General features: G+C 44.5%; 1 protein-coding gene, 1 long non-coding RNA gene and 2 pseudogenes across 4 annotated transcripts; 1 reads left to right on the forward strand and 3 right to left on the reverse strand.

Annotated features, from left to right (window-relative positions):
• Positions 1-11,436: 11,436 nt before the first annotated feature.
• Positions 11,437-29,982, reverse strand: LOC311429094 (ubiquitin carboxyl-terminal hydrolase 42-like; the record flags this gene model as incomplete). Its single annotated transcript, XM_084540226.1, has 19 exons — positions 29,874-29,982; positions 28,776-28,822; positions 27,624-27,777; positions 21,820-21,911; positions 19,980-20,217; positions 19,041-19,241; positions 18,338-18,448; positions 18,079-18,181; positions 17,807-17,874; positions 17,580-17,650; positions 16,966-17,048; positions 15,936-16,047; positions 15,418-15,558; positions 15,123-15,223; positions 14,518-14,659; positions 13,556-13,837; positions 12,669-12,757; positions 12,077-12,134; positions 11,437-11,493 (listed from the first exon to the last, which is right to left on the reverse strand). The coding sequence occupies exons 5-19, from the start codon at positions 20,206-20,208 to the stop codon at positions 11,437-11,439; spliced, it is 1,848 nt and encodes a 615-aa protein (XP_084396352.1). The 5' UTR covers positions 20,209-20,217; positions 21,820-21,911; positions 27,624-27,777; positions 28,776-28,822; positions 29,874-29,982.
• Positions 29,983-31,677: 1,695 nt separating this feature from the next.
• Positions 31,678-34,757, reverse strand: LOC311429093. Its single transcript, XR_014688098.1, has 3 exons — positions 34,673-34,757; positions 32,963-33,167; positions 31,678-31,816 (listed from the first exon to the last, which is right to left on the reverse strand). It is a non-coding gene; the product is annotated as an uncharacterized lncRNA (long non-coding RNA).
• A 424-nt stretch (positions 34,758-35,181) lies between these two features.
• On the reverse strand, positions 35,182-40,531 carry LOC311429091 (ATPase family AAA domain-containing protein 2-like; annotated as a pseudogene). The gene is made up of 5 exons: positions 40,429-40,531; positions 39,827-39,986; positions 38,872-38,962; positions 38,130-38,444; positions 35,182-35,195 (listed from the first exon to the last, which is right to left on the reverse strand). The product of its transcript is annotated as an ATPase family AAA domain-containing protein 2-like (transcript).
• Positions 40,532-42,495: 1,964 nt separating this feature from the next.
• Positions 42,496-59,306, forward strand: LOC311429092 (zinc finger CCCH domain-containing protein 11A-like; annotated as a pseudogene). The gene is made up of 18 exons: positions 42,496-43,686; positions 44,592-44,679; positions 49,767-49,941; positions 50,144-50,263; positions 51,041-51,164; positions 51,595-51,797; positions 52,439-52,558; positions 53,064-53,144; positions 53,439-53,549; positions 54,282-54,344; positions 54,611-54,712; positions 54,916-54,981; positions 55,501-55,992; positions 56,218-56,294; positions 57,008-57,200; positions 57,841-58,010; positions 58,425-58,486; positions 59,031-59,306. The product of its transcript is annotated as a zinc finger CCCH domain-containing protein 11A-like (transcript).
• Positions 59,307-66,414: the final 7,108 nt, after the last annotated feature.

Genomic DNA, 66,414 nt, shown 5'->3' on the forward strand with positions numbered 1-66,414 from the left:
AAAATTGTTAGGGGCTATAAAACAACCAGAAAAGGTAGCTATCATGCATTGTCGTGGACACCAAAAGGGGAATGCCGATTTTGAAATTGGAAATCGATTGGCAGATCAGGAGGCTAAGCGGGCAGCTGAAATAACTGAAGTGAAGGTATGGTCTTTGATACCAGATGGTAAAATCCAAACTATATACATGAACCAAAAGCCAAATTATACAAAAGAAGACTTAAAATTAATTGAAGATTTGAAAGGTAAAATGAAACCAGATGGATGGGTATATTTAAAAGATAACTGCGTAATAATACCCTCTAATTTGACATGGCCCATAGTTCTTACAGAACACAATAAAACACACCGGGGGCTGACATATTGCATAAGAGCCTGAGTCAGACATTAGTGGGACGATATGATAAAACAAGTAACTCAACAATGGAGCATTTGCTTACACAATAACCCCAATACCAAGAATAGAATAAAATTTGGAATAATCGATAAAGGAAATTATCTGGGGCAACAGTGGCAAATTGATTTTTCAGAACTCCCTAGAAAAGGGGGGGTATCGTGATTTACTGGTTCTGACTGACACGTTTTCAGGATGGCCTGAAGCCTTTCCCTGTCGAACAAACAAAGCAAGAGAAGTGGTTAAAGTCTTGTTAAATGAAGTAATACCACGCTCTGGGATTCCAGTAGCAATGTCTTCTGATAGAGGTTCACATTTTTGTGCACAAGTGGTACAACAGATAAGTAAGATTCTAAAGATAGATTGGCAGCTGCATACTCCTTATAGACCGCAGGCAAGTGGACAGGTAGAAAAAAATGAACCGTTTAATTAAACAACAAATAGCTAAAATCGGCTAATTTGTCATGGCCTCAATCCCTCCCTTTAGCATTACTTAGAATCAGAGTGAAACCTAAAATAAAAGGGAATATGAGTCCCTTTGAAATCTTATATGGAAGGCCGTATCAATTTCTATTTAGTGGAGAGGACCTAATGCAGTTACGATCAGAATATTTATATGCTTATATATCTGAACTTCAGAAACAATTAAAGAAAGTACATAAATTTGTTTTAGGGACCAGGGCTAGAGGGTTGGATCAACCAATCCACCCCTTTAAGCTCGGGGATTATATAAAGACTTTTTCAGGACAACCCCTAGAGGAAAAATGGAAGGGAAGTGGAGGGGACCATACCAGGTATTACTGACAACACACGCTGCCATTAAGATTAAGGAGCAAGCAGCTTGGATCCACTATTCAAGGGTGAAGAAGGCCCCGGCGAGGATATGGACCACCACCCCAATTGGACCAGCAAAACTGCGGTTTTCCAGATCCTAATGATTGCGGGGGTGATGTTCTCGGATTTGGGGTGGGCAACTTGGGATGAGAACTTACACCTGTCCCTGATACAAACAATATCTCAAGTAATTAATAAGACGAGATGTTGGGTATGCACCAATCTGCCAGAGCATGGGAATAAGAGTGTATCGTTAATCGGGATTCCCTTGCCTGCAGATTTATCTTGGACTAATTTGTGGGAAAACACATCTTGGGGTCGAAAATATGAAGAAGTTTTGGAACTAGAAGTGAGTAGCTTCCTGCCGTTGGAATCTTACTATGCATGTGTACAAAGGTGTAACCTGCCTAAGGGCATGGGAAAACAGGATTGTATAAATACGAATACTACTTATGTGGGAAATCAGACATCTTGTGATCGAACAATTGATATTAGTATGACTAGCGGTTGGGCAAATTCAACCAGCTGGCTGGTTCCAGAAGGAAAAGGGTGGTATTGGCTATGCAATGATACAGCCCATAAGGTCTTGCCCGAGAATTGGAAGGGAACTTGCACTCTTGGAGCAGCAGTCCCCAATATGATGGTTACTTGAGTGATCATATCAGGAGAATCAGACGACAAATTAACAATCCGTTGATAGAGAGACCCACCGCTTTTCATAGTTTTGTTCGATGGTTTATCCCATGGTTAGGAGTGAGTGAATTGGAAAAGGCAATAGTTAATATTTCTGCAATTATAGAGAAGTTAGAAAACAAAACTCCGGATGCTATAAAGGCTCAACAAGAAGAGATATCTAGCTTATCACAGGTAGCATTACAAAATCGGATGGCCCTAGACTTGTTATTGGCCGTTCAAGGGGGAGTCTGTACAGTAATAAACACAAGTTGTTGTCTGTATGTAGATCAGAGCGGAAGAATCTCTGCTGACCTGGAAGAAATAGGGAAGCAAACAAAGATCATACATGAAATCAGTAAAGATGATCTTTCATGGAATTTTAGTGAAATATGGAATAAGTTAACCTCCTGGTTGCCCAATTTCCAATGGTTGAAACAAGTTTTCATTGCTCTAATTGCACTAGTGGTGTTAGGAATATTTGTGTACATGTTGTTTAGATGCCTGCTTTGTTGTGTTACTGTGAATAATAAATCTGATGCAAAAGAATTTGCATGGGAAAAGAAAAGGGGGGATTGATTAAGGAGACATTGGGGAGGCAAGGGCAATAGACATTGGGGAGGCAAGGACAATCCCCCGATAAGGAAGCGGCAGACAGACAGAGAAACAGATGTAAGGACTATAAATCTCAAAACAGAACATTGGAATTCGTGATTAAGATACAACAAACAGAAGAATCAGCAAAAGCCAGCTCTTGCAATTCAGAAACATGCCAACTCAGCAGAATCCTGACCAATGGTGAAAAGTACACTGTGAGGAGGACTCGGGCTCTTCCTCCCAAAGACCACTGCCCACATCCCAAAGACCCCTGCCTGCAATTCTTGGGAGGCTATACACAGGTGCAAGGTGCCAAAAAGCTAATTAGCATGAGAAACGAGGGAAGGTGGGGATAGGTGATGAATATGTATAGGCGCTTGTAGAACATTAATAGATTGATTGTATAAATTCAAGACTGCTTTCAGCTTTGGGTATGCATGATAGGTGGAGAGATCCCCCATGCATCCAGCGCTGCAATAAAGAATATACCACTTCAAGGAATTTCGGCTTCAATCTTTGAATCACCTTTGAGGAAGGTACCCCTTGGGGGGCACCAGGGGGAAATAGGGTTTGTAGTGGTTCCTTTGAACACGTCAGATGTAAGAAATTTTAAGAAGGAAATGGGAAACCTTTTAGATGACCCTTTAGGAGTTGCCGAAAGATTGGACCAGTTCCTAGGTCCAAACACGTATACCTGGGAAGAAATGCAGTCCATATTAGGAATCCTCTTCACTATAGAAGAAAGAGGAATGATCAGGCAAGCAGGAATGAGACTGTGGGAAAGACAAAATCAGGGAGGTCCTCCAGGGGATGTGAAATGGCCAAATACCAGCCCTAAGTGGGATCATCAGGCTGCTCAGGGGAGGCAAAATATGAGGGATCTTAGGACCATAATGATACAAGAGATAAAGGAATTGGTTCCAAGGGGACAAAATATAAATAAAGCTTTTAACGAGTGTCAGTGCAGAGACGAATCTCCAACTGAAGGGTTAGACAGGCTGAGAAAAAGCCTTCAGATGTACTTGGGGATAGATCCTGATTCCCCTGCAGGAGGGGCACTGTTGAGAACCCAGTTGGTAGCAAAATCCTGGGAAGACATCCGAAAGAAATTGGAGAAACTTGACGATTGGCATGAAAAAGGATTAGAAGAATTATTGAGGGAAGCACAAAAGGTCTATGTGAGGAGAGATGGGGAAAAACAGAAGGCAAAAGCAAGTTTTTGTGGCAGCAATAAGGGAAAGTCAAAAACCAAGTGGACAGGAAAGCAGGAAAGGATCAGGAGAAAAACAGGGTGAAAGAGAACCCATGGATAAATGGAATGGACAAGATAGAATCCTTATCTGTTACTATTGTGGCAAAAAGGGGCATCTTCATAGGAACTGTAGAAAAAAGAAACAGGATGAAGAAATGTTGAAGGAAGACTAGGGGTGTCAGGGGCTATATCTTTTGGGGACCCGAACATCGAATGAGCCCTTGATAAAATTATTAATAGGTCCCCAGAGGGAAGAGGTGTTATTTTTTGGTAGATACTGGAGCAGAGAAATCACCTATGAGAAAATTACCAAAAGGGGTTAAGGAAGGAAAGGGGAATACCATGGTAGTAGGAGCAAAAGGTGAGCCCTTTAAGGTTCCTATATTGGAAAATATAGAAATAGAATCAGAAAAGAAACTATGTCTCAATGACCTATTGCTGGTGCCTGAGGCTGAGCACAATCTATTAGGAAGGGACTTAATAATAAGATTAGGGTTGGAAATCAAGAGCCAGGGGGGAGAATTTAAAATTCAGCTATATACCCTAACCCAAGAAGATGAGGGAGAAATAGACCCACAGGTATGGTACCAAGAGGGAGATTCAGAAAAATTAGATATGGAACCCTTGGTAGTAGAAATAGTGGATCCACAACAGCCAATAAGGATTAGGTAATATCCTATCCCATTGGAGGGGAAAAGAGGACTCAAACCAGTGTGAGGAATGTTTGAACAATTCTTGTCAATAGAGAGCTTGAAGGAAAATGTATTCGTAAGTTTTTTCCTTGAAGTCTCTGATATCTGGGGGTTTCAGAACAACTGCTAACTATTATGACTTTTGCATGGGACACTATGCGAGCCCCTGATATCTGACCAGGAGATGAAGGAGAAGGGAAAAGCTGAAGGACGGCTAAAAGACAAAGCTTGCAGGGAACGCTGTGCAAGCTTTTGACATGCACCCAAGAAGTACAAAGAAGAAGGACAAGAAAAAAAGCCTGAGAGGAAGACTATGAGCCTTCAGTATGGCAGACCCCCAGAGACCCCCAGAAGGACCACCAGAGACTGATACGCATGCTCCATTGGGGGGTTCAGATTCTGGAACTAATTATAATAACCCTGCTTTTTTTAGAAGTAGTAATGAATATGTATTAGTCTAGGAGCAAAAAAAAATCATCATCTTGATGTAACGGGTGTGCATCTAGGTGGAGCGGAGACTCCTGGCACACCCAGCACTGTTTGCTTACTTCTATTCCTTTAATAAATTGTAAAAATTGATTATAATCCTATTTGGGGATTTAGCCATTTATAACACCAGTTATAGACAGGTTGCTCCAAAAGGGGATGCTGGAACCATGTATGTCCCCACATAATACCCCCATTTTGCCAGTAAAAAAGGCTGATGGATCATACAGGTTGGTTCAGGATCTTAGGGCTGTGAATCAGCGAACCATAACCAAATTTCCAGTGGCGGCTAACCCATATACTTTATTAAACCACCTAACACCTCTGCATAAATGGTATAGTGTAATAGATTTGAAGGATGCTTTCTGGGCCTGCCCATTAAGTGAAGGGTCTTGGAATTACTTCGCCTTTGAATGGGAAGACCCCGAAACAGGAAGGCGACAACAGCTTAGATGGACTGTACTTCCTCAGGGATTTACTGAATCCCCAAAGTTATTTGGCCAAACCTCAGAAAAATTATTACAACTTTTTGAGGTAAAGGGGGAAGTGAAATTGTTGCAATATGTGGATGACCTATTAATAGCTGGGGAGACTGAAAAAGAGACACGGAGAACCACTATCGAATTACTTAATTTCTTAGGGAAAAAGGGTTGAAGGTCTCAAAATCTAAATTACAATTCGTGGAAAAAGAAGTAAGGTACTTAGGACATGGGCTTAGCCAAGGAAAGAAAAAATCGGATGCTGACAGGGTATCTGGGATTTTAGCCCTATCATCACCCAAAACGAAGAAGGAAGTGAGGCAACTGCTCGGGCTCTTGGGATATTGTAGACCCTGGATTGAAGGGTTTAGTGAAAAGGCAAAGTTTTTATATGAAAAATTGACTGGAGAAAAAATTAAGTGGAACGAGGAAGATGAGGAAAAGTTGAGGTTGATCAAGAAAACGTTAATAGAAGCTCCAGTGCTGAGCTTCCCAGATTTACAAAGACCCTTTTATTTATTTGTAAATGTTTCTAACCAAACTGCATATGTTAGTTGCAATCACAGCTAAGTCAAGAATAGGCAGGAATCAAGAAACCTGTGGGATATTCACAGAATCACAGAATCACAGAATTTTCTAGGTTGGAAGAGACCTCAAGGTCATCGAGTCCAACCTCCAACCTAACGCTAACAGCCCTCCACTAAACCATATCCCTAAGCTCTACATCTAAACGTCTTTTGAAGACTTCCAGGGATGGTGACTCCACCACTTCCCTGGGCAGCCTGTTCCAGTGCCTCACAACCCTTTCAGTGAAGAAGTTCTTCCTAACATCTAGCCTAAAACTCCCCTGGTTCAACTTAAACCCATTCCCCCTCGTCCTGTCACCAGGCACGTGGGAGAACAGGCCAACCCCCACCTCGCTACAGCCTCCCTTGAGGTACCTAAAAAGAGCGATAAGGTCGCCCCTGAGCCTCCTCTTCTCCAGGCTGAACAAGCCCAGCTCCCTCAGCCGCTCCTCGTAGGACTTGTTCTCCAGGCCCCTCACCAGCTTCGTCGCCCTTCTCTGCACCCGCTCAAGCACCTCGATGTCCTTCTTGTAGCGAGGGGCCCAAAACTGAACACAGTACTCGAGGTGCGGCCTCACCAGAGCTGAGTACAGGGGGACGATCACCTCCCTAGCCCTGCTGGTCACGCTGTTCCTAATACAAGCCAGGATGCCGTTGGCCTTCTTGGCCACCTGAGCACACTGCTGGCTCATATTCAGCCGACTGTCCACCATCACTCCCAGGTCCTTCTCTGCCTGGCAGCTCTCCAACCATTCCTCTCCCAGCCTGTAGCTCTGCTTGGGGTTATTGCGCCCCAGGTGGAGGACCCGGCACTTGGCCTTGTTAAACTTCATGCAGTTGACCTCAGCCCATCGGTGCAGCCTATCCAGATCCTCCTGCAGAGCTTTCCTACCCTCAAGCAGATCGACACACGCACCTAACTTGGTGTCATCTGCGAACTTACTGAGGGTGCACTCGATGCCCTCGTCCAGATCATCGATGAAGATATTAAAGAGGACCGGCCCCAGCACCGAGCCCTGGGGGACGCCACTAGTGACTGGCCTCCAACTGGACTTGGCTCCATTCACCACGACTCTTTGGGCCCGGCTATCCAGCCAGTTTCTAACCCAACGAAGCGTGCGCCAGTCCAAGCCAAGAGCAGCCAGTTTCTTGAGGAGAATGCTGTGGGAGACGGTGTCAAAAGCCTTGCTGAAGTCAAGGTAGACCACATCCACAGCCTTTCCCTCATCCACCCAGCGCGTCACTCTGTCATAGAAGGAGATCAGGTTCGTCAGGCATGACCTGCCTTTCATAAAGCCATGCTGACTGGGCCTGATCGCCTGCTTCCCCTTCAAGTGCTGCATGATGACTCTCAGGAGGATCTGCTCCATGAGCTTTCCTGGCACTGAGGTCAAACTGACAGGCCTGTAGTTTCCTGGGTCTGCCCTCCGGCCCTTCTTGTAGATGGGCGTCACGTTTGCTGTCGTCACGTTTGCTGGCGTCACGAGCCGCCAGTCGATTGGGACCTCCCCCGATAGCCAGGACTGTTGATAAATGATGGACAGTGGCTTGGCCAGCTCCTCTGCCAGTTCCCTCAGTACCCTTGGGTGGATCCCATCCGGCCCCATCGACTTGTGCACATCTAAGTGCCGTAGCAGGTCACCAACCAGTTCTTCATGGATAATGAGGGCCATATCCTGCTCCCCATCCCCTTCCACCAGCTCAGGGTACTGAGTATCCAGAGAACATCCGGTATTGCCGCTAAAGACTGAGGCAAAGAAGGCATTGAGCACCTCCGCCTTTTCCTCATCTCTTGTAACTAAGTTTCCCCCCGCATCCAGTAAAGGATGGAGATTCTCCTTAGTCCTCCTTTTTGTGTTGATGTATTTATAGAAACGTTTTTTGTTATCTTTAACGGCAGTAGCCAGATTGAGCTCCAGATGAGCTTTGGCCTTCCTAATTTTGTCCCTGCACAGCCTCGCTACTTCTTTAAAGTCCTCCTTAGTGGCCTGCCCACTTTTCCAAAGCTCATAAACCCTCTTTTTCCTCCTAAGATCAAGCCACAATTCTCTGTTGAGCCAGGCCGGTCTTCTTCCCCGCCAGCTCGTCTTTGGGCACGTGGGAACAGACCGTTCCTGCGCCATTAAGACTTCCCTCTTGAAGAGCGCCCAGCCTTCCTGGACCCCTCTGCCCTTCAGAACCGCCTCCCAAGGGACTCCACCAACCAGTGCCCTGAGCAGTTCAAAGTCAGCCCTCCGAAAGTCCAATACAGCGGTTTTACTGGTCCCCTTCCTGGCCTCGCCAAGAATAGTGAACTCCACCATTGCGTGGTCACTCTGCCCGAGACAGCTCCCGACGATCACGTCCTCCACCAGTCCTTCTCTGTTTGTGAAGAGAAGGTCTAGCGGGGCACCTCCCCTGGTAGGCTCACTAACCAGCTGCGTCAGGAAGCTATCTTCCACGCTCTCCAGAAACCTCCTAGACTGCTTTCTCAGGGCTGTGTTGTGCTTCCAGGATATGTCAGGGAAGTTGAAGTCCCCCACGAGTACAAGAGCTGATGATTTTGCAACCTCTGTCAGCTGCCTGTAGAATTCCTCATCCGTCTCCTCATCCTGGTTCGGCGGTCTATAGCAGACCCCGACCAGGACACTAGCCTTGTTGTCCCTGCCGATCCTAACCCAAAGGGACTCGACCTTGTCATTCCCAACCTCGAGTTCTACAACCTCGAAAGACTCTCTAATATAGAGAGCCACACCACCACCCCTTCTATGCTGCCTGTCCCTTCTATAGAGCTTATAGCCAGGCATTGCAGCACTCCAGTCATGAGACTGGTCCCACCACGTCTCCGTGATGGCAACCAAGTCGTAGCCTGCCTGCCGCACGATGGCTTCCAGCTCCTCCTGTTTGTTACCCATGCTGCGTGCATTGGTGTAGATGCACTTCAGCTGGGCCATTGCCTTATCCTCCGGCCTTGCCATTGTTCCCCCTGGCACAGCCCCAACAATCCTAGCCTCAGCCCCATCCCCCTTCCTACCTAGTTTAAAGCCCTCTCAATGAGCCCTGCCAGTTCCTGGCCCAGGATCCTTTTTCCCCTAAAAGATAGGGACCCGTCTGCGGCCATCAGGCCAGGTGCTGAGTAAAGTGCCCCATGATCAAAAAACCCAAGATTTCTGCGTTGGCACCAGCCCCGGAGCCACGTGTTTAACAGGTGGGCTTTCCGTGTCCTCTCTGAACTCCTCCCTGCCACCATAGGGATGGACGAAAACACCACCTGCACTCCCGCTCCATCCACTAACCGACCCATTCCCCTAAAGTCCCTTTTGATAGCCTTGAGGCTTCTCTCTTCGATGTTATCACTGCCTGCCTGGACTATCAAAAGGGGGTAATAGTCAGAGGGGCGTACCAGGTTAGGAAGCTTCCTGGCAACGTCCCTGACCCTGGCCCCAGGGAGACAACAGACTTCCCTACGGGTAGGGTCCGGCCGACAAATAGGGCCCTCTGTTCCCCTAAGAATCGAGTCACCAACAACAATAACCCTCCTGTCTTTTTTGGTGGAGGCAGTCCTGAGGCGCGGAGTCGACCTCCTCGCCCCAGGCATCCTCCTGGGAACATTTGCTACCTCTTCCTCACACACCAGCCTCTCAATCTCTAGGGCCTCAAACCTGTTGTGTAAGGGCACCTGGGAAGGTGGGGCCGGAAGGGGAGAGCATCGCCTGCGATGTCGAGCAGGGACCTGTTTCCATTCCTCCTCAGCTCCCAGATCCCCTCCCTCTGCCCGACGGGGACAGGGCAGGGGGTCCGCCCCCATTTGGGGAGTCTCACCTCGGCACCTCCCCTTGAGGCCCTGCAGGGAGTTACTCCAGAAGTCTATCTCCCGCTCACACTCCCTGATGGCCCTCAACCTCTCCACCTCCTCCTTGAGCTCCGCCACCATGCGGACCAGGTCATCCACCTGCTCGCACCTCACGCACGCAGTTTCTCTGCCTCCCGCCGATGGCAGCAACAGGCTCAGACACTCCATGCACCCGGTGACCTGAACTGCGACATTTTTTAACGGGTAGTCGGTCTGCGTGTGTACCGACTTTCTGGAGAGCGCGCCGTGCCTGGTGGCGACCATTATCGCCTAGTTACGGCTGTTGTTAACGAGGTGTTGTTTGTGTGTAGGGGGAGCGCTCTGCCCTTCCTGCGCGTCCTGCCTGCGCGAACTGCCGCGCTAACTGCCGCGCCACTCCCTTCTGACGCGCCACGCCCTGTTTGCCCGCCCTGTTCGCCGCACTCCTGGTCGCTCGCGCTCCCTAGGGGCTGCTTTTGAACGGCTGGGGAGGGGGCGCTGCTGGCTCCGCCTTCGCCTCGTCAGCCTCCCTCACGAGGGCTGCCGGGTCCTGGCGGCTCCCTCAAGTAGGCTCGATGCCGGACAAAATTAGCCCTGCCTGGCCCGATCCCCCGCTCCGCTGCAGAACGCGTCTGCCCCGAAGCCGATCGCCTCGGCAAATGGCAGTGAAATGGCGGTGGGTCCCGATTTAAATAGCCCACCGCTGACGCTGCTGGCTCCGCCTTCGCCTCGTCAGCCTCCCTCACGAGGGCTGCCGGGTCCTGGCGGCTCCCTCAAGTAGGCTCGATGCCGGACAAAATTAGCCCTGCCTGGCCCGATCCCCCGCTCCGCTGCAGAACGCGTCTGCCCCGGAGCCGATCGCCTCGGCAAATGGCGAATATTGTTCCAGACTATTAGACCCTGTGAGGAGGGGGTGGCCAGTGTGCTTCCAGGCTATTTGTGGCTACTGCCTTACTGATTGAGGAAGCTAGAAAAGTCACTTGTAGGGCACCTCTGAAGATATATACTCCACATAATGTTAGGGGAGTACTCCAGCAGAAGGCTGAAAAATGGTTAACTGATAGTAGGATGCTGAAGGATGAGGCCATCCTGATCGACTCCCCTGATTTAGAATGAGAAATAACTGCTGCACAGAGCCCTGCACAATTTCGATATGGGGAACCCCTAACAGAACTACAACATAACTGCGTGGAAGTGATTGAATTGCAAACCAAAATCCGACCCGATCTCGAGGAGACAGAATTAGAAACAGGGGAAAAATTATTTATTGATGGATCATCCAAAGTAGTAGATGGAAAAAGAAGATCAGGGTATGCCATTGTAAATGGGGATATGGTCCTAATAGAGTCAGGACCACTCAGCGCTGCCTGGTCCGCTCAAGCACGTGAACTTTATGCATTATTACGAGCCCTAGAACTATTGAAAGGAAAAAGTGGCACTATTTATACAGACTCTAAATATGCTTATGGAATAGTCCACCCATTTGGGAAAATTTGGGAAGAAAGGGGACTCATAGGCACACAGGGAAAAGGGCTGATTCACCAAACTTTAGTTACTCAAATATTGCAGGCACTGAGAGGACCTAGGGAGATTGCTGTGGTACATGTCAGAGGACATCAAAAGGGAACTGCCTTCCACATAAGAGGGAATAACCTAGTGGATAGAGAAGCTAGGGAAGCAGCTCTTAGGAAGCATGATGTAGTCCTCACCCTACAAGAAACGGATAACGGAAAAGGGACACAAGAGAAAAAGTATACAGAAGCAGAAATAAAAATTATAAAGACCATAGGAGCAGAACTGAAAGAAGGAAAATGGATTCTGCCTGATGGAAGAGAAATACTGCCAAAGGAACAAACTAGGTGTCTACTTTTACAGCTACACCTACAAACCCACTGGGGAACAAAAGCATTGAGTGATCAATTTCTAAAATTTTATGGGTCTGTAGGAATATATGAGATAGCCAAACAAACCGTCCAAGGATGCTTAACATGTCAAAAGGTGAATAAGAAGGTGATTAGGCAAGCACCTGCTGGAGGAAGACGAATTGCATATCGACCATTTGAGAGAATACAGGTGGACTTTACTGAACTACGAAAGAGACGGCTAGAAGAACGGTGGAAAAGGGGTGGACACATGCATCACGACTAAAGGGACCCGTAACAGGAACCTGGAAGGTTGAGTCTACTTCTGGAGATCCGAAAGTTAAGCTTAAAAGAACTTGAAGCATATCAGGGCATAGCTACCCTTTGGATGCTAATTGTATGTATATTAAATCTTGTACTGATTAGAATACACATTGGTACTGGGCAAGGTATTCATCATTCCCAGGAGATTTCAGAGGTTCCGCAACACTGCATAAAATAAAAACCCATTTCTCACTTCTGCTGAAGGACGTGAATATTAAGAGTAAAACCTTCCAAAGGCAAACAAACAAACAAAAACCTCCAGACTACAGGACCGCTCGCAAAGATATGCCATTTAGAAACCTCTCCTGTGATTAGGACACCTTCTCCAGCTCCCAGAGAAAGTGTTTTTTCCCCTCTTGCTTCTGAAGCCATTGCACTAAAAAAGCAAACGCATCTGTCTCCTTCCACCTGCTGCTCTGAGAAAAAAGGCATAAGGGCGAGTGGGGAACAGCCAATGTTTCTCCAGACAGTGGAGAAAAACGGAAAAACATTCTATAAAGGAACACAAGTTCTCCTTGAGGCACCAACCTGCATCAGAGTGATATGCTCAGTGCCGATCATTAGTTCTGTTCGTGACACTGGACACACAGTATGGAATTGTACTAATTTAAATCCTTCCATTAAGTACTATTAGTAGACAGATAAAACTGTAATGAACTTCCATAAAGTCTTGTCTTAATAAGACTGTGCTCATTTTACCTCATTTCCTCTGACAAGCTGTTCAGCTGGCTGGCTGTGAGGGACTCCGTGATGACTTCTCGATTGACTGAAGGCATAGCTCCAGGCATCTGCAATTAAAACGCACAAGTCAGCAGACAAAAAAATACTATTTGTAGTAGTACTGAGGACTAGTCTTGTCAGAATGTCTCCATTAAATAGTAAGCAAGACCGCTGTGAGTTGTATGCATTATCTACACTTCAAAGATAACCCCAACTCACCCCCCAAAATCTACTTTATGAAATTAGGAATTTTTATCTCAGCTGAGCTTAAGTTGACAAGTTCTAATGTAAGCTCAGGTCTGCAAATTCTAATGGGATAATACGACAAAGTCTTATGATCACATTTGTGCTGTGTTTTCTCAGTATTTCACCTGAATTAGGAACACAATAAACACTTCCGGATACATCGTAGGTGAGAAATTCTCGATGGAGCAAATCTATGTTTCAAGCGATCCATTTGTTTTAGAAAAGAATATCTCAGAAGGTTTAACAGGTTCAACTCGGCAAGTGGAATCATCAAGTTTCAGTCCGTTTTCTTTAGATTCAGTAACTAACCTAATAGCACCATTTAGTGAATCTGTTTTTGGCAGCTCATGCTGGGATCTTCCTTTGTCAGCATTCTGACAGGAAGAGTTGGAATGCTGCAATGTACGGACTACCTTTCCAACCAAAATTCCATTAGAGGACATTGCATTGCAATTCCTTTGAGATAAGCCCTTTGACTCCTCCTCAGATTTTCCTGAAGATTCTGCACCATAAGGGACTGTGTTATCAGAGCTGAGTTTAGGATTTTCATTCACTGTTGGCTCCACAAAAATTTCATCAGAAACTTTTTTGTTTGTTTGCATTTGCTTCATTTGCATTACCGAATTTGTAATTGTGGATGAAGGAACAGCCTGGTAGAGATCTTCATCCTCCACAGCACTGCTAAGACAGTCAGGCTGTGACACAGTCTGACGAGCAGGCAATTTATTGTGAATACTGATGGTGATCTTCTGTTTTCTTGACGTATCAGTCATTGAAGGCCTGGTAATTGCCTGGTTTTGAACACAGGCCATTGGTGGTGCTGAAGATGGCCTTTTTAGGGTGACACCAGTGGTCTTTGCGTCCTCTTTTATGGATCCATTTCCATTTAAACGGCTTGAATTCTGTATTTAAAAAGAAGAAATTGCAAGATGGATTAACGCAAACACTGCATGTAACATTTTGAAGCACAAAACTCTCCTACTGAGTGTTTCTACAAATGGTCTTAACACCTAAAAAGAAAAACACACTGCCCTTTAAGGATAAATGCAAGTCCAATAAGCGTATTCAATTCCTGCTTTTGGTTTACTGCAGATTGGTATCAAATTAACATCATCTTTGAAAACCAGCCAAGCAACTTAACATTACCTGCTGCTATTCCCAAATATATTTATTTTTCCCTTTAAACATACCCTGAAAAGCCTGAAATAATTGTTCTGGTGCTCAGGAATAAGACAATTAGTTTTCCCTGTCTTAGCTAAAGTGACGAGAATAGGAAAAACAAGTCCTCTTTTAAATGATTTGAGGATTAGTACACTCTGCTTAAATTGTCAAAGAGCGTAGCTCTCTGTGCTTTAGAAAGCTGTCTTGGAGGTATAAAGTAATGGAGTCGCATGGCTGCACAATTTAGCAGTAACCACTGTTTGAATGACTCTGGCTGTAGCATGAGGGCTGTGAAGAAAGCTGCAGCGTGGGAAGGAAAACAAAACTAAGATGCCGAAAACCAAACAAAAAACCCCACACCAAACCCCAAACCCACTAGCAGTTTGGTGCCGTTATCTGCCCTCCCGCTTCCCTGAATTACCTTAATCATATGAGGAAGAAGTCGTGGTCCCATAAATCCAGCCTGCTTACTATTAGCCCCCTGCTGACCAGGAGGGAATGAACAGGGATAAGATGGTGCTGGCAAGTAAAACGCACGTTCTCCAAGTGTCAAATCATAGCGCCTTCAGAAAAGAGCAGTGATCGTAGTTTAGTTTTTCTTTCAGCCTACTCTTGGATTAAATCCCATCCTATAATTTTAGAGGAACAGCTCATACGATATGGAAGCCTTCTCTACAGAAGGCTTCGCCAAGACTACAAACTGAAAAGTAGAGAACAGTCTTCCTACTAAGACTATCACTTGCACAGCAATAATTCATTCTTACACCACAGATGACCTTCATTTCTCTCCTTCTCTAAATTAGCCAGCTACAGATAACACATAGATAGCAATTTACACAAGTGCTGCAGTTTAAGGCCAAGCAACAAAAGATAATAAACGACACAGAGAATTTCAGGTTAGACAGAACTGAATTAGACAAATAATAATCTTCTCCCCGGATAGCAAGAAAAACACTTGCAAAACAGAAAAATATCAATAACGGGAAAGTAAATCTCTTCTGAACACATTTTAAGATTTGTTATTACCTGATATAAAAAAGTATGTAAGCTTGCTGACCAAGAACTCTTTTAATGTCAGTACGCACTACTTTAGCATCATTCATCTGATACCAAAGTCCATTACCAGCCTGCAAATAAAGACAACGATTTCTTTAGGTGAATTGCACGTTTTCCAAATGAAATCACGGATAGGAACAAAATACACACACGTCAAATAAAAATATAATGAAATCTTTTTCCCTAGAAACAGTAGCTGCTAGTCATGCTTTAATTGGTTTGCCAGCACAACCTTTACCCTGTTAGAAATGCTGTTGACTTCTACCTTTACATAGCATATATAGTGTCCTGAGTGACAGCTGACACCGTGATGTACCAGCACCGCATATAAGGCATAGAGCAGTGGTTCTCCCATTGACTGCGACATGTAGGCTCTCAGGTCCAAATACTCCGGATATTTCACCTCCTAAAGAGACACCAAGAAGACAGAAAAATTATCCCAGAGTACTTCGTGGACTAGCCAGAGAAAAACACTTCCAAAAAACACAGACTAGAATTTATTTCTAGAATATATTTCTAGAATATATTTCTTGATTCACTACAAATAAGTCTTCCCATAAACAATGGTTAAGACTAGAAGTTGCAGAGAACTGTTTCCTGATGAATCAGCCTTCTCAGAGGAAAGCATATGCTTCTTGTCAAGCGGGAACTTTATTGATATTAAGAGAAAGAATAAGCCATAGTCGTTAGTCTACAATTATTGTCTGAAAATATTAACAACTTTCAGCTTTGGGGGATGTCCCATTACACAATGATATAGTTGCATTACAGTGGTAAATATACCTTGTTGATCTTTCCACCTGTGAAATCTGCAAATCTTTTCAGTGATATTGTGAGAACCTGGGAAGAACGGTGTATGGTAAATCTCTTGGACGCAGGAACCATCTTTTTACACCTTAAAAACAAGCAGAGATAAGTGTTTGAAGGCATCTTCTTTTTTCGCCCCCAAAACAAACTCCTTTTAATGTCTCACGCATGCCTATGCTATTTGAATGATATTTACTTGCATAATAGGTTGGTCTTTTTTCTTTTCATAAACCCATGCACTGCGTGTCAGGTTTGTTAATACAGAGAAGAAGGTCAATTTTCCCAACAACTCAGAGCATAGTGGGAACAGGAATCTCTCACGAAAGGGTATTACCAGGTTGGATGGCAAGGTACCATTTCTTGGTCTACAAAAGTGGCTATTTGAACTCCAATCCTGGAAACATTCTTTCAGCTTTCAAGGGAAATACAAATACTGAAAGCGGAACGAGAGAGACTTGGTCCCCAGGACTAGAAATTGCAAATAATCTCCGACATAGGTCGACTATCAACATCAAAAATACAACAGAAGCACATGGTCATTCTACAGGAGGGAGACATTTAACAGTAGGAAGTCTTCATGTACTGAGCTTGTCTGGAAAGACACTGAAACCATCTGCCATCCTTTGAAACAAAATAGTTCAGTTTGACACATTGCCCGCTCCAAGGTAGGACCTACGGCATAAGCAGTGAAAATTAGCCACTAGCCCAGAGAACAACGGAAACTGGGCAGTTTACATCAAGAAAAGTACTGTCGAGAGCTAATAAATAGAAAGAACAAAAGTAGCTCTTTTTGAATTCTGATGGCAAAATACAAGCCAGAGAATTGCAAACCCATAGGGAATGCCTATGAACAAGACTTCCCCCCTCCAAAGAAACAAAAATCCAAGTCTTTTATAAACTTCCACAAAACTTGTAAGTAGATCCAAAGTTTAGAGGTAGTCCAACAGAGTCATGCAACATAGAAAACTGACATCTAGGATTAAGACCTAATCCGTCAAAATCTTACTCGCTACATTTATAGCAATTCTCTCCATCCAGCTCTTCAGGTTTCACAAAGAGTTCCAGAGCTCTGCTAACAGACGAAACCGCCTAGAGCAGCGAGAAAGAAGAGCGTAAAGTCACCGTAATTCAAAATTCCAGAGACATACTAGTAGTTTATAAGAGAATCTTACTAACATACTCAAGCGATCTACTAGGAGCACTGTGAAGAAGGAGGCAGAAAGAGCATGCTCAGCATTGACCTCACCTGGAAGGCATTTGACTTTGGAACAAATACTTTTCCAGTAGCCTAGACAGCATCTATAGTGTGCTTTGTCATCAATACTGGGGACAAATTCATCAGTCTAACAATTAGATGTATATTGAGGTAGAACAACAAAGAAGTATGACAGCATTATCATTTTTGCAGAAAGAGAATTCCTTCCCCTTAAACCCAATGCAAATGTGGAGACTATTTACATGGGTTCCACGGAAGGACAAAGTCCAATCCACTTCCTTAGCACCACCAAGCTCTTATGTTTTAACATTATATGTGGTTTGGTTTTTTAAGTTAAACAAGTTTAATTTAGAAAGTTATGCATGTACTTAAACATCATGAATTATATTTAGAAAACATCTTACCTTTATATCCAAAGTGATATCAAGAAATGCCTCATACGTATCCGAAACTGCTTTGCAATTCAAGCACTTCACTGGAAGCAAAATATAAATGCTTAACATTATGTGAAGGAGACTAACTGTCCAAATTCAAGTTGTTGACAGATACTACTTTAGACAAACTACAGACTGCTTTACTACCGACAAAAGACACAGATCAGTTCTAAGGACAGGAATATTTTTTCAAGTACCTCTCGATCTTAGAAATCCTCCAAATATTTGATGAATGATGGTGGTAGCTTGAGAAGATCTGTCCAATCTGGAAATAAATTATAATCAGACCTCAGAAGATTTAAGGCACAGAGTTAACTCTTCAAAGAGTTTGATGAAAACCAAGGATGATGTAGACTTTCGTTGCTGATAGTAAATAAGGCACTAAAAAGTGCTAGAGATCATTTCTGAGAGTAAATAAAGGACTAGAAGGTGCTAGAGAATGTATGAAAGTGAACTTGTTTATGCTTACTCGGTGCTTCCGTTCAAGCACGCTTCCTGCATAGCATCAACAGTATAGCGCAAGAACTCGTGTGCGTCTTCTTGACTGCCAAAATGGAAATGTTGTCCTATTCCTAAATAAGATGATAGTATTGACCCCATTTAAAAATGAAATCAATCTTGTATTTCTAAAATCTCTCTTCATTTGAGTGTTAAAACCACTTATACACATCAAATAATTATTTGAAGATTACAAGCTATCGAAAAGAAACACATCTGAAGCCACTTACGACTGAGATTACTGATAACATGCGTAGGCTTGATGGCATCAACAGTGCAACGCAGGGCCTGGTTAATGTGAGTCTCCATCGTGCACATCATGCAAAACTCTTGTTCACGACCTGAAGAGTGAAAGAACAAAGCATCCCAGTCCAGCGAAATATCCATAACTACAAACATCTAAGTACAATTTAAACTACAGATACAATATCCACTCTCCTTGCTACATTCTATTCTCCCAAGATGCCAATGTCCCAACAGTCTTGTAACATTTCATTTCACACAACTTTACAGAAGAAAAATATCCACTAAGCCTGTATTCAAATGCATTTTGTGATGAGAAATCTAAAAGACTACTGCAAAGTCGCAGTTGTAAAGGCTGACAGGAATGTGAACTCCACAGGCTGCAAAATGTATTACTCTCCAAAATTACTACTAAATGCATTACTGTCCAATGCACTTCATTATTCCCATGAAGCAATAAATGATCCTTTAATAAACAAACAAACAAACAAACAAACAAATAACTAAATAAATAAAACATGGTGCATTAATTGCACTCCATATGCTATTCGGAGCCCACTGCTAATACGGTGCTCAAAGCCAGCTGCTACAGGTAAAATCAGGCAAATAAGCTTATCTCACAGAATCACTGCTGTTCTTTCACCTTCAGAGCTATCCAACAGATTCAAAATACTGTTAGAAAGTACTCACATGACTGGCTGTGCTCAAGAGAAAGCATGTAATTGGCAAGTGGGGGTGTGTAGGTCAAACACTGTAGAGTAGCATTAAGAAAACATGTGTTGCCAAGATTGTACAGGCCAACTCCAACACTTTGTGTTTCTCGCCAATCCATACAAATCTTCTCAGGTGGAAAAAGAATGCTCTGTGGTGGAGCAATTCCATCATTAACGACTGCAAGAAAGTTAAATTTAAAAAGAGATCTTGTTTGTTTGTTTCGAAGAAAGGTATTTAAAAAAATACTATTCTGCAGGAGCACCTAGAGGAGCTAGCTACAATCCAAACCAGAAAAACTTATTGCAGACAGCTTTAATACCACCAAATTCAAATTGGCTGGTCAACACAATGTTTTGGGGAAAAAAAACCAAACAACTTTAGTCAACCATTTTAATTTTTCTAAGGCAAGGCTAACTGCCATTCTGTTTGTAGCACCTAATGCCAAGTTCCTCTCCATCTATAATCTTTAACCTGATTAACTCAACTACTGTTTTTTTCCTTATTATAACTTAAACCACAAACTTAGACTTGAAATTATACGGTAAACACGTAAAAACTAGGAACTAGGAATGACGGTACCCCTACAGATACCAGATTTTTTCCTGAGCAATGTTATCATTCAAAAAACCTGTGAAGAATGGAAGCTGTGAATAGCAACCATCAAACACTTTTCTTTGCAAAACAGAAAAGACATGGAGGAATCTGTGCATTACAAAAAGCTCCCCATATTTCTCTGTTGACTGTAAATATATCAAAATTAATTTCTGTAACATCAGTCACTTCAGTTGCCTTAGGGGATTCGCTTTTCAAGTCTTTGTTCACAGTAGTCCCCTTCTCTATCAGTGCAACAAGTAAGAACTGCATTTTCTACTTTTGCTTTGAAGAAAATGGAGGCAGGATAAAACGCACACTTACTTAGATCTCTTGGGGCAAAAGCCTTAGATTTTTCAGATGATCTACAGTAAATACCACCTCCACGTCCTTGGGCCACAGAGACTTGGCTTGAATCTTCTGCAGGCACTATCCGGCCCCAGTTTGCGGCGCGTGACATCAGTATTTTAGTACTTGGTTTCTTGGATTTGCCAGACCGCCTTGAAGAGGGCTTTTTAGGCTTTGAAGATTTGGGCTTCTTAGCTACGGTCATTGTTCACATCTGCGACAGAGACAGAAGTTCTGGTTGACGTAAGAATATCAAGAAGCATTCCAAGAAGAAAAGAGTAGCAGAAGTCCTGTCACTTAATCTCAAAGAAACAGCCTTAAGAACTAAATCGCTGGTATGAATGATTTAAAAAGAATCCCCAAACTAAACACACAAAGTGAAAATTTCCATCTAAACTCTATCAGTATTACTTTTCGCTTCTGCAGAACTAGTGGCTGATGCCATTTCTTTCCCTTCCGTAGGATTTTAATCCATTACAACTCTGGAGTCTTTTTAATATAAAAATGTAGAAGACATTCTCTGAGGGGAATCAGTTATTTATTGATTTCCGGAGTTGCGCAATTATCTGTTAATTAGTACCTATGATCTAATAGATAATTGTTGCAATTATCTATTGCTGACATGAGCAACGGAACACTATTACTTCACTGCCTGCGTTTTTCTGTTTCGTCTGCACAAAGGTACCCAGAACTCACTGCTACTTTTCTTCTGTCTTTCCAGGGCTCGCCCTCTACCTCACTGTCTACTGCACCAGTCATGAGGGGTTTGTTGTGATTCTATAATGAGCCTAGCTTTTAAATACACCTTTCATGGGCGTCACTTGGTGATAGCAAGTTAATTTCTGAGGGCTCCTCAGTCTACATCATGTGGTCGCTTTTTCCAGGTGAAAAAGCGGAGCCGTAAGTGGCAGTACACTAAAGCCCTAGCATGTTGAGATCCAAGAGGAGAGATGTTTGGCCCTCCTTTTCACTCCTGGGAACCATATACCTCAAAACCCACAGAGGATGGTCTATATCTCAGAGAAATCTTGGGAAAGGAGAGCATGAAGAGCATGTTTGCAAATTTATTTCTCCCTGGGCTTCTTCTGCTTCTCCAAGAAAGACGAGTTTCAATATAACTTTGGCAGCAGTACTTCTGCTGTTTTACTCCTACCACATTTAAAACTCCTACAACAAACTGAAAAGTTAGACTAAAAAGCAGCTCTTTCCGTTCTACTTTGTAAAGCTGCACGTTTTCCTCATGCAAAACAACAGGGGAATGTAAGCTAGAAACGGAAATGCTGAATGTAAAACAAAACAAAACAAACCTCAGCCCTCCAGGACAAAAGCCAATAACTGCTACAAAGTCCTTTTTAAAATGCTGATTAGGTTTCAAGGTGATACCGCTTTAAATAAGCATAGCTGTGTGTCCATAGGCAGAAGCTGAATAATGACAGGATGAACTTCTATACTTCATGTTTTGTTACTGTCTTACTGTAGCACACAGGGACTTGTTACCTTTAGGGAAACCACTAACCTCATGGAGCGTTTAAAACATAAGCTAGTTTGTTATACCAAAACGACGGAGAGAACAAAGCATAAAGTGCTTTCAGATTTCTAGCACGCCTTGATTGCTATCCATTAAACTTCAGACACGTTAAACAAAACACAGTAAATAAGAAAACTCCTAGTCCCACAGCTGGCAAATTGTGTGCAGAGGTTGTAATTAGAACTTTTTTTGCCTTGACGTTTTACATTTAAAATTGATTTTAAATCCATTCTATACACACTTTCCATTCCTGAAAAAACAATACGCAAACCTGACAAATGCATTTACATGAGAAATGAAGTCGTCCTTGTCCGATTGGAAGACTAAGGTGACAGCGCCTGGGCTCAGGGATAAGCTCTGATCTTCACCAGTGACAGCTCCTTTTGTAGGATTGAAAGGGAAAATGTTTCAGCAACACATTGGAAACATACTTAAGGGACGAGAAACAAAATCAAGACTGCAGTGAGAAGGAGAACAGAAAAACAATACTGGGGGGAAAGGAAAGGAAAGGAAAGGAAAGGAAAGGAAAGGAAAGGAAAGGAAAGGAAAGGAAAGGAAAGGAAAGGAAAGGAAAGGAAAGGAAAGGAAAGGAAAGGAAAGGAAAGGAAAGGAAAGGAAAGGAAAGGAAAGGAAAGGAAAGGAAAGGAAAGGAGAAAAAAAGGGAAGGGAAGGGAAGGGAAGGGAAGGGAAGGGAAGGGAAGGGAAGGGAAGGGAAGGGAAGGGAAGGGAAGGGAAGGGAAGGGAAGGGAAGGGAAGGGAAGGGAAGGGAAGGGAAGGGAAGGGAAGGGAAGGGAAGGGAAGGGAAGGGAAGGGAAGGGAAGGGAAGGGAAGGGAAGGGAAGGGAAGGGAAGGGAAGGGAAGGGAAGGGAAGGGAAGGGAAGGGAAGGGAAGGGAAGGGAAGACCTTGATCTTTATACTGACCAATGAGATAAGCCTTACACATTTTTAAGTTTATTTTTGACAACTGATTGAGGTGTTACCAGGTATTAAGTACGATTCAAGAGCAAATATTAACACTACAAAGAAGAAATCCGATCCACCACCACTGTTTCAAAATACATCCATTTCTCATTTGGAGATGACGTCTCTCTGACAAGGTAGTAGAAAAACTGTAAATACCGATAGAGCTTCCTCTCCCGATGTTCCATATGCATACCGATGCTGTTCCTACACCTACGCTCTGAGCATAAATTTATGTTGACATGAGTGACAAGAGAGGGTGTTACTCCTCTCTTTGTTTGCCTTGAGAGACACACCTCTTGTCCATTGAAAAGTAAATTCAAGATTCCAGATCAGTTAAGACAGTTGCTATCCCCCCATTCAGAGTTCTGCAGCAGCACTCTTCAGATGTGTTTAGCAGTCTCTTTAGAAAATGTTATCACTTAGGACCTGTTTCTCAGTAGGTCCACGTTTGGCCTCCGCTTAGCAGAGAGTCAATCCCAGCTTAAGCTTTCGTACAAGAGCCCCTTCACGAAACGGAGTTGAACCCTGACATAACTGAGTTGAACCTTTAACCTTGAAGCTTCCTTAAAGAAGAAAGCAGCACCCAGGCCAGGAAATAGAAATTAATCGTCACTTTACCCTGAAATGCAGTGGGCTATTCTGTGCTGGCAGGATTGCTGCCGGGCTGGCCGACGAGGCGGCGGGCAGCTCCCCGGGGCCACAGGGCCTGGCACAGGGAGCCGCTGGGGGTCTCCAAGGTCCGGGAACAGCGGCAACAGCGGCAACAGCAGGGACAGAGGGGACAGCAGCGACAGCAGCAGCCACCTCAGCCGGGGCCGTCTCCACAACCGCCACAACGGCCTCGGAACGCCGCCGAACTCGGAGCTCCAGCGTGACGCCTTTTGAACCTGGCCGCGCTGCTCATGGCTAAAACCAGAGCGTTTCCTCCGGCGTGTGTTTACTGTCGGTGCCGGATCGGCCCTCACCCCGAGCTCTCCCTGCCGGGAGGGCTTTGGGGTTGGGGTTTCCCTCCCGCCGCCACCGCGGACAGGCCCCGCGCGCAAGGGGTCCGCGCTGGGGAGCAGCATCTCACCCACGGTGAGAGCCTGAGGGCACGACATGAAAAAGCCCCGACACGAAAAAGCCACGACATGCGGCCGAGGCGGCGGGGAGACGGCTCTGAGGGAGCTGCCACTTCGCCCTGCTGTCCTCCCCTCCCGGGCTGCCCCGCCGAGCCCCGTGCGCCTCAGGTGCTGCGCTGAGGGGGTGGCTGGCTACTGAGACAGCTGCCCAGGGCACTGCTCATGGCACCGAGCCTGACGGAGGTCAACAAGTGTTGAACAATGCTCTCAGACATCGGGTCTCACTTTGGGGTGGTCCTGTGTGGAGCCACGAGTTGGACTTGGTGATTATTGGGAGTCCTTTCCACCTTGGGATGTTCTCTGATTCTAGGTCAGCAATCCAGTAGCTGATGAGAAGTGTGGAGTCATTCAAAGGGAAGAGAGAACACAACACTTCTCATTTGCAGAAGCGGCTATTTGGTAACCAAACCGACGATTCCTTTGCTTCTACAGCAACTAACAGCAGGGATCCGCTTTACAATAGAGGGAAAAGAGTCGTTGGCATGTCATGTGAAGTAAGCTTCAAATCCCAGAGGATGATTTTGTTGGAACTTTATTCAGCTGAAAACACAGAAGCCTTGCTTTTGCTTGTGTTAGTTACAGCTCCAGTTTACTTTGGTTGGGAGGGAAGGCATTCCAGGCTAATGTGCTGTACCTGTTCCTTCAGCTCATTGTCCATAAACGGAGGAGCAAACGAAATCAGTTTAATCTCCATTAAATGCAGCAGACAAAGCGGAGTAGAGGGTGATCTAGCACTTAATTTTTCCTGTAAGCAGGAAACCCAGAACTCAACAACAGTTTTCAAATCTTGTCCTGCAGTAAATGACCAGGTGAGTGAAGCTTGCATTTAGAGGATGTGCTCCTACAGTAGATGGAAATAGCTTTTCCTCTTCACAAGTGCAACTGAGTGGTGGACTGGCAGCTACGTGGTTAACTAGTTGTGCCAAAGGGGTTGTGTTGAATGCACAGAAAAATATGCAGGTCCCAACAGTAAAGGGTTGTCTGTAGGCATGACACTGAGTACAGATGTTGTCCGCAGGTTCGTGCAGAGTGCACCACGCCAATAAGCACCCAGAGTCGGAATGCACATGAAGGTCTTTTAATTATATAATTACTTATAGAACTCTGCAGAGTCAGGTACTTGGCCATCTTTCGCAAAGCAAGCACACCTCTGACTCAAATCGCCGTCATTTATACACAGGAAACTTGTGAAAACTCTCTCTTTGGCTCCTTTGGATTGGTTATTACAGCTCATCTAACTTATCTCCACTGAGCTTGTGCATTACAGAGGAATACCGGGGGGGAGGGGGAACAGGAGAGGGGGGACACACAACGAATCCCACATTAGCATAGATTAGCATTTTGACAGGTGTGATTTTTAATGTGCTAATGACCCTTAATGAGAAAAAGGTTACTATAGGTCAGTCTGGAGCTCGTGTTCTCCTTCCTGTTTTTTCCCTTTTAGCCCTTCTCTTCCTTGCTTCTGCTAGCTCAAGGCTACCTGTCTCTCTCCTTTATTTTCTCAGCTAAAAGACTGCACAAGCTACAGGCCTCCCTGTTTGCTTCAACATTTCCTTGTTTTTGTTTTTTTTTTTTTTTCCCAGCTCTGGGACGACACAGGTGTGGTTTGATATTTGCCAGTATAGCTAAAACTCACGCCAGTCTGCTCACGCACAATAAGTAGTAAGATTTAAGGACTGGTTTCATCGGCTTCTTCCATACTAACATCCTTCTTATGTTTTAGATATGCTGTAGTTAAATCAACACTAAGTTACTACTTGTGGAGTAATCGCCTTAAGCGACTAGGCATCATAAGCACACCTCCATCCCAAAAGCTACCCGCCTCCAAGGTGCAACCACCCCTCACTGAGCACGCCCTTGGAATTTCTCAGAGCCTGTACCTTTAAACGCAAGTGAGATCATTTCTACCAAGCACAACCAAGATATGCATGACTAGAGTCACTCAAGCTCCACCTTAAAGATAGAAAATAACATCAATTGCTTTAAGAGAAAGGGGATGTTAGGGAAGATACTATCAGGAAGGATTCCTTCTGACATCACTCGACAGGCTGAGCCTCTCACTCCCCCACCCCCACTCCATTGGGACGCCGTGGGGTAAGATCTGAACGCTTGCTTATACCAGGCGTCTCTGTGGAATCTTAGAAATCTGTAGAGTTTTGATGCTTTTTAATGTCTTAATACCTAGGCTGTGTGCCTGTGCATTTCATGCATGCTAGCTTGCTTTTGCAGACAGTGAATTTATCACTGACAATCCAAAGAACCTGTGTACCTGTCGCCGTAAGAAATTGCACTTAATTGCATTCTTCCTAGCTGTGAGAGTTCTCCTTGAACGCGACTAGAGCGAGGCCGTACTGCGTTGTTGGTGAGTCCGTGACCGTGATAGTTCAGCACCCTGAATCTGACGGGACCCGTGACGGTCAATCGGCTACACCCCTTAATGCGACACTACTAGAGGAAGAAGATGACAGGGCTTGCATGCACTGCATTAGGCTTTGCATGTGAAAACACCCCGAAATAATTTCACGTGCATTTAACGTTTTTAAAGGGAAAAAAACAGGAAGGTGTAGTCTCTCTGTAAGCTACAGCCCTACATAGTTAAGGCATCAGCATTCATTCCTTTGCTTGATAGCAAAGTATGAACATACAGAAGAGTTAAATATTTTCTTTGCATTCTTAAAGGCGATTTTTCAGACTTGGGCTTCAGTTGTTGGAGTTGAAGAGATCAGTAGACATCCTTACTTTTACGTTAAGACCAAAATCTTTATCTAAGATTGTGTTATCTAACGCAACTAAACTCCCACCCCCATATGTTTTTTTTGTAACTTCGGAACGATCTTGCTGCAGTCCTACTCCGATGGTCTTTCAGTAACATGCAGACTGCCGTGGCAGATTCTGTTACAGTGCTTTTCTATTGACAGTGTGCATAACACTCAAGGTAAAGCCCCTTAAGTGTTTCTTTGGACCCTGCTGCTTCTGTTAGTACTCATTTTTTCACAAACTTGTTGAACCTGAGCCGTGCCTACTGAGCCAACGAATGCTTTGATGACACAGTATTTTTTCAAAGCAGTTTTGCTTCTTGGAGCTACAGAAGCAGCTCTGGCTACGTGATAGGGAATTGTGCTGCATTGGCAAAACCAGACTTAGCTACAGACTTACAACACTTGCTAACTCGATCTATTTCAAATCTCATTTTAACTTTAAAGGACAATCAGTTTTGTGGCTCCTGTCTTACTAATTTGCCTTGTTTTGCATGGAAGGGCAGCCTGTGAATGTTTTGCTTTATTGCATGCTTCAAAAAAAAAGGCTGAGGAAGAGACTGGAGGAACCTTTTCTATTCTATGGACTTTCCCCCGAGAGGGTGGAATTGCAGGCTACTTGGATGAATGTTCGAATATGAGTAAGGGAGCAGACCTCAGCCAAAGGAGGTGGAATCCTTGCTTAATAGTAAGTATCAGTGTGGGGACATCTTTGCTTAACGGGAGCCATTTAAACTCTTCATAGAAACAAAATAAGCTGGACATCTTATGCTTGGAAAGCAGTATGGTTACACAGCTGCTAACATAATGACTTGAGTCTTCTGCTCTGCAACTTCAGGTTTTGTTTTCAAGCAGTGCATACATCAGTTTAAGCTTTGGACAAGGATATTTGCAATGCAAATAGTGATAAACCAGAATCAGTGGCGCTGACGAGTGTAATGGTGAAATGCAGCAAATCAAGTATTCCTGGAGAAATGTGAGATTACAAAACTAGTAAGCCATGAAGCACTTTTGTTGTTGTTGTTGTTGTTGTTTTTTAAATCAATTCTTATATGCTGAAATAGCACCTTCAAGAAAATCTGTTTATCTAGCCAGGTAACGGTGTCTCCCTGTAAACATGAAGGAAATGCCAGGAGCAGCCATAACTCTTTGCTGTCAAAATAAAGAGCAAGTCGAGGCCAACATCATGCCATAGTGCAAAGGCTTGCTAAGAAAGATCATTCTAAGAGGTCTGCAAGAAAAGATGACTTACTTTGTCATAAGTTTGTCAAATAGAATGGACGAGTTAGTAGTCGAGTACCGACTGTGTCCGACTCTACAGCTGCGGCGCAGCTCCAAGTCCCTGTTTTCTCCGTGGACTCGTCTCACAGTTTTTGCACCAGCTCTACTCCTCAGTGTTCTGGTGACTGATACGCAGAAACAAAGGATTTTGAAACAGTGAAGATGGGATTCTCCTTATTTCACCGTTGCTCTTGTAAAATGGAAACAGACAAACAAAAAAGGCACCCTGAAGTGGATTGAGTTTTCTTTACATTTCAGATCAGAAGTTGTTGTCACAACCACTGCATTCCACTTCTTTATCGCTCTGCACGTTTAAACTGTCTACTTAAAACTGGGACCTGTAGGGAAATTTTTAAAGAGACTGAAAGCTAGCCAGACAAAAACAAACGTGCAACTTTTGTTCCATGCAGGAGGGAAATCTACTCCAGTTATTTCTGTCTTGGAAAAGTGAGAACAATCAACACCTTTCTCTAAGGTGTTTTCACTCCATTCATGTAAAACTGTATCTAACAGTGCTCAAAACAAACACTATGACATTGCAAGCCTCTTCCTAAGAGGTGTATGTTTGATTACTCTGTTTATGCATGCAGCACTTCCATTTCCTGCATTATGATCTAACAGCTCAAGGAGGTAAGAATCGTTTCAAGAGAAACACCCAAACACCACATAACTCAAACTCGTGCTTTTTAGAAAAAAGCCTGCCCATTGTTTACCATACCGCACCCTTTGGCACAGGTTTGTTGCTTGCACTGTCATTAAAAGAGACAAGAGGACAAGGGGAAGGGAAGAGCTACACCACTGTGCTGGTAGGATCACAGCTAAGGTTTACTTTTGTGGTTGCCAGCTATAAAACTAAGTTTGAACTTATCAAGTATCGATTTACTTTGCACAATTAGAACAGTTTGCTTTGTGCCTACCAAGCTGCAATTTACACTGCTCCCTCCCCAAGGAATTCATAAAATCTCCTATTTGCACCTACCTCTCTTCACAGAAAAGTCACTGAGGAGTGAATTCAGATGACTACAGAAGGCTTTGGGGCCAAATGAAAGCGATGGAGTGACCAAGTGCCATCCTCTTCAGTAACCAGCGTAAATAGGTATCCCGGGGACTTACAGCCACTTACCTGTGTTATATTCTTTTTTTCGTTCCAATTTTGGCTTTCTCAACTGCCTACATTAAGAAAGAGGACAGGGCAGAGAAGGGAGAAAAGACTTGTTGTATTAGACCCATCAAGGATGGGAAATTTCACCATGTTTACAAGCCAGTGCTCTATGGTATACAAAGAGAAGCCTGTAGGCCTCACGCAGGATCCAGATCCCAAGTCTGTTGCGTGCCATATACACGCGGTTCTGTATGTACCCACATTTCCTAGCTTGCTCATGTTGAATTCTCAAAATTATGAGCAATAGCACCCAAGTGGAAAAGATACATGTCCTGGTTTCAATTAGGACAGAGTTAGTTCTCCTCCTAGTAGTGGGTAGGTTGCTATGTTTTGGCTTAGAATGTGTGAAAGGATGTTTAGAAGAGTGCTGATACCACCCCGATGTTTCAATTGCTGCAGAGCAGTACTTACAACAAGCCAAGGACCTTTCGGTGTCTCACTGTCCTACTGGCGATCAGAATCGGCGCACAGCAACAGCTGCGAGGGGACAGACTCAGGATGGCTGACCCCAACTGGCCAAAGAATTCTATGCCTTATGGCAACACGCTGCACCATGGATAGGGCGGGGCAGCCGGGCTGCTAGGGGTTACGCTGGGCACTGGTCAGCGGGTAGTGAGCAACTGCATTGTACATCACTTGTTTTGTACACATTACTAGTAGCAGTACTATCATCATCATCATCATTATTATTTTCCTGTCTTAATAAACTGTCTTTATCTCAACTCGTGGGCTTCACTTTCCCATTTCTCTCCCCCATTCCAGAGAGGGAGGTGGGAGGGTTGCAGAAGGGCTGTGTGGTGTTTAGCTGCCGGCCGGGTTAAACCACAAGAACACCTCAAAGGGGTTGGGAAAAAAAAAACAGTTTTTTTTAGAAAAGCGGGAGACTTTCACTGAGAAGAGGGACTCTAGTTTTAAGGTACTGGTACACCATCAGCATGCTCATAGGCCTCTGCTGATTTTAGCCGGAGGTTTATCAGGCCACAACTCACTGCACATGCTTTCTCTCTTGCTTTTCAATCTACAAATCGAACAGAGATTGAACATATAGAAATACAGTACCTTGAAAAGCATCTCCTCTTGACATTTCCCCTCAGTATCGCCATACTTTCTTCAAAGCTGGAGACTGAACACCGCAGGATGCTTTTGCTCATTGATCTTAAACGGTGTCCGTTGAAACATTCAATACTGGGAGAAGAATAATCCTAGGGAAAGAAGGAAACAAGAATATATTTATGTGAACCACGTAGATTCAGATAAAGAAATTCTGCCTCACGCAAGTTTAATTGACCCTCCTGACTTGGTAGTGGGGCAACTAATGGCAGGCAGACACTGAAACGCTGCTGTGCTCAAGAAAAACCTGGAGAGAAAAAAAAAAAAAAAAAAAAAAAAAAAAAGCTTTCAAAACTAAAGCTTCCCTCTCCCCACCATTTTCTTGTGGATAACTTAAGCTTAATATCCTTGGCAAAAAGATATTGCAGCAAAACCTTTCACATAAACTTAGTGTTTCGTGAAAAACAACAACAAAAACTTTAAATTCAATTGGAATTTTTTTCAATAAATTCAATTGGAATTTAAATTCAAAACTTTAAATTCAATTGAATTTAAATTAAAAAAACTAAACTAATTAATTTAAATTAAAAAAAATTAAATTCAATTGACTGTTCAGAGGAACAGTCAAGCTTGACATTATACATCCTAGAATTAAAATCTAGTTTGAGTTTTTCTCCCATCTCCAGACCTTGCTAAAGATGCTTATTAGGAGCTCTGTCAAAAAAAGTGTAAGGCTTGTTATATCAAAGCTTTGAACCCTTCTTACTGCCCTTGACCTTCTTCACATTGCTGCTCCTACAAGGGTGAGTACTATCATTTTTAGTATGGGAGGGAAGCTGTGATATTCTTGAGTGGGGGGTCGTTCTGTTTACAAAATGAAGTTCCAGTAAGAGTACATCAAATGAACCAACTTTCTTTGAACTTTAATTCATTGCTATATTGAATGAATGACCTCTGGATTTCTCTCTCCCATTTGGAAGTCAATTTGAAAACAAACTACCTCTGCCATAAAGAGCCAGGCATCAGAGACACCTGTTGCGCCTCAAGAACAGAGAAGGTATTAACGACAAGAGCAGCTGAATAAAATGCAACTTGCCATTAGAAATGGGTGTACTGGCATCTACAGGTGCCGCTGGCATCTCCTCATTTTCATTACTCTCTTCATCTGGTTTCTCGTCTTCAGTAGCAGGGTTCTGCTGTGGTGACTTGGAGCTGTCGCATGGAGCACACGCTGCAGAGGTGCGACCTTGCAAGAAAGAATAGATACCAAAGATCTTCGTCGTGCATTTTCAGTTACAAATGCAGAGACAAGTCTTCAAATCCTTAGCGTTAAAGCACGTACCTCTTTTCTCACGAGATTCTTTAATTTGTTCACAAAGTCGTCCAAACTCTGTATCCGTTTCGTTCCTCACCATTGAATATGCAGTGTCTTGCAAAACATAGGCGCTGTGACGATCTGAAATTTTACAGACTTTAACTGAATGTTGTCTACCAACCAATGAAACTGTTTTGATCACAGAAAAAAATTGCTTTCTTCATAGGTTGGTTCCGAAAGGTTCTCTCAGTGAATATTTTCAGCATAACAACATCGAAGTTAATTAAAACAAAAGCACTAGTTCCTTGGGAACACTTATATCACAATTCCATGCCCAAGTAGCAAAATGATAAAATATTTACAGTCTGGACGTCCAAAATCATCTAATCCATCCGAAGTCTATTGTCCGCACACAGCATTTCTCCATCTATACATTTGACAGATTTTTTAAACTAGGGCTAAAAAGCACATCCTCACCTGTAGATCTTTGATCCGGGTAGTACTCTAAGGCATTGTTACAGATTAGATCGATGTCCTTCAGCTAGTCTCCTGCAGCGAGGTACTGGCACGAGTCAATTTGAGTCAGAACTGTTGAAAGATCCATCGGCTCTTTAATCCTTGTGGCATAGTCAGGTACCTGCAGATCAAATACAAGCATTCAGAGGTTTTCATAACCTTGCACACTGTCTACCAAAATTATTCTGAAAACTTTAAATAAACGACTTCCTAAAAACCCTGAACATTTGCGATGCATCAGAAGTTGCTGAAATTAACCAGTTTGCTTCTCAAAAATGGAAGGGCTCTTTCATTTTTCATTAGAGCGGCTAGGAGAGGACAACAAGAAGTAGGGAGGTCAGAAGCACATGCATGGTAGAGAAGAAACACTGAGGGTGGGAGATTCATTTCACTTTGCTTCAGAAAATCACAACAGTGAAAGCTGAGCAAGCCATCCGGCATTCTCTTCGTTGTCGACATTGAGGAAAAGGTGCATGAATTGCACCTGTGAAGCACCTATTGCAGGCATCTACTTTAGAATGAGATAACTGGGCCCTGAGGTGCTCATTTCTTCCCTCAGACCAGAAGAGGAGACTAATGACCAGTTCAGATGAGGACATATGTATCTGTCTAGATTTTTCACAGCTCAAGAACCTAGGAGAAAAGGGGAAGAAAAGCCAGTGAATGCCCACAAGAAGAGGACTTTGCTGATCCGCAGGTATATTCAAGTTACATCTGTCTTTGAAATATACGCCCCTAGTTTAGGCTTATCTCATAAATTAAGGAGAAAAAGGCATCTAAGCAGCCAATTGGAGGAAAAAGAAAACACACTGCACTTATGGTTGATTCCTATTGAGGAGTTCCAGATGAAACAGAGAACAGGATCTCAAAACTTATTTTTACAAACTGCTGCTCTTATTCCTGTTCCCACAGGAACTGACAGTCCAATAAAGGGCTTCAGACTTCATTAAAGTAGTCCTGTAAATACTGTTTGTAATTATAAGGAAAGATCTCTGTGCTTTTCAGTGCTGTGACACGCCTACATATCAAAGCCTTTTCACGAGCAAACTGTGTTGGCATTTGGACTGGCTTTTTAGAATGAAACCAGGGCTTTCAGCGAATAATCCCGTAAGAGACATTTGAGAGTCAGCAGAAGTAAAAGCACTGCCTCTGCTTCTTGCAAAATCCTTACAGTGCAGCCCTAAAAACAAAGTTGAACCTCACCCAAAACGCTGAGAAATACGAACACTGAGAAGTTACAGACACACACAGATCAGCACTACTTTACCTTCTGTGGGTCAACGGGCTTTGCAAATTCCCTGAAACGTCTGTCAGTGGCAAGTCTGTGAGTAACGTCCCTCAAGAAAATTCTAAGGTCACGCAAGGTATCCTCCTCTTCCTCCTCCAACATCCCTACTTTTGTGGGGATCATTCTTGTGGCTTCTGAGGCTCAGCTGGTGGTGCTACAGGCACGACTTCCAATGTCCAATCAACTTCAATTAATCAGGAAAAATTAGCCAATTTACAGTACTCAAATACAAGCATATGACAAATTACTGACAGAAAATGACCACCAAAGCAAAGCCCAACGAGCTAGTAACTTCGATAGGAAAGTTTTAGATGTACTTCTCATATCCTCCTCACCTCGTTTCTTTACAGGAGGCTTAGCCACTTCATTTAGAATTAGGTCCTCAAAAAAAGATGCTCTCTCTGCCCTACCAGGCAACTCAATATTGCACACTTCTCCAAATTCCTTATTAAATAATTTTTGGATCTAAAGCAGAAGGACGAGAGACATTTCAGATTTAAGGCCACAAAAAACTCATCTTCTATTCCAAAAAGACGAGTACCTTTTCAAATTAATAATAACCTGAAGAACACAAACTGAAAAAAGTTATCTTCCTGGCCTTAAAAGGCTACATTTTCAAAGGCTGGCACAGCAAATTCAAATATCACCTTTAAGAATCACCTATAGAATTAATGCTCGCTGAAGGGATTGTACGCTACACTGATAAAGTAATGGCTTTCACCACATCCAACAGCGCCTCCTTTGTATTTACTTGCCTTGCTGCAGCCTTTACTTAGAACCTTTATGGCTATCGAGGGAAGAGAAAGGCTTCAGCAGACAAGTGAGGGCTTTTTGCTGAGTTTTTATTTCTCTCCCAAAAGGTGTCTGAAGTAGCTAGTACCTCTACGTCTTCCTCCATTTTCAAGTTCTAGTATTAAAAGGTAGGTAAGGAATTTCACTACTTATTTTAGAAGGAATTTACAGCCTGTACAAAAACTTCTGTGGGAACTCAAGCACTTTCAAAGCAGTTGATAATAAACACGTCTAGGTAAGACCCGTTCTCTTCCCCCAATGACTGAGACCAAATCATCAGAATGACAACAGCGTGGTCCTGTTTTGGGCACCTTCCCTTAATGTAAACTCTCAGAAGTCAATGAAGTTCTGCACGTACTTTTACTACAGTTTATTTAGGAATACAACTAGAATTCGATTCCAAAGTTACTTTAGCAGAAATTGGAACTCAGCTTTCCAGCTTGGAAAGCTTTGGCCTATATGAAGAAAGAAACTGATTTATTTATTTATTTTTTTTAATCAAAGTGTTTCAATTCTCTACTAAATCGCATTATTAGCAGTTTACCCAACATAGCATGGAATGGCAGACTGTCAGAAGAAATCTCTTCAGTAAGAACATCCTCTTGTCATTTCAAGCACTTCATATTCTTGACTGAACCACTTTGTAGCCACCAGAATTATTGTATTAATTTATTATTTGCATGTGTGAGAAGGGGGTGAAAGTCACTTGCTTGACTCAGAAAAAACCTGAAGCAGATGCTTTCACAGTATTCTTTTTCTCTAAGCAAATTTTAAGTGATTTGTTAGGGTGCCTGAGTAATAACAGCATGCATTTAAGAAAGCACAGCATTTTGATGCTGAAAGCATATATAAATTACAAGACACTGAAGAAATAGTAAGAAAAGTATTGACAAATACCTCTTCTGGGAGATCTGAGTGACGTACATCAGACGTAGCAAGCAGCAAAACTGGCGAAAATGCTGGAATGTTACGTAGTAGAGTTAGAAAAGTAAGTTTCAAGGCAGGTCCAGAGTTGTCCCACCATAAATGGATATCTGGGACATAAATTGTGCTTGGTGCTGTCTTCTGAGCATTTCGGATCAGCTAGTGAAAAGGAAAGCTTGCGTAAGAAAACTAAAACACGTACAAGAACCTCTTAATACATAGCTACATAGCCATCTGACTGCCCCATGAAATGAAACTGCGTGAACAGAGTGGCAAGCATCCTTTCACATAAGGAATTTCTCTGTGCACCCTTTCAGATTATCAGTACTCGGAGAACTCTAGTCAGAAGATGGGAAGGATATATTCAGGCAGTGGCTAGACACTGTAGCTATATGGCCACAGCCACAATCATCGCATAACAAAGAAAGGAAATGTCCCTCTTAAGGGACACATCAGTATTCAGTCGTGTAACATGTCTGTCCTTACTTGTATGGCTCTCAAATGTTTCCACGAAAAGTAAAAATATTTTAAGGTAGTGATGCCAAACAAGAAAATGGATTTCCTGCCTAAAAGTAAAAACACCAAATCTGTTCATTTTTTCTAGTTAAAACCACATCACCGTGCAAATGAAGTGTTTTCTGAATGTTAATGCTTTTATTGCACATACTGCAACAGCACAAGTTGTGTACGTCCGTGCGAAAACAAAATAAACAGAAGCCCCAAACCTCGGTTGCCTTACTAATATAATTTAGAAGAAGGCTACAAAAAGTAGCCGACATGCAGTCTGATACAGAGCCATCTACTGGGAGCACACAGTCTTAGGAGGCAATGAGAACTACTTTCTGGATCCCAGTGACATGAGCAGCATTTCTTTCCACAAAGAGATGTTCATTAGCAACACCGTCCAGCTTCCTGAGCTGCTAGCAACAGCCTCACTGTAAAACTGGGTATGGAAAATGTCGACATGTACAACATCCAGATTGTTTGTGGTGCTGTCTAAAACAAAAGGGGATTTTCAGACAGAAGCAAACATCCCAGCACATTAAAACAAGGCCACCTCCATTACCAATGAATTTTGTTCACCTTACTTGCAACTCCATTGATCCTTTACATACAGTCAGTGAATCCGATGAGAAGAAAAAGAAAAAAGGTACCTGTCCGCAGATTTCTTCTGGCGATGCAACGTTTGTAAGCAGAACAGAAAGGTCCAGGGTGTGAACGGGAAACTTCTCCAAAGCATGCAACACCGCGGGTGCCACGTAAGAAACCTGGCTGTACCCTTCTTTTCCTACTATTAGCAGACGGGGCTGGCATGATGTTGGTTCACAGAAAGCACTCCTAGAACAGGAGTTAAGAAAACAAGTTTATAAATGAGGTGCTGAATAGACACACAGATGTTCCAAGTAATTTTCCTATAGACTTTCTCTTCCCTCCCCAAATAATCCAAATGGCAGCGGTACATTAAATACATGTAAGATTTCCAGTTAAGTTATTCAGTCATTCCAATTGTTTCACCTTCTTCCCTTGTGTTTCCTATTCTTTACTAAACCAAGACTGCAAATTAATATCCCTGCAATCTTGCTTTACTTTATTATAAATTTATTATTTATTATATATTTATTATTTACTTTATTATAAATTTATTTTTATTTAAAAATAAATTGGTGAGGAGCATTTGTTTCCCCACTACAATCAGGCTGTACCTTTGCTGGCTTAAATCAAAGATGCTAGAGACTTAGCCTTGCTCTAAAGCACAGAAAATCTTCTGGACAGCACAGCAATAGAAACTGAGAAAAATAACTGATCCAGCTGTGACAACATGATCTAACTTTCCAACTGTGGGCTTGCATGACTTCCATACTAAAATATCACAAGATTAACACAACTTGGTGGCTTAACAAATAAAGACACCATTCAATTTTTTCTCAAGGTGTTTTAACAAGCCCTTTCTCGGTTTTCTTTCTGCTACATAATTCACTACTGGTTTAACAATCCTGGAAAACAGAAGGGCAAAAGGTGGCAACACAAACCCATAAAGCTGGGGTATTTTTAGCTAAAAGGACAGACAGCACATTTATGTGGTCTTGAGTCTTTCAAAGAATGCCATGGATTAAGTCAACGTGTTCTGGTAGTCTACGGATCACTTTGGCTTACGAAGAGAAGCCTGGGCTTTTCAATTTGGTCATTCAGAGCAACTTCATTACAACTTTAGTCCCTCCACCCTTTCTTCTTGTGAATACCAAGCACCCCTTCAACACACAAACTTGATGTTGCCCCTTCGTCTACCACCCCTCGCACTTTTAACAGCTGGAACTGTTTACAAAGACTCAGCAGACCTGAGAATTTAAACGTAACAGGGATCTATCTTTCTTTACCTGCTGAAACAGAGGCATTTTTTCTCTGGTCCGTTAGGCATTCCATCTTTTAATTCATCTCCAGAAACCAAGGATGCAACGTCATCACTGTCAAACATATCATCTTGTAAAATAGGATTGAAATGCTCTGAAAGGCAAAAGAGGTTTGTTAACTTTCCTGAATAGCCTTGGTCTCTTTCTCTTCCATTAATACAGCTTCTAAATCAGTGCCAAAACCCTTTCTTCATTTGAGAGCACACACTGAAAGCTATTTCCTAGAGTTCAGCCCACCACAGATCTAAGGAGATGGCACAAGGCCCTACAAAGCTGTACTAAGTCCCACTGATGTGTACGTGTAAGGTACGCTACTCTTGGTGATTTTTTTCTCCCCCTTAGAATAAAGAAGATTACGAACAATTTCTGCAGTTGCTAAATAGCTAAAATAAAACAAAAACAAACAAGACCATTTCTTTCTGGAGGAGGTTCCCACAATGAAAGCACGGGGATAAAGGATGTGATGGCCACAGAATTCCATTCATCTAGTAAATATCAATGCTAATTGATCTCACGTGTATAGTACGATCCACAAACATTTAAATTAGGAGACTGGTTAAAAATGATGATAGCTAAAACAATATTTAGCTTAGACCAGTTATACTTGTATCCTGGTCCTGACATTCTTCAGAAAGGAATTAGAAACATTGACCTAGAAATGCTTCCCCTCCAAAGATCTGAGTTTTGATTTTTTAAAGAAAAATAGGTGCCTTATACTTCAAACCTCAAGTCAACCTCTACAAATGCTAATTATCTTAGCTGCCGTCAGAAGCAGGATGCTTCAGTAGAGAACGCATCATCCTTTACTGTGTATTGAGTCATTCAGAGCTTCCATTTGGCATTTCAGTTTCAAATCCACAATAAAACCTATGCGTTGTATTCCAGACTTGCCCAAAAAAAAGACATGCACATGGAAATAATAAAATTCTACCACCATTATGTCTGAAAGGTTTAAGTTGATTGCACAAACCGCAAGTTTTTGCTTTAGCAGAATTATAAAGAAGTGGATGCTGTGGTTATACCTTGCTGTCGGTCCTTCTTTAGCGCAAGCTGTGCATGCGGGAAGATCTTCTGCACAACTTGTAAAATATTCTCTACTGATCTTTGAAAAAGTGGCTTGAAAATGGGTGATAGTGCTTATACGGGTGAAGCCTTGATCCGGTTTGAAGCTGGAACAACCTTCTTCATAGCCATGAAAAAGTCCTTTGCTTTTATTTTAATAGAATTAACGTCTAGTAGCAACTTCTCCCTACTTGCATAAATCTGAGGATAGCATCGGCGTAGAGAGCACAGCGCAGCTTCAGTACATAAAGATTTGATATCTGCACCACAGTATCCTAACAAACAAAAATCAAACGTTACATCGGTCAAGGCCCAGGTTTACAACATGCAACATTTAAAGAATTTGTAATGCCAAAACCAAACAGCTTAACAGGGAATTCAAAGTGCTACCGCTCTGCAGGGAAGTTTCATGTTGCTCACTGCCTGATATCCTGCGCTTATGCAGCTGAAGCAGACTCCTCATCAAAAACTATACTCTCGAGGAAGATGCCCCAGAACCATTTAATGTTCTCAGACAACAAGAGGAACGATAACAAAGAGTAAATAGATGAAAGCATCTCACTCAGATTGCTATGAAGGTGTGCCAGCTGCCTCGTTGACTAGTTGTGCAGCAAGGCACAAGAGCATGGGTACTGCCTGGTACAAGCTAAGGTTCTTTACAACTTGGTCACAAGCAAGAATCCGTTTCTGTTTCAGTCTTACCAATGCATTTCTCAGCTAGTTCATCATGCAACATGTCCGGTGGCTGAGGGGTCCAGTCACAAGTATGAATCTTGAAAATTTCTTTTCTAGCCTGGAAGCAAAATCATTGCATTTTAGCTTGTCCCAAGTTTTCCTTAAAAATACCAACAAGAAACAAACAAACCAAAAGGCAAACAAACAGACAAAAAAAAAACAGTCCTCCCTCAAAACCCCTCATCTATTAATACACTTTTCTTACTTGCTCAACTTTCAAGTATTTTACAGTTATTTAATATACACTCTGCATTTTCAACCAGGAAATTGAATATTTCTTATTTGTTATACTGAACTTTTTATAGGAACCTACAATGAAAGAAAAGGCATTTATAGCTTCAATAACAAGTTTCCAAACTACGAGACCTAAGGACCCAGAGGAAAATACTGTAATGAAAAATTTATCCAGAAACATTTCTTTGCTGTCCAAAAAACTTCTCTAAAACTTAGCAAGCTTTCATTGGGACAGTCTCATTACTTCATCACATTTGCTTTCCAGTCAGTAAATTCACAGAAAGCACTTCTGGCACAATGCTTCCAATTGCTACAATTACTATAAAGAAGAAAAGAATTATGACTCAAACTACTACCACTGATCCGGGGCACAATCAAATGCAAACACGTCCCCTGTTCACTCATAAGTGAAGGATTGAGACCAAAAACACAACTTCATGATGAAAGCGCCCAAGTGGACTAAATAATTAAGCAAACAGGTACAACTTTGGGAATGAAAGGTTTGATTATAGAACTAACTACTTGGTGGTATCATCCTGACCATATATATCCAGTACTAGATTTGCCCTCCATGGAACAACGCAGTGTCTCCACGTGTCACTCTTTTGTTCAAGTTGTCAATTATTTTTTTTTTCCTATAAAGTTGGACTTTGCCATGGTAGCACTAACGTTGAATTTAAGTTCTCACCTCTTAATTTGGCAAGTTGAAGAGGAAGTGTCTGCCAAAGCGTCCTGGTCTTCGTAAAGCAGGATCTATAGAATCCAGTCTGTTGGTAGCTCCGATTACCACGATCTCCCCTCTGTTATCTATGCCATCCATAAGCGTCTGAAGAGTTGCAACAATGGAACTAATAGAAAAATATAATTTTTACTTACTGGTTCAGTAAATTTTGTTACATTCCACATGACTTTTTTGATGCCGGAATAACCTTCTTCCTAGTGGTCATTCAAAACTGGGAAAAAAATAGTCTACCAAGTCGGGGTTTTTTTGATTTGATAATCAATCTGCAGACTGTTAAGTCATCAAGCACTTCAAGACTGTTTGAAATAATCTCTACGTTAATATAAAAGGAGTACTGCACACTTCTGCTCAGGAAGAAAATCACGGAAAATGTCAACTTTGATTTTAGATGTTGAATTTGTTGCAGTGAGATCTTCCTCATCGCACGATTCTATTTGGATTTAAACCATATTATCTATGGAGAGACCAAGATTAGGACAAGAACAGCACAGAGTTCAGCATGAAGCCAATCAGGAGCTCAAGTTTGTATTCTTTGTATTCAACTTTACCCTTCTCTTGCTGGAAGGACCTGCTTTTTGACTCTCCTTCTCTTCACTAGGAGCATGTTCCCTCTTGCATTCGTAATGCTCTTTCTCAGTGGTTTTAGTCTTGTCCTTTGTATCTTGGCATCTCTCTGTAACAGCTGAGGAGGAAAGGTTTTTAGAGCTACATTCAGTGTCAGACTCGAGAGAGGAAGTATGCCGCAATTTCTCACCAGGCTCACAAGACTCTTTGCCGGACAAAACGGTTTCTTTTGAAATGAGGTCACGTTCTTTTGATCTTCTTGCTTTCTCCTTGTCTCCACGGTCATCACATTGGTACTGGGCGAGGTATTCAACATTCCCAGGAGATTTCGGAGGGTCCACGACACTGCACAAAATAAAATCACATTTCTCACTTCTGCTGAAGGACATGAATATTAAGAGTAAAACCTTCCAACGTCGAACAAACAAACAAAAACCTCTGAACTACAGGAACCCTCGCAAAGATATGCCATTTAGAAACCTCTCCTGTGATTAGGACACCTTCTTCAGCTCCCAGAGAAAGTGCTTTTTCCCCTCTTGCTTCTGAAGCCATTGCACTAAAAAAGCAAACGCATCTGTCTCCCTCCACATGCTGCTCTGAATAAGAGCCAGAATATTCAAAGCCACTCTATTTGTTCTCCCCACATAGCCGAAAAAACACCAGTTGAAAGAGTTTTCTACCTCTCTCCACGAATTTACATCCACATATCCTATGACTGCAAAAATAGAAGGCGGGGCTCAGGAGAAACAGCCAGTGCTGGAAATGAAAAAAAGCAGCTTGTTTCTTCAGAGTCTTAAGCCTATGCTACTAGGAACAAAACAAAACAAAACAAAACAAGAGGAGAGGAGAACAACAGCGGGAAATTTACCTATTCTCCAGGTGTTCAATTGCAAAGCCTCCTCTGGAGGATCAACAGTTGTGAATTCAGTGTGCTTAGGAGAAATCAGATCTACATCTGAACCACAACTATTTCAGTAGTATCACGAACTTCTGTTACTCTGAAGAAGCAGTCAGCACCGTTTCTATGTTAGGAAAGAGCTGAACAGAGTCTGTTATTCACATCAAGTAGTCAGGCAGGTTTCTTTAGGAAGGCTGGGTTTCACTAGAACATTACTAGCCTGTAAGCCTCATGGCATCACCTTCCATCTTGACTGCTGAACCTCCTTGCTCCCTACTATCTTCTTTGCCAAGATACAGCTGTCCACATTTACTTTTCCTACTTGGCTGGACTGAATTTAAGAAGATCTTGCATCTAAGAAAGGGAACAAAAGCTGCTGCCCAGCAGCGTCTGGCTCAGGGAGGAGTGAGAAAGCTCTGTGCAGCCCCCAAGGTCCGTGCAGCAGGAGGCAGGAGGTGCTCCAGGCTCACAGCAGCAGTTCCCCTGCGGCCTGTGCAGGGAGAGGCCCCTGGTGGAGCAGGCTGTCCCCCTGCAGCCCATGGGTCCCCCGTGGAGCAGATCTCCACGCTGCAGCCCCCCTGTGGCTGGAGGAGCCCCCGGTGGAGCAGGTGGCTGTGGCCTGGAGGAGGCCGCGGCCTGTGGAGAGCCCCCTCAGGAGCAGGCCCCGGGCTGGACTGGAACAGGCTGTGCTGAGCCTGCTTTGCCCGTGACGCTCCTTGTGGAGTGATCTCCCTGTCCTTCTGGCAGCCCTTGAGCCCTTGCCAGCCTCTTTTCTCCCCTTGGCGTTGGAGGAGGGGCAGGGAGAGAGCGCTTGTGCTGGAGCTCAGCTGCCCAGCTGAGGAAAACCACCACGGCTCTGTCTTGCCGCTGCTGCAGCACGCTGGTAGCAGCCAGCACCGTCTGTTCTTCGAGCCTCAGCAAGCCCACAGCATCTTCCGTGAAGGGATCCCGTTCCTTCACGCCTGACAGGCGCCGCCTCCAGAGGCTGAGGGCTTGTGCCCCGTTTGCAAGCGCTTTCTCAGTGCCCCCTTCCCCAGAGACGGATCCCAGCTGCTTGGCTTCACTGCCCTCTGCTGCCAGGCTCCCGCAGCTGCTATCCCAGCAGCGCAGCGAACATGCGGATAGAAGGCTGCATCATCGTGAGTATCCGCACGTCCCCATGTTACATCTTTCATTTCCCTCATTCACAATCGTGTTTTTTGGTCAAGAAAAGTTATCACAAGGAAAAAAAGAATTGTACTTCTCTAATAAGTAGTCTTTGTTGTCCGGCCAGGATCAGTAAAAATCCCTGCTCGCCGGTAACTAGAGCCCTTCATAGACCAGCGGGGGGCAGGGGAAAGGCCTCCTGCCCGGCCGGGCTCCCCTCTGCTGCCCTGAGGGGGAGCAGGCCGTGTCGCAGGCCCTGTGGGTCGGGGTGCCCTTAGGGGAGGGGGGGAGGTGAAGGCCGCAGGGCCTGGAGGCAGGGCTGGGGGCTGGGGTGTTCCCTCCCCCTGTATCAGCCCCTTCTGGGCCCTGTGAGACGCGGAGCTGCTGCCCGGGGTTAGGCCCAAGGTCTCCTGTCAGGCCCGGGGCCGCCCTTCCCCTCGCCCTGCCCTTCCCTCCCGCTCCTGAGCCCTTCGTCAGGCCTTGCTGGGCCCTCTGTCCGGCTGTCTGTCTGTCCGTCCATCTGACCCTCTGGCCATCTGTCCCACCACCCTGCCCCGTCCCTGCCCTCTCCCTAAGGAAGCAAAGAGTCCCCGGGCTGCCTTCATGGGGGGGGTGGGGGGCAGAGGGGAGGTTCTGCTGAGAAAAAAATGAAAGATTTCCCCCTTAACGGGCACCTTGCGAGTTCTTTCGAGTTCCAACCTTCTGCCTTCCTTCCGTAGCAGTGCCTCTAAGGGGTGCGCTGTAAGGCAGCCCTCATCTGGCGCGTTGCTCCTCCGTTCCCCCAAGGAACTGCCTTCAGGATCTGACTAACTCTGGATGCACCCGGTTGTCGCCTTAATTTCTCCTTTAGCTTGCTGAAAACAAGCCGGTTGGGTGACCTTTTGCGTTTCTCGCTTAAAATTTGGATCGAGGAGGTCTGTGTTTCCTTACGCTGATGTCCACGCTGAAGGTGCAGAAGGGTTCCGTGCTGTTGCTTGGGTCAGCCTTGTTGCCAGGTTCGGAATGTTTAGCCTACCGGTGCTTCGGTGCTGTTGGGCTGCACTCAGAGTGTGAGCTCTGGGCGTTATTTCTCAAATACTGCGTTATTTGAGCGTACAGACCCGAGATATTCTGCGGAGAGGTGATTTAAGGCACGTCAGAACCACCGCTGCGGCGTGTGCCAGCGTCGGACGCCCGTTCGAGTGATCGGGCGGAGCAGGTGAGTTGAATTTGGTGCTGGGTGGCGAGGTGGTGTTGGGGGAAGAGCTAGGCTAAGGAGAGCTTCCTCTTGCTCTGCCCCTTCCCATCTCAAATGGCCGCTTCCTGGGGAGATGGGTTCGTTGGGAGGTTAACTACAACGTTACAGTGAGGATGAGGAATCATCTTTAGTCCCGTAGGTATTTGCTGCCAGGCCGCAGCGTTGATTTCAGAAATTGTATTTAAAAAAGGGAAAAGAAAGGAAAGATGTATTCTTTAACATACTCTCTTTTCTCGGAGAGTAGATGGAGGAGCTTCAGCAGTGCCCTTCCTCCGGAAACGATTCCCAGTGTCTGCTCAGACACTGAGGAGGAAAATGGAGGAGAGCCACCCGATAGAAATAAAGGAAAGAAGGGGTCCTGGATTAAGGGAAAAGCACTACTTAAAAAATTGGTGCTCTCTAAAAACGGGTTAAGGGTTTGGGACCTGCAGGTGCTGCCTACAGCTGTGTGCGTTGCAGTCGTGCCTGTTGCCACTGAGCAAAACGGGGAGAGCTGCTTTGTCGAACGCGGCGTGTTAAAGCACGTGCCACTGCCTGGAAGAAAAGCACGGACTTCCCTCGTGTGGGCCTTCTTCCCTAGCGATCTGTGGTTTACCTGATGGTTTCCCATAAGCTGAGAATGTTTAAAAGAAAAAAAAAAAACAAAAATCAAAAACCAACACCAACGTTGAGAGTGGTGAAGCAGATCCTCACGTGGGGACTCAGAATCAGCGGTGACATCACCATGCGAAGCATTGTGTGCGCTTCGGGTTGGGGCTGCTGCGAGCCTCGCAGCGGGGAGGGAGAGCGGATCCGGGGTGCCTCTGTGTCATCCCTCTGCCCTGGTGGCTTCGTGAGCGCTGAGAGTTTGACTCCTGTGTTCCCAGCTTTCGCTTCCGCACCTGCGGTGTGGCAGAGCCAGCGAGCTGCTTGCTCAGCTGGAGGAGGAAGAGGAGTGACCTCAACATTGCCGAGGTAAAGCACAGTTACTGAAAAGATTTGGCAAAGATGTGGGTTGTACCAGCGCGGCTGCTGCAGCTGCAGCAGATCCTGGAGCATTGGAGAAGATAGAGAGGGGTTTCTTCATGAAAAGAATGCTGTTAAAAGTGTTTTCATGCCAGAAATTAGGATAAACGCCTCTGTTGTTTGACATCCTCTATTGAGCTGGCACATTGGCATTACAGCGTACCTGGCACGCTGTTTGTATTAAAAAAAAAAGGTATTTTATTCAGGGCAGGCCAGAAACCTGCCTTGGCACTTGCACATCGCAGCAATGCTTACAGACCCTGCATCCTGGCTGCCAGGCCAGGATCTAAATCCGATGGTGCTGTTGGTAAACTGAAGCTCAGGAAGCGCTTCTGGGTTTTTTTGTCCTTCCATGTGAATTTTTACCCTGTGAAGATGGTGTATGAAGCTATTTTCGTAACAACAAATAGGTTTAAAAGCAGTTTCAGTTTAACATCTACACGCTTGGGTGTTATCAACAGAGCTTTGTATACTGAGCTGGTGCTTGGTAGGAGAAAAACCATCAATCTTACCTGGGAAACCTGGACCCCCTCAGCTCCATACTGCTATGAGGAAACTCAGATGTAAGAACACACTTAAATAACACCTCACCAGAGCTGTTGTGCTCCTGACCACCAAAGGCACCTTTTTCCAACACCGTCGTTCTGGAAGTGGATGCAGCTGGTTCCATCCGTAACGTGTGACTGTACAGTGCTGTAAAAGAACTATTTTTTCACAGTTTTGGAGAAAGTGAAGCAGAGAAAACCACGCGTAACCACTGATACCTGGACCCCAAACTGCCACAGACTGACGGTGATGCCCACTGGATATCTCCTGATACCCTGCTGCCTTCTGACTGCTCCAGCAGAAGTCCCGTTTTAATTAGCCAGCAGGTCCCTCTGAGGGAGGGACTTTGCTAAAAGTCCTGCCGTAGGAAGTATCCTACGGGAGCCAAGTTGCTAAACTGATGTGTGGTTTTCCCTTAACCCCCTCACCCCTGACTTTCCAGCTCCTGACGACACTGCCAACGTGTGCAGTGTCACCGTGTGCCAACTAGGTGCCAGCTGCCATGGTTTATATATTGTAAAATTAGTGATTTGGGACTCGTGAGCACTGAGGAGAGGCTAGCAATTGCTTAAGAGCTTTCCTTGTGTCGCTCTGGGGCAGGGAGATGGGTGAAACATCTTAGGCTTGAAAGTGATTCCCTGCAGAGTGACGTGCTCAGATCTGCACAACAGATCTGTCGTTTTGGTCACCTTATTAGATCCCTGCTTGAGAGGTTGCTTGCAAGAATCGATTCCTCTTCACCTTGATGTGTCAAGCTAAAGACAAATCTGTGCCGAAGCACTGTTTGATCAGACGAGTGCCTCGGTTCAGGATTGTTCTTTGACAGCTACAGAAACAGCAGGACGATCAGCGCCTTCAGGAACAGATGAATTTGATCTTGAGGCTGTCGTAAAACAGGTCCCTGAAGTTTGAAGACTCTTCAAATAGTTTGGGCCAGCAAGGAGCAGCTGTACGTGGCGGCTGCGGTAACTCGGGGCTCCGAGTCTCAGAGAGCGTGGTGAAAGCTGGCTGCTGGAGGAAGCTGAGGCAGCGTTCAGCTCTAACCTTTGCCTTCTTGGCTGGCATCTTTGCACTCGTGCTGTCAGTGGGTGTTGAGTGTCCTTCCCGGCAGCCTCAGAACGTGCCCTCAGATGTAGGCAGCGTTTAGCAGCTAGAATTCCCTCAAATAGAAAGAGTACAAATGATGCGTTTTCTGCTTTTGCTTTGGAACTCTTAGCTTGAGGTTTTCCTGCAGGCCTTGAGGTTTCTTGCAGCAGCAGGGATGAGTTCTGTTAGCAAGAGGCTGTTCTGTGCTTCGACTGTGGGAAGATGAATGGTTACGTGTGCACCGTTAAATATAACTTGACACCTAGCACACCGCACTTGCAGCCTGTGGGGTGCTTTAACAAGCAGGTAAATCAGCAGAGGCTGTTTTGCAGCCGGGGTGATGCTGGGTGATTAAAAAGCAGGGGCAGAACAAGGAGTTTCTAGTGTTTGTTCTTGCTTGTCATCCGACTCTCCACTTCCACTGTTCTTTAAAAAAACAAACAAACAAACAAAAAAAAAAAAAAAAAAACAAGCAAGGGGTAAGCATCTTAATATCTTTATTATAAATGGAAGGCACAAAAGAGGCCAGCAAGAGAGACTGTCCAAGAGAAATGCTTTGTGCTTTATAAACAAACAAGGCAGTACCCTTAGGTGGGTGTGATAATCCTCCTCTAATGCGTTTTTGGGGTGCAAAAATAGATTTGTTCCTTTCTTGCTCTTCTCTGCAGGACAAAGGCAGAATGGGCAACTGCAAAGTTCGACCAGGGAGGTCAGTTTGTTCCGTACTGAGAAAGACAAGCTTGTAAAACAAACTAGACAGATTTTCTTTGTACTATTCATCTTCCTTCAGCAAAGGCAAAGCTTATGACACTTGTTGGTGTGTATTTCCAGACCCCCAGCTACTGGCACTGTAGCGCATCTCTAATTCTTTGGTACAAAAGGTTCAAAATCTCTTAATGCAAAAATTTTACCAGCACCCTGGAGCAAAAACAAAAGAAATCGAAAAATCAGACCGACTTCTATTACAGACCTGCTGAGTGCACCAGAGTTACTCACTTTTATTCAGGCTTTCAGGGGCAACTTCAGTTGGTTTAGCGCTTGGATTGCTATGTTGGCAGATGTCAGTTTAAAAAAAAAAAAAGCTTTTGAGGTCCTTTTTAAAATGAGACTGCTTTTTTGGAATTTGGAATACTGCAAGGTATCGTTGGTTTTGCTTTCTTCCCATTCCTTAGACCAGATCCATTCAGATTCTGAACAGCGTTCCCGGTCTGTTCAGGAAAATGGAAGGCAACAAGCAAAATGATGAGCTCCTTGGGCAGTCAAAAGAGCTAAATCTGGAGAGAGTTTTGAGTCAAACTTCCATGCTAAGGAGCACCAGTAATTGTTAGAAGTAGCTGCAGAGGAACCTGCATGGCACTGGGTGTGTTTCTGAAGGTGCTAAAGGTCCGAAGTGACGATTCCTATCCATACTAAAGAAGAGAAGGAAACCTTGCACTTAACTACTGTTTTTATTCCCTTTGTCCAGCAGTCAAAAGCAGTAACTAATATGAGAACCCAACTTTTCCTCTCTTTATTTTAGATTTGGGAAAATTCCCTGCCAAAACAATATTTCCTGGAAAATTCACTAGTGTTTGTGTGAGTAAAAGCTTCCAACCTTTTATTATTAATTTGTAAGAACTATTTCATCCACTTTTGTCCAGAAGAGTCAGAAATAATTTGCACAGAAATGTGCAGCGTTTTATTGAAAGGATTCAGAATCACTCTGAATTGAACTTTATCTGGTCTGGTTGCAGGTTTTGTGACATTTAGTGTCTTTAAAAAAAAAAAAAATCAAAATTTCTAGCTTCATATCAGAAAAAAAGAAAAGAAAATGCTTGTGGCTAAATAAAATCTGTTGCAGCTCTGCTCATCGAAAAATCATTGGCTGTTAAATTGGACCTAAGTCGTCTTCTCTAACCTTTCATGATCCTGCAGCAATGGATGATGATGGATATATGGATTAGGGAACAGCACGTGATGGCAAACCTGTGGTATTTGCTACAGCGCAGAAAGAAAAACCAAATTGCTTCCAAAAAATCAAAGTAATCCAAAATCCTTGGTATCATGCAGCCGTGCCACTGGCAAAGTGAGCATTCCCCTGCCTCTCAAAGCTTGCTGTACCCTTGATCTGCTGTCTTGCTGCTGTTAATTGATTGCAACTCTACGTGTCTGATCAGGGCTACGAGTTGTTCTCGATATGGAGATCATACAACATCTACTGTGCACGCTTGTGTGTATAGATATGTTTATCCTGTATGCATGTACATCCGTATGCATATTTGTGTGCTGGCCCCCAGATCCCTCATGTTACAAAGCATCGGCCTCGAAGGCATACTCATCAAAATCTTTTGTAGAGCCTCCATTTTTTTCTAGTTCCCTCAAAATGAGAGAATTTTTACGCGCTCTCTGTGTCGAAAAGGCAAAAATTCTGATTTTCACTGTCGCTCTCGCTAACTTTCTCTCACTCCCTCCTCGTGTGTGTATAAACACAAATGTGTGTATGCGTATGCACATCTGTGGCTTTAGATGCACTGGTATGTTTTTTGCTGTACAGGCAATAAAGACGGGGAAAGGTTTTTGTGTTTTCTTAATAGGTGAAGAAATCTTGAAGACCAGAGATTGGAACATGCTGAATTTTAAATTAAAAAAAAAAAAAAAAAAGTTAAATTGTCCGGCTGTGGAAGATGGAGCCTCATTTTAGCAGCCACTTTGAATCACGCGTTCATCTCTAAATGCGCTGTTTTTTTTGTTTTTGTTTTGTTTTGCTTTTTGGTTTTTATTTTTTTGAAGAGCTAACTAACCCTGGCTGCATCCAGTCTGAGAGAGCATTCAAATGGACTTGCTTCCTCTCTTAGTTATAAGCTGTTTAAAAGCGCATCCTATGTTTGAATTGTGGATGAGAGGTTCCCTTGGCAAAGTGAGGAGGAAAATTCTTCCTACCCCTTTATTATTAATTCACGGATTCAGTCTTGGTTCGGCCTACAGGAGCAGTTAACTGGAAGCCTTTGAAGATCGATAACTTTGCTGAGGTTGTCCAGGTAGGTGAAATCAAAGACCCACAGGGCCTGGAACGTGCTGTTTAATGCGTCCTAACTGTGTTCTAGAGAAGTTATTTGTAGCCATAGTTGATTATTGACTTGCATGTATCATCAGGTGTTTTTTTAAGGAGTGACTCCGTTTTCAGGCTTCCAGATGTGCTCCAGGTCATATTATTGAGGACGTGGAAGAGAACGCTTGCTGACAAAGCTCCTGGCAGCTTTACAGAACTTTAATATTTAGTTAGTTCATGTAACAGCTGATTTCAAGGCTTTGCTCTCTTCGAGAGACTGATAACTGGATTTGATTAACTGAAGAAAGCTGGAAAAATGTTGGTTCCTCATTATTTTTCACTTGTTACTTTCTTTCGGGTTACTTTTAAAAAGAAGATTTCACCGATCACAAGCCAGTAGAAGACTTTCAGCCCAAGCAAGGGTGAAGACAGCTCTCTCCAAGAGCAGAGGAAGTCCCTGTGGAGAGAACCCGAGCTTGTTAGCAGAACTCGTCGGCATGTCTAAACAAGGAGACGATTGCTACTTCTATTTCTATTCTACCTGTAGCAAGGTATGGCAGGTTTTCCTTTGCCTTGCTTTTTTTTCCCCTTTTTTTTTCAGGAAGGAGTAGATTAGGAGGAGGAAGCGCACTGGTCTTTGGTTAACTTGAGAACCAGATAGATTGTGAATTCAGTTGTAGCAACATGAGGCAGCAGCATGGCCATTTTTGAGGCTGTACTCTATTTTCCTTGTTGGTTTCCTTTTGGTTCCAGGGAGACAAATGTGCCTACCGCCACTGCGAAGCTGCTCTGGGCAATGAGACGGTCTGCAAGCTGTGGCAGGAGGGTCGTTGTTTCAGGAATGTCTGCCGATTCAGACACATGGAAATTGACGTGAGTGCCTAACAATGTGTTCTCAAAATAAATCAACAAAAGCATTTTTCAGTGCCGTAGGTGTACTGATTGTGCTTTTGCAGGATAGATTCGTTTGCTTCAAAATCATACTGGTTTCTGTTACCAAGAGGGGGGGTGGGAGGAAGCAGAGGGAAATAAAATCAATGCCTTAGGTATGTCTTAGCAAGATATTTTTATTTTTTTTTATTAGATGCTGACAGTTTTCTCAAGAGATGCAGAATAGCTGTTAAATAGACTGCTAAAACCTGCTGGAGCAGGGGGGTAATAAACAGGCTGTTCTATCCTCATGGGAGCAGGCTTGATAATGAACTATCAGGTGTCTTCTGACCCACAGTCCTTCAGATAACGCTGTTGTAGCTGCCTGGGGTAGGAAGTGGGGAAAGTTAAAGGTGCAGCAGAACTAAGTGTCCAAGAAGTAGTTCTAGACAGGGTTAACCTAGGCAATTTCAGATGTTCTTTTTCCCTCTGAATAATCCTAGTATAATCCTAGGTGTATTAGTTTAAGCCACCCTCAACTGATGTCTGAGAGTGCCTGTCTTCTCAAACTGAGTGATGACCAAACTAAATGTGCATAGTGGTTACAGCTTATGCAAACTTTGTGAATATGCCCAGAAATACTACACTTAACTGAGAAACTGACCTTTGGAATGATGTTTCAGCACTGTGTTGTGACAGCTGTCACGATCTGGAGCTGTGCATCTCTTTGCAAGCCTCAGGTGCATGTTATCACGAGCTTTTCTTTCTTTCTGTCTTCAGAAAAAGCGCAGTGAGATTCCTTGCTACTGGGAGAACCAGCCGGGAGGCTGTCAGAAAGCCAACTGTGCTTTTCATCATGCAAAGGGACGTTACATCGATGGACAATTCCTACCACCAAGCAAGAGTGAGTTTAGGTCCTTTTTCTTTAAGCGCTGAAGAATTAATTTTGAGTAGTACTTAGTGGGTGCCAATCCTGTAGGGGGCGTCAGGTAACTGTTCATTTGTGAGGGCAGGAAAAGGTCTGCAGTCATAGGTGTACTGCACCGAGTGTACTGCTGGTGTTTGTTTTCTGCTTTCGTGCTCAGCTTCTCTTTGCTTAGTGTGATGTTTGCCTTGCAGTTTGCTTCCTGTTGTTTCCTCTTTTGCTGGGTGGTAGGGAGATGTGGTGTTGTTGGAAGGGAAATCATTGTTCACGGTGTAAGCAGTGATGGGATGGGCAAAAGGAGATGCTGAATTCGTTGTCTGTGCGGGTTATCTGCCTTTGCTACCATCTCTTTGCATTGTGGTCAAAGTTTTAAACTGCCATATTACCGATGATCCTCGTCTTCCTCTAGCTACACTGCCAAGTCCGCCTGAGTGCGCGGACGATGATCTGAAAGTGGCTCAGATGTCACTGCAGCAAAACAAACTTTCTGTCCAGTCAAATCCCTCTCCACAGCTAAGGGGGTGACGAAAGTGGAAAACTCTGAAAATGTCCCAAGCCCTACACACCCTCCAGTTGTAATCAATGCTGCAGATGATGATGAAGATGATGATGGTGAGCATGTTTTGGTTCTTGGAAGAAATTTGTGCTGTAAATGATTGTGTAAATCTTTGGTTCTTGAAGGAATTTGTGCTGTAAATGAATGTGTTAAATCTTTGGTTCTTGAAGGAATTTGTGCTGTAAATGAATGTGTTAAATCTTTGGTTCTTGGAAGGAATCTGTGCTGTAAATGAATGTATAAATCACAGATGACCTGAGGTCTGACTAGCGATAGGGCAGGCAGTCTGGCCAGGTCACTGGTGGCTTTGTCTGGCAGTCAGTGGACAGAAGCTGAAACGTTGGAGGAAAGCTTAGAACCACTCCTGGCTTTAGCTGGTCTTTTGTGTAAAGTTCTATGTGAAACTAGGAAGGAAATTTCTTTTTTCTGTCTGAAGAGCAATGTGTTGTGTAGTAGTTAAAGCTGCAGAGAGAATCTAGAGTCCTAGATGTTTTGTCCTAGTGTATTCTACTTAGGAGTTCATCAGGTCAGTGTAGCTGTTTAAAAACAAACAAACAAACAAACAAACAAACAAACAAAAAAAACAAAACAGCAACAACGTTTTTTATATGAACCATGGGCTGAAGTGTCACTGCATGAGCTACGTAATCATGACCAACCTGGTCTATGCATAACTGAATCGATTTTTCCCCTTCAGACCAACTTTCTGAGGAAGGAGAAGAAACTAAAACTCCCGTCCAGCATCCAGCTGCGGAAGGCAAAAATGGATTACGGGTGATTTCCACTCGGAAAGGCAGTTCTACTACTACTAAACAAGGTATGCCAGCACCTTAGTAGGATAAATCAGAAGAACTTGACAGTTAAGTCAAAAGCAGCGTGGTGTAAAAACACAACAAAATGTAGGGGTGCTGAATGGAGTCGGTTATTTCCATGATCTCATTTCTGCCATTAATACCATCATGTGCCCATTGGGTCAGAAAGGTGAACTCCTTTTCTTTACTTTTGGAGAACAAAACAGGGCCACAGCATGGAGTTTAAATGGCTGCACGTGCAGCCTTGCAACCACTGTTGATAAGCCATATCTAACGATAGAGGGATCTAATATCGTGTAAATGGATTAAAATTAAAACTACATTTTGAACCCTGAAGGATGAAAGGAGGGGCAAAATGCCATTGGTTCTATGGCTCTTTCACTTGTGAGGAGTGTTGGCAGGCTTTATTCGAAATACTTCAGAAAGTTCCTGAGCGCTAAGAAGCCTGAGGACCTGTGGTCCTCAGTGAGTGCCTCTAAGCCTGTCTCATGAACTGTTTCCTGTTTTCAGAGGGCAATCTGAATTTTGGAATAAAAACACTTGAGGAAATCAAATGGCAGAAGATGAAGGAAAAAAATAAGAGACACGGTGGTGAGTTAATATTCCGTACTTTCTTATCCTGTTCACGGCAGGTGATGGTGACTGGGAGCTGCTTGAGGGACAGACTTCCATTTTTAGCTGGGGGCATAAAGCAACCTGATTCTCAGCCAGCTGGTATTCTAAATGGGAGTTCAAAGGGCAACCAGAGGCAAATTAGTCACCTCTCTTCTTTACATGCTCTGCTTGCTGTATTTTTGACAGTAACAAATCATTTAAAGTTTTTTGTTCTTTGTGATAGTTTTTTATGTTGGGTAAACTTCCTTACGTTTTGGTTGCTCTGAACAGAAGGTTCTTCAAGATCTTCTCTTCGTCCCGTTGATTCTATGATTTTTCCTGCTCCAGAAGAGGAAAATGTCCGGACAGTGGTGAGAACTGTGACAGTGTCTTCCAAGAAAGGTAATAATGAATGCTTTTGTTTTGATTTCATTACTCCTAAACTGGAGGGTTAAGCAATAATTAAAACAATTCACCCATGTTAGCCTTCTGGTGCTGCCTTCTGTTCAAAACGTGCTTTTATGCTTAAAGTCCCTGGTTGTACTGGAAAGATTTGGTGCTCAGGTTAAGTGCAGTGGCAGGAGAGAAAAAAAAAAGTGTCAGTATGCCAATAGGGGGGTAACTGAAAACCAGAAGAGTAACGAGAAGAGCGAGCTGTAGAAGCCAGTGCTATATAAGAAGCAATTTCTGAAGCATTAAAGAGGCGTACAGTGGCAGGTGTGGACACAGTATGACAGGAGTTTGTGTATAAATTGTTTAGAGCTGTGCAAATGCCTTTTAAAGGGAAAAAAGTGTGGAAGTACTTTTACTCGTAGACATTCACCTTAGAAAGGAATATTTCTCAGCATTTGCACCTAAGAATATTCTGCTTGCTTATGCAGCTTTGTTCTGCACAAAGTATAGGTGTCAAGCAGACTCAGATTCACTTTCTACTATCTCAGCTGGAATTTGAAGCAAGCACTGAGACTATTAATATTTTTTTTCCATGTTAATTATAGTTAAAATATGAGTTTATGTGGTTTAGCTGTCAAAACAGTGTCTGACTGGGGTTTTTTGGACATGGGCTAACAGGATACTATTTCTGTTGGCTACTGGTTTCTGTGAAATAGAAAAAAAAATTCCCTTTTGTTTTAGGGGAGGAACCTGTGGTTCGAGTAGATCTTGCTGATAGACAAGGAAAACGGAAAGCCTCCGCGGGTAAGAACTTTTTATGAGCTGTTACGTAGGTGCTGCCTTCTATATATGACTGCATTAAAGAGTATTTGTGATGTATGAAAGGAAAATACATTGCAGTGGAGATCTGTGTTGACTGCAGAAATGGCAAATAAATAAATAAATAAATCATTTAGCAGCTGAAAGGCAATTCTATGAAAATATGCTTGAAAAAGAGAAGCTTATTGTTGACTGTTCTCAAACCTTCCTGCAAAGAAAAGTTCTTACAATATTCCTTGTTTTCTCTGAAGATGATGTAAGCAGCCTTCCAGTGAAGCGCAGCCTTGCTGAAAGGCTGGGGAAGAAGGTAGAGGCTCCGGGAAATGCTGACAAAGCACCCAAGAGAGAGACAGGTACTAAACGGGCATCTGGATTGGATTCCTGGGTTTCGTATTTAGTCTTTCTGTTTGTCCTTTTCCAGTGATGTTTCTTTTTGCATGTTGGCTGAGGTCGTAATCACTGGGATTCAAAGTCACCTTTCCTGTCTTGTTTTGAAATGTGAACCTGAAGTTGACATTATGCAGCCTCCCTAATTCGTTCTTTTTCTGTTTTGCAGTTCGAGTTCCCAAGTCTCTGAAGGACAGGCTGGGATTACCTCCTAAGCAGACCAGTACTGAGAGAGGTAACAGCTAGATATTAAATATGCTTTCTCCTCCTTCCTTTCCACGAACTTGGACTGCTTTCATACATCCCTACAAACTAATTTAAACGAAAACAAAGAACTGACGCCTCTTGCTTGAGTGCTGAAGCTCTTCTGACAGCCACTATCAGAACTCTGGCTCTAGGTGTGTGTTTATTTTCTACTTGTGCCTTGTCGAGGTTTTTAGCTGCTTCTGTGAACCGTTACGTACAATTAGAATAGAACCACTGCCAGGAGCAGGAATTTGAAATGCAGTCTGAAAAAGTAATAAAGTAAAGCAGCATTTCTGTGTAGCAGTTCTCTCTGGATAGGGCTGGTCTTCAAAATACAAGTGGCTCAGAGGAGGAGGAGAATGTTGTTCTAAGGATATTGTTCTAAGATGCATTATTGGGAACGCTCAAGATGAGTTTTCCTTAGTGCTCTGACAAATTTTGGAGACTTAAAATATTGCTGGACTCTCTTTAAATGTTGGTGCTTCTCCTCATTTCTTGATGATGACAGGGAAGGCTGCCAAGCCGATGGGAGAGATCCATGTGAAAACACTGGAGGAAATCCGTCGTGAGAAAGCTCTTCAGAGACGCGAAACTCAAGCCAAAGCCCAGGCTGAAGGGCATGGTAAAACTGAAGATTCCAGCGCAGGGGCAAGAGCTGCTCGTGCAGGTCGCATCCAAACTTTCTCTGAAGCCTTGTCCGAAAAAAAGAATAATCGCTTGGTAGAAGAGAAGAAAAAAGCAGGAGAATGCCATAGCAAGAGCAAAATTCAGGGTGAGTCCAAGAAGCAGCTCGCTCTGTCCGGGCCCAGCAAAGGGCAGGCGAAGGAGCCGGCAGGAAAAGTCAAGCCGGAAGGAGAAGTGCGTGTTAAAACCTTGGAAGAAATAAAGCGTGAGAAAGCTCTGCGGATGCAGCAGAGTGAAGGAGATGTGCCAGCTCCCTCAGCACAACCCGGACCTGCCCCAGCAGAGCAGAAATCTTTATGGAGCACAAAACTAACAGGTAATAAGATGCTTTAATGCCTGCCCCAGTGAGGTGCTTCCCATATTGAGCAAGTTCAGTTTGCTCAGGATCTGCTTCATGGATAAATGCTGAATGGCTTGCACATTGTAGCCTTTCTCTCTCTCTCTCTCATGGGACACAAGGAAATAAATGCACAAAGGAAACAAGTACCCAGCTTTCTTTATTTCTGCCGTTGACAACACTTTTTTTTGTCTTTTTTTAAAGCACCTGAAAAAGAAGAAAAGAAGGCAGTGGAATTGAACCGGCCTTTTCCTAAACGTTCCTCTGGACCTGATGTACAGGTGAGTCCTCTGTGAAGACACACATACATTCGTACAATTTCTGATAATTCTGACAAGTTTTGTTACTCACCGTGTGCCACCCTCTTGAGTGTGTTCTTACCCTTCAGCAGCTGGTAGGAGCTGCAGTGCAGTCTAAATCCTATCGCCAGCAGCATTTCCAGACAACTCTGTAATCCTCAAACTTGGAATCAGTCTGTTTATACCACAGCAACAAAGAAACCCTGTTAGCACCAGCTGAAATCTACACAGTTAACGTGGAGGGAATTCTTTTTGTTCTTACTGACTTGATCTGTCAGACATGAAGGATTTAATACAGAAGGCCAGAGTTCTGTGTTCAAGGAAATCAATCTGTCAATGGATACTGTATAGGGGAACTTGTATGACTTTCTGCTGCTTAAAAAGAATGTGATAAATAGATGTACAGCAGAACACCCTATCTGTTTAAAGAAGCTTGCCATAGTGGATATTGCAGATATGTGAGACTGCGTCCATAGTAAAGCATGGCTCTTGTTACAGGCAGAATTTTATGGAAAAAAAAAAAAAACAAAAACAAACAAACAAAAAAAAACAACAGTAACCTGAACGAGATTAATATGCTGTTCCACATCAAGACCATTTTGGAGGGATTGCTGATCAGATTTTCTTAACGAAATCTCCACGGATTTTATTTATTTTTTTTGTCCTATTCATGCACTCCTTTTCTTTCCTTCTAGCCCACTCAGCAGAGTGGAACTCGTAAATGTCCAGAGAAGAGCTTTGAAGAGAGACGGTGGGAGAAGTGGCAACAGAGAGAACAACAAGAGAAGCTTCGGCAGGAGGAAGCTGCTGTCAAATCTACTGCTGGCTTCTTTAATACTGAACCAGCAGGGAAAGTGGCAGCTCAATTTCAGGGCCAGGAAGCTAAAAGTAAGTGTTGAAGGTTAAGAGTTACTTAGGTTGTCTTCTGAAATACAGACAGAAGATGACAATTCTCATGCTGTAACTCTGGCTGGGTGCATTTTGCCATGCAGTGCTACGAAGCGAAGGGTGTACTTTCTTTTTCTTAGTTTGTTTCTTTTCCTGCCAGCCAGATGTTAGGTAAGGAACGGGAGACTAGAAAATGACACTACAAATGTGGACTTTGTAGAACAACTTAACTGTGGGACATCACTGCAAGGGAGAGGAAGCTGGTACAACAGTTGCATACACTCTTGTCCTACTATAACTGCTGCTTTTTCCTTTCCTAGCGGGAGCAGGACTTTAAATATAAAAGCCGTCTATATTTGTGAACCTAGCTTGCACTTAGGATTGCTATGTGTCTGAGGTTTCCCTTGTCCTGGATTATTATTTACTGTAGCTCTTCGGTTTCTTTGTTCCTTTGTATGGATTGTTGGTAGACAGAGTTTCCTATGTGGAAAAGATTCCTGAGAATCCAGGCAATGGCGGTGTAATTGTGCTGGCCAAATGCATTTAAGTGTGTAGAAGGACTGTGGAAATGATTAAGAGAACCTGGATTTTTCCTGAGGCAGAGCAAGACTGTATCAGTTCTCTCTTGCTTTTACTCTAGCCAACTTTATGACATCTGCGAAGCCTTCGCGTGGGAAAGTCACTTTCCCCAAGAAGAAGGCACTGAAACGTAAGGCACCTGGGAGTTATCCCTCTGCCATAGCAGCTGTGGAACTACAGACTGCCTTTGATGCTGACATGATGGGACCTCCAGCCAGAAAAGCAGCCATGGTAAGGCCAGGGGCTAATGCAGCGATGGATCCCTTGTTAAATTTCTACCCTCCTCTATTTGAAAAGGTGGAAAACTCAAACGTTCTGCAGGCCTTCTGTTTCCTTTGAAATCCAGTAGCTGTCTCCAGGATGCTTGTAGAACCCTTCTGTATTTATGAGATGAATGGCACTCTTTAACCGGTACTCTGATGCTGTGATTTCTCTGGTGTGGGGGATTTTGTCCCTTAATGCCATGTTCTTAAAAGACACCAGATCATGAATAACCTCCAGGTGAATGTGAACTTTCTTCAGGAGCACCTTGGTTTTGTATTTTGGCCACGGCTCCGCAATGCCAGAGGAGAAGCAGTGTGGAGGAAAAAGCTATTAAGGAATCTTTTACCCATGTGTCATAAATACTGTTTTGCTGCTTTCTAGGGTGTTTCAGACGTGCCGGAGCACGTCCCAGCCATCAGACTTGAAGAAAATCCCCCAAACAGGTGACAACCCCAACTTGTTCTTTTTCTTAATCAGTGTATATCCCCAGGGAAACATAAGTTCTGTCACATGTGGGAAAAAATGAGGGTTCTGAGATAATTGAAGCCCAAATCCATCAAAGGAATAAGTCACCTGAAACCACTTTCTAGCAGCTAGCAGGATTGCTTAATTAGGCTTTCTTGAAATGCTGCAAGTCAGCACAGCTTTCCGGTGACTTCTTGGGTTGTCTGAATACCTGAACGAGGATGAGGTGAAGTTCTACTTCCTCGTGAGGTGATAGATGATGAGTAGTGTCCTCTGCCTTTTGGTCCTCAAGAATGCCACCTCAACTCCAGGTGCCCTGGCTTCACAGATAAACCCCCAGACTGAAAAATGTACCTGGTAACGCATCGGGCTCTAAATGTAGCCCTGGGTTGATTGATAACAATCCCTGTGTAAGATTAAAGCGTAGGAGGGCTTGCCTACAGTTGTAAGAGCCGGTTTGCAGGAAAGGGATTTCCCGTTAAGAAATGGCATATCCTGATTGTTCTTTCTTGCTCTCCCAAGACCTGAAGTGCGTCTTGGAAGCCCGGAAAGATTTGAGGAGCAGATGGAGATGGATCTCGAGACCTCGACCTCAGCTTCTTCCCAGCCAGAAGAGGCACGGACACGCTGGCTGAGTTCCACAGGGAACGCGCCCTTATCTGCGGATGAAGATTTTGAGAAGCTACTTTGGGAAATCTCAGGAGGCAGACTGGAAGCCGAAATCGACTTAGACCCAGGGAAGGATGAGGATGACCTCCTCCTTGAACTCTCCGAGATGATTGACAGTTGAACTGCGTAGTCCTAGGGTATAATTAAAAAAAAAAAAAAATTAAAACTGTTCTTCTTGTTGGATACCCCGAGGTGATCCTTTTTCTAACTGAGGCTTTGCAATGAGACTTAAAGCACAGTCCGAAGTGGTAGAAATTGGCAGGATCTGCGCTCAGTTGTCCTAAATTTCCCTGCTGGTCAGAGTTAAGGTCTTGTGCATCCGTTCTGTAACTATAGGTGGTTACCTTCGATATCGAGAGGACAAAGCACTTCTTTTGCCACAGAAAGTTCTCCATTGGCACGCCATGGTGGCTACAAATCGATCTTCTGATGGAGCGATGCTCTGAAGGCTGAAATGTAAATCTTCTTCCTTCCTCCGCCCTTGGCACAACTCGATGTTGGGCACATTGTGAAGCTTCGGTGTTCTGATTTCTCAGACAGTTGATAGCCAAATCCTGGAGTTACTATGTCAACTCTTGACGTTTACTCGTGTATGCCATTGTTTTGACTGTACCCGTGTCAGATGATGAAGCTGTAGGGGTGGGAGGGAGCAGAATCGTTATTGCAGTGTGTTGTGGACCAAACTTGCTGCCAGGAATGGGGGTGGGGGTCAGCCCACCCAGCCTTCCTTTCAGTTATCAGGGGGGATCAAATGGTGAAAAGCAGCAGCTCTGCCATGCGGCTCCGCTACCCCCACTCCCTTCTCTTGTGCTATACCAAAGTTCCCCCAGGCTTTGGTTGGTGCTTTTTGCCTGTGTGAGGACTCCGGGGTGAGCAGTCGGGACTCTGCCACAGTCACAGGGTCGATGAAGGGTTGTTTAAGTGCCTCTTGGTTTTAAAACTTGCTCCCCTGAGCTGCTGGCTCTGCTGCCTGCTACAGCAAATGTTCGGGTGCCATCAGCATCGCGCTTGGGTATGGGCACTGACCCTGCGGAGGACAGAGCTGAGATTCGGGTGTATTGTGTACCCTGCCACCAGCCATCGTTTTTTTTCCCCTAGCAGGTCAATTTTGAATTATTTTCCGAACTTTTCGCGGCACGGTAGGCTCTTCCCGCTATGATTTGTGAAGCTGTGGGGGCCCTCAGGCATTTGCTGCTGGCAGAGGAAAAGCGCTTGTCGAATTTGTTGTAAATACTTAATGTTTGGACAAAACCACGCGTCTCTGTGTGTGTGTGTGTGTGTGCTGTGACACCCCGGCCCCACCAGGGAAAACCTCCGCGGACGAAACTGCTGCTGGAGCTCACGCAGGCCTTCATCGTGCCGAAGGACTTCACGGGGACTTCTGCCGGCTCAGAAATGGGGGAGAAAAAGCAAAATCAGGAGGAGGAGAGCTCAGAGACTGCACCCACCTGCCCTCGCTTTCCCTTCACCCCAAGAAGCCCTGTTCTACCATCAGCCTTCGCCTCTTCTGCCTGCGGTGCTGGGAGCAGGAGCGGCGAGGCGGTGGCAGCCATGGCGTACCGCGGGCAGGGCCAGAAGGTGCAGAAGGTGATGGTGCAGCCCATCGTATCCTTCCTGCGGCTGGGGGGTGCCGGGGAGGTGGGTGGGGGGCGGCTCGGACCTCAGGGGGCTCGGCCCGGGCCTTGAGGCCTTGTCGCGGGGCCCTGAGGCCTCGCTGTGGGGTTTGGGGCCTTGTCCCGAGCCCGGAACTGTCGTCCCCGTGCTGAGCCCTTAACGCAGCGCCCCAGAACCTCATCTTCCGCTACCTGCAGAACGTGAGTACCGCGGGGAGGGGGCAGGGATGGGGATTTGGGGGGTGTGGGGGGAGTGGGGAGGGTCTGGGGATTCCCCTCGGTGAGTTTTCAGCTCCTGGCCGTGTCCCGGGACGGGTTTGTGGGGGATGGAGAGCTGTGCGGCATGCTGGTGGGCACAAGGAGCCCGGCGTTTCCCCCTCGTGTAGCCGGGCGTGCAGGGGTGTTCCCTTGTGACTGGAAACGTGTTCTTCACCAAACGTGTAGTATTCACCCGATGGTATAACGTTCACATGTCAGATTGCTCATTGGAACTGCCCCTGAGAGTTGCTCCTCGGAGCGTTTGGGAGCTGTCGTGGCTGTGGCTAGCAGGTATTTCTGAACACATGAGAGAACAAAAGTGCTCAGTGTTTGTGGCCCGACTTACTCTCCTCCTTCGTTCTGCAGAGGTCGAGGATCCAGGTGTGGCTCTATGAGCAGGTGAACATGCGGATAGAAGGCTGCATCATCGTGAGTATCCGCACGTCCCCATGTTACATCTTTCATTTTGCCTCATTCACAATCGTGTTTTTTGGTCAAGAAAAGTTATCACAAGGAAAAAAAGATTTGTACTTCTCTGCCTTTCCCCTCGCCCTGCCCTTCCCTCCTGCTCCTGAGCCCTTCGTCAGGCCTTGCTGGGCCCTTTGTCCGGCTGTCTGTCCATCCATCCGAACCTCTGGCCTTCTGTCCCACCACCCTGCCCCGTCCCTGCCCTCTCCCTAAGGAAGCAAAGAGTCCCCGGGCTGCCTTCATGAGGGGGGGGGAGAGGGGAGGTTCTGCTGAGAAAAAAATGAAAGATTTCCCCCTTAACGGGCACCTTGCGAGTTCTTTCGAGTTCCAACCTTCTGCCTTCCTTCCGTAGCAGTGCCTCTAAGGGGTGCGCTGTAAGGCAGCCTTCATCTGGCGCGTTGCTCCTCCGTTCCCCCAAGGAACTGCCTTCAGGATCTGACTAACTCTGGATGCACCCGGTTGTCGCCTTAATTTCTCCTTTAGCTTGCTGAAAACAAGCCGGTTGGGTGACCTTTTGCGTTTCTCGCTTAAAATTTGGATCGAGGAGGTCTGTGTTTCCTTGCGCTGATGTCCACGCTGAAGGTGCAGAAGGGTTCCGTGCTGTTGCTTGGGTCAGCCTTGTTGCCAGGTTCAGAATGTTTAGCCTACCGGTGCTTCGGTGCTGTTGGGCTGCACTCAGAGTGTGAGCTCTGGGCGTTATTTCTCAAATACTGCGTTATTTGAGCGTACAGACCCGAGATATTCTGCGGAGAGGTGATTTAAGGCACGTCAGAACCACCGCTGCGGCGTGTGCCAGCGTCGGACGCCCGTTCGAGTGATCAGGCGGAGCAGGTGAGTTGAATTTGGTGCTGGGTGGCGAGGTGGTGTTGGGGGAAGAGCTAGGCTAAGGAGAGCTTCCTCTTGCTCTGCCCCTTCCCATCTCAAATGGCCGCTTCCTGGGGAGATGGGTTCGTTGGGAGGTTAACTACAACGTTACAGTGAGGATGAGGAATCATCTTTAGTCCCGTAGGTATTTGCTGCCAGGCCGCAGCGTTGATTTCAGAAATTGTATTTAAAAAAGGGAAAAGAAAGGAAAGATGTATTCTTTAACATACTCTCTTTTCTCGGAGAGTAGATGGAGGAGCTTCAGCAGTGCCCTTCCTCCGGAAACGATTCCCAGTGTCTGCTCAGACACTGAGGAGGAAAATGGAGGAGAGCCACCCGATAGAAATAAAGGAAAGAAGGGGTCCTGGATTAAGGGAAAAGCACTACTTAAAAAATTGGTGCTCTCTAAAAACGGGTTAAGGGTTTGGGACCTGCAGGTGCTGCCTACAGCTGTGTGCGTTGCAGTCGTGCCTGTTGCCACTGAGCAAAACGGGGAGAGCTGCTTTGTCGAACGCGGCGTGTTAAAGCACATGCCACTGCCTGGAAGAAAAGCACGGACTTCCCTCGTGTGGGCCTTCTTCCCTAGCGATCTGTGGTTTACCTGATGGTTTCCCATAAGCTGAGAATGTTTAAAAGAAAAAAAAAAAAAAAATCAAAAACCAACACCAACGTTGAGAGTGGTGAAGCAGATCCTCACGTGGGGACTCAGAATCAGCGGTGACATCACCATGCGAAGCATTGTGTGCGCTTCGGGTCGGGGCTGCTGCGAGCCTCGCAGCGGGGAGGGAGAGCGGATCCGGGGTGCCTCTGTGTCAGCCCTCTGCCCTGGTGGCTTCGTGAGCACTGAGAGTTTGACTCCTGTGTTCCCAGCTTTCGCTTCCGCACCTGCGGTGTGGCAGAGCCAGCGAGCTGCTTGCTCAGCTGGAGGAGGAAGAGGAGTGACCTCAACATTGCCGAGGTAAAGCACAATTATTGAAAAGATTTGGCAAAGATGTGGGTTGTACCAGCGCGGCTGCTGCAGCTGCAGCAGATCCTGGAGCATTGGAGAAGATAGAGAGGGGTTTCTTCATGAAAAGAATGCTGTTAAAAGTGTTTTCATGCCAGAAATTAGGATAAACGCCTCTGTTGTTTGACATCCTCTATTGAGCTGGCACATTGGCATTACAGCGTACCTGGCACGCTGTTTGTATTAAAAAAAAAAGGTATTTTATTCAGGGCAGGCCAGAAACCTGCCTTGGCACTTGCACATCGCAGCAATGCTTACAGACCCTGCATCCTGGCTGCCAGGCCAGGATCTAAATCCGATGGTGCTGTTGGTAAACTGAAGCTCAGGAAGCGCTTCTGGGTTTTTTTGTCCTTCCATGTGAATTTTTACCCTGTGAAGATGGTGTATTAAGCTATTTTCGTAACAACAAATAGGTTTAAAAGCAGTTTCAGTTTAACATCTACACGCTTGGGTGTTATTAACAGAGCTTTGTATACTGAGCTGGTGCTTGGTAGGAGAAAAACCATCAATCTTACCTGGGAAACCTGGATCCCCTCAGCTCCATACTGCTATGAGGAAACTCAGATGTAAGAACACACTTAAATAACACCTCACCAGAGCTGTTGTGCTCCTGACCACCAAAGGCACCTTTTTCCAACACCGTCGTACTGGAAGTTGATGCAGCTGGTTCCATCCGTAACGTGTGACTGTACAGTGCTGTAAAAGAACTATTTTTTCACAGTTTTGGAGAAAGTGAAGCAGAGAAAACCACGCGTAACCACTGATACCTGGACCCCAAACTGCCACAGACTGACGGTGATGCCCACTGGATATCTCCTGATACCCTGCTGCCTTCTGACTGCTCCAGCAGAAGTCCCGTTTTAATTAGCCAGCAGGTCCCTCTGAGGGAGGGACTTTGCTAAAAGTCCTGCCGTAGGAAGTATCCTACGGGAGCCAAGTTGCTAAACTGATGTGTGGTTTTCCCTTAACCCCCTCACCCCTGACTTTCCAGCTCCTGACGACACTGCCAACGTGTGCAGTGTCACCGTGTGCCAACTAGGTGCCAGCTGCCATGGTTTATATATTGTAAAATTAGTGATTTGGGACTCGTGAGCACTGAGGAGAGGCTAGCAATTGCTTAAGAGCTTTCCTTGTGTCGCTCTGGGGCAGGGAGATGGGTGAAACATCTTAGGCTTGAAAGTGATTCCCTGCAGAGTGACGTGCTCAGATCTGCACAACAGATCTGTCGTTTTGGTCACCTTATTAGATCCCTGCTTGAGAGGTTGCTTGCAAGAATCGATTCCTCTTCACCTTGATGTGTCAAGCTAAAGACAAATCTGTGCCGAAGCACTGTTTGATCAGACGAGTGCCTCGGTTCAGGATTGTTCTTTGACAGCTACAGAAACAGCAGGACGATCAGCGCCTTCAGGAACAGATGAATTTGATCTTGAGGCTGTCGTAAAACAGGTCCCTGAAGTTTGAAGACTCTTCAAATAGTTTGGGCCAGCAAGGAGCAGCTGTACGTGGCGGCTGCGGTAACTCGGGGCTCCGAGTCTCAGAGAGCGTGGTGAAAGCTGGCTGCTGGAGGAAGCTGAGGCAGCGTTCAGCTCTAACCTTTGCCTTCTTGGCTGGCATCTTTGCACTCGTGCTGTCAGTGGGTGTTGAGTGTCCTTCCCGGCAGCCTCAGAACGTGCCCTCAGATGTAGGCAGCGTTTAGCAGCTAGAATTCCCTCAAATAGAAAGAGTACAAATGATGCGTTTTCTGCTTTTGCTTTGGAACTCTTAGCTTGAGGTTTTCCTGCAGGCCTTGAGGTTTCTTGCAGCAGCAGGGATGAGTTCTGTTAGCAAGAGGCTGTTCTGTGCTTCGACTGTGGGAAGATGAATGGTTACGTGTGCACCGTTAAATATAACTTGACACCTAGCACACCGCACTTGCAGCCTGTGGGGTGCTTTAACAAGCAGGTAAATCAGCAGAGGCTGTTTTGCAGCCGGGGTGATGCTGGGTGATTAAAAAGCAGGGGCAGAACAAGGAGTTTCTAGTGTTTGTTCTTGCTTGTCATCCGACTCTCCACTTCCACTGTTCTTTAAAAAAACAAACAAACAAACAAACAAACAAACAAACAAAACAAGCAAGGGGTAAGCATCTTAATATCTTTATTATAAATGGAAGGCACAAAAGAGGCCAGCAAGAGAGACTGTCCAAGAGAAATGCTTTGTGCTTTATAAACAAACAAGGCAGTACCCTTAGGTGGGTGTGATAATCCTCCTCTAATGCGTTTTTGGGGTGCAAAAATAGATTTGTTCCTTTCTTGCTCTTCTCTGCAGGACAAAGGCAGAATAGGCACTGCAAAGTTCGACCAGGGAGGTCAGTTTGTTCCGTACTGAGAAAGACAAGCCTGTAAAACAAACTAGACAGATTTTCTTTGTACTATTCATCTTCCTTCAGCAAAGGCAAAGCTTATGACACTTGTTGGTGTGTATTTCCAGACCCCCAGCTACTGGCACTGTAGCGCATCTCTAATTCTTTGGTACAAAAGGTTCAAAATCTCTTAATGCAAAAATTTTACCAGCACCCTGGAGCAAAAACAAAAGAAATCGAAAAATCAAACCGACTTCTATTACAGACCTGCTGAGTGCACCAGAGTTACTCACTTTTATTCAGGCTTTCAGGGGCAACTTCAGCTGGTTTAGCGCTTGGATTGCTATGTTGGCAGATGTCAGTTTAAAAAAAAAAAAAAAAAAGCTTCTGATCTGGTCCATTCAGCTTTCCAATCTGAATGGACCAGATCCATTCAGATTCTGAACAGCGTTCCCGGTCTGTTCAGGAAAATGGAAGGCAACAAGCAAAATGATGAGCTCCTTGGGCAGTCAAAAGAGCTAAATCTGGAGAGTGTTTTGAGTCAAACTTCCATGCTAAGGAGCACCAGTAATTGTTAGAAGTAGCTGCAGAGGAACCTGCATGGCACTGGGTGTGTTTCTGAAGGTGCTAAAGGTCCGAAGTGACGATTCCTATCCATACTAAAGAAGAGAAGGAAACCTTGCACTTAAC

This window comes from Aythya ferina (genome assembly GCF_964211825.1).
Source record: "Aythya ferina genome assembly, contig: HAP1_SCAFFOLD_323, whole genome shotgun sequence".
NCBI lineage: Eukaryota > Metazoa > Chordata > Aves > Anseriformes > Anatidae > Aythya > Aythya ferina.